Raw genomic sequence first — 71,100 nt, 5'->3', positions numbered from 1 at the left:
TTGCCGAGTTCGTCCCGGCCTCCGAGGGCGTCCTCGGTGCGGGGACGACTGAGGGCCCCCCCATGGGAGACGAGCGGGCGATGGTCCAGCACGGGGTCCCCTCGGATTTTGATCACAACGAGTGGGAGGAGGAGGAGATCTGGAAGGCGCAGTACGAGGTCGGCACTCAGATCCAGGACGCCCTTGGCCGCACCTTCCAGCTTCATCAGAAGACGGACTTCCTTATCAGCAAGGTAAATGCCTTTCCCTGTGAATTGTCCGTTTCTGATCCCGTTTGTGTGTGTTTCGCTTATGTCTTTCCATTCGCAGTGGCTGAAGGAAATCTCGTGTAGCAAGAGCGCCGAGCTGGCCCAGCAATACACCCAGGTGCGCTGGCTCGAGAAGTGCAACGCCAGTATGGTCGCGCGGATGAACGAGGCCAACATCCTGGTGTCTGACCTGGGTGTGCGTCAGCGCGCGCTGGATGAAGAGCTGGCGCGAGCCGTTGACGAGCACGACGCCCAAGGGGCCATGGCGGAGCAAAAGGCCCAGGAGGTCGAGGCGCAGGTTGCTGAGCTGCGGAGGAACGCGGTGGCGCTGGAGCAGAAAGACAAGGCGCTCGAGGCGAAGGAGGCTGAGCTCCAGCGCGAGAAGGCGGCCGTCACCGCGCTCACCGACACCTTCGTGGGGAAGGACGTCGTCCTCGAGGAACGGGAGGTGGCCGTCCACGACGCAGAGACTGCCCTCCAAGAGAGAGGGAGGCCTCCTTATCCGTGCTCCAGGAGCAGGCGGATGCCGCTCGTGCTCAGCTGGCGCAAGCACAAGAATGCATCGAGGGTAAATATTTGTGATTTCGCTTAAGTTGATTCTTAATTTGCTGAAACTTATCTTCATTTTGTTGTTCAGAGCTGAAGAAGGCGGTGGCGGACGAGACCGCGGCAATAGTTTGGTACCAAATTTTCCATTTAAGTTACTAATATTTTTGGTGGGATTCGTACTAGTATTTGTAGTGTGATCTTCATAAGAAGCCAAGATTGTGAAGTTCATGGTGGAAGAACTCCATGACATCATGGATAAATACAACATTCGTAATATGTCTGCTATTGCTCGTGGATCATGGTATGTTAAGAACAGTGTTTCATTAGCTGGCATACAAATGTGTTCCATAATATTTTCAAGCCTTTTTCGATTTTAACACTTATTTTATTTCCAATATTTAAGCTCTTTATTGTGACACAGTTAACACGATTCATGCAGTATTATCTTGTACTTAACGTATTTGTTTTCTCTAGGTATTGTGGTCTATATGTATCTTTTAACTATGTGTTTAGGTTGTAATGTATATTTGTGCTGATTATCCTGTGATAGGTTGTCTATCCATAAACCATAATGTTTTACTACTCTATGATGCATGTTCAGGTGCTTCTGCCAGTCTCTTGGTAAGAGATTATATCAGTCCTTACTGTGAACAAGATGCACAGGTGCTTCCTTGAGCTTCAGGCTGAGGGTGAGGAGGCCCTTCCAGACTTTCTCCCGTGTCAATGAAAGTGGCAATGTCGTTGTGGCAACATACAAAGATAAGCTCTTTGATGATGTCCAAGTTAGGAAAAGGGAACTGTGCTTTTCCTGCTGGTCTGCACGGCTGGGCCTTGCCAAGATGAATGAATCCAAGTTTGGAGTTGATGAAGCTAAGATGGAGAGGCTCTGGGGTGGGAACTACTTTGACACAGGCTCCGCTACCTGCAAGAGAGGATTTTTTCAGTTCTGCTATGAGCCTATGAGCCAATCAAGCGAATTATCAAACACTTGCATGAATAACCAGAAGGATAAGTTGTGGTCCAATGTTTCAAAATCTTAATGTTACTATGAAAACATGAGAAGGAACTGGCTTGGTGGCAAGACTTCAACGAAGTGTTATGCAGACTTGCTTCCAGCTGGTGCTGCACTGCTTGAGGTGGAGATATTCCACCTTCCCCAGCCAAGGCACAGAAGCATGGTGTGTAGAACTTTTACGAGGGACCCCTTTGGTGATATCTATGCAACTGCTATGAGGATTCAGGAACTGTGATGTGGCGGACCTCTTTTGCTGTATGTTTCAGAGATGATTCCAGCATCCAATAAAGGAAGGTTCTTTGCCTTTGTTCATGTCTTCTCAGGGAAGGTTGCTGCTGATTTGAAGGTCAGGACCATGGGTCCCAACTACCTGACACGTCCCTCCCTGGCCAGAAGAAGGATCTGTATGTTGAGTGTCCAGCGTACAGTTATCTGGATGGGAAAGAAACTAGTCAGTTGGGGATGTTCCTTGTGGTAACACTGTTGCTATGGTTATGGTCTCGAAGAATATTACACTCACTCATGAGGTTGATGCATGCCCAATCAGAGCAAGGAAGCTCTGTCTCCCCTGCTGTGTGTGTTGATGTTCGGTGCAAGGTTGCCTCTGACCTACCCAACCAAGCTAGTTGAAGGTTTGAAGCATCTGGCAAAGTTTGAGAAATAAGATTCCTTCTATTATTTCTGCTCTTTTCAGAGTTTGAGACTAAGTCTTCTGCTGCGTCTTACCTGTGTGGCTGCCATACTGGCAGACTATGTGAATTCATACATGCTTTCTCCTGTGCCAGGTGAAGGCACAAGGCAGAGATTATTTCAGTTGTGACATTATTTCTGAACCAGCAGATGCTGTTTAAGTGCTTTAGCCTGTTGAATTTCTTAACTTAATCTCAGTAAACAATTTCTCTAGCATTGCCTTGCTTGGAAGAAGGGTGCTCCTATACTTGCCAATCTGTAGGAACACTAGAATGCCTTTCACTCTGAGCGCCATCAGTTTCTGATCAAAGTATTGCTATTCTATGACCAAACTTTTAAAGCTAAAAGACAGGCCTTAAAAGTGACGATGTATATGGAAGGCAAGGATGAAGCATTGGATGCAACATCGAACGCTAGTTAAGAAGCTGCGGGTCTTAGAATTAATAATCAATTGGCTTGGAATGTGAGTGTAGTATTGTGATGCATATGCATGATGTAGCATTTGTTTGGATGTTTTTTCTTTGAGAAATAGTTGATTCCTGCTTAAGAGTTGTCCGATTGTAATATTGGATGGCTTTACAATGCAAATAAGACCATCCGTCAGTTTCGTTTGCCGGCATCGGCTTGAGTAATGACCACGTCACGCTCAGCATGTCCAGTTAACAACACCACTGTTACCAGTAAGCACTGCCACGAAGGCTGAAATTTTTCAAGCGGTTTAAAATCAAGTGTGTATTTGTCTGCATGCACTTCAGGTCAGTAAGAGAAAATTTGAACAGACAGCCTCAAGGAGAATTTACAGTTATGCCGGTGGATGTGTAGAGACTTAGAGATGCAAACACCTCACGTTCCCATCCTTCTATAAGATTATATGCAGCAAGTAGACACAGCCTCAGTAAGTAGAATTGTAATTTACATATGCTTTCCCCTGGAACCAGAGACATGGAGCAGCTTCTTGCAGTTTTACAAGACCTCCCAGTCATGCTCCAGATCGACTGATGAAGAAACAAGTTGATATCCAGTGTTTTCTGCATCCTGTGATCCAGCAGGTATGGCTTAATGTGTACTCATCTGCTTCTTTGACCACCGGAGTTTACTCAACAAGCTCCTCATAAACATTTTCTGCAAGCAGCAAGAAACATCAGTTGCCATATTTCTTCAGAGACAAATTTTGCTAATATGACATTATTTCCTTTTAAATTTCCCCAAGCACCTCTTTGAAGTAAGCTTCAGAAAACATTAATCGTGAGCTGAAACTTGCTCTCACTAGCTAGATTTACATTATGATGTACACCAACATAATTCGTTTTCCATTACAACAACAGCACCACCATGTTTCAAATAATATTACCTGAAATGATGCATTGTTTCGCTGCGGGAATGGGGGCACAATTTCGTCGTTTTCCATGTGCTCCTGGCCATCCCTTAGGTCCTCTATATCAACAGACTTAACCATGGTGCCAGCTGGCATATTTGGAACATCATCACAGCTAGGCACATCTGAGCTCGATTCATGTGAAATGCTAGTTCCTTCAAAGATCACATAGGAAGCATAATAATTTGCAGTCATGAGGAAAAATATCTAAGAAATGCTTAAACCATGAATAAATACCAGAATTGATTAAAGGCGCTAGCTAAGTAATTTTATTATGAACAATCAAAATAATGCCTTTAATGGGACTTCAAAATATATTAAATTACGAAACACTATTCCATGTAAGATCGTCATCTAGTTTACTGAACTATAGAAGTTTGTATTGCATAAAATTATTTTTTAACTATTTGGGTGAACTAGTTAGGCAAACTTTATGACCAAACACTATGAAGTTGGGAAGATTCAGAACTTAAAAGACAACAGGAAAGAACAGAGCTACATGTCATATTTCAAAAGTGTAGAGACACAACAAACCATGCGCGGTTGCTTCCACAGGGCCGTTTGCACTGTGTGATACCATTTGCTCTTCAGAATTAGCAGTAGAATCTTCTAGCAGCAGTGCGATACCATTTGCTCTTCAGAATTAGCAGTAGAATCTTCTAGCAGCAGTGCTTCATAAAAAACAGCAGAATCTACCAGAATATCTGTGAAGATTCAGTATATGAAGGCACTGTAAGTAACATAAAAATAAATTTTATGTGCCTTTATCATTCTTATCAATAAATGTAGCTGAGGCTGTAAGCAGCTTGCCTGTATGTTCAGAACAGTGAAGTCCGATTTGTTCCTCCTTGTTCAATGCTTGATGTACATAATCATCTTGGGTCGCTTCCACAGGGCCGTTTGCACTGTATGATACCCTTTCATCTTCATAATTTGCACTAGAATCTTCTTGCAGCAGTGCTTGAAAAAAACAGCAGAATCTACCAGAATATCTGTGAAATTCAGTATATGAAGGTACAGTAAGTAACATAAAAATAAATTATATGTGCCTTTATCATTCTTATGGAGAAAATAAGGTGAGGCTATAATTATAAGCAGCTTGCCTGAATGTACAGAACAGTCAAGCCCAGCTTGTTGATCCTTGTGCAATATGTGTGGTACATAATCATCTTGGGTAATGGTAGTGGAATCTGTCAGGACATGTACATCAATTTTCAATGAAAATAAATGTGAAAATAGATAAACATATGGATGGTTGTGGATAATGGGTTCAATAAGCCAGCTCAATCACTTGTTAAGTTCTCTTTTCCAAGTGAGCAATCAAAATCATTATAGGGCACACTTTTTATCTTTTAAGATCAAATATTCAGCATGTTTGCATTTCACTCGCTTTTCTTGATACTCAAACTTAAGAATGTGAAAAAACTGAGCCTCCAGAACGAGTAGGACCATTATCTGGTTCGCTAAACCATCCTAGAAGTTTAAGATCTCACGTCAAATACAAATTTAATTACAAAAGAATCTTGTATGTATTCTAGTATTTACTAAAGTAGTAAACCAATGAAGTTGATATGATTCAGAACAGTTTACATGTTATTTGCATTCTTGCATTGAGGCTCTTTTAAATACAAGGGGAGAGGTAACAGAAAGTTATGTCACATTGAAAAGGTGATGAAAAGGTCCAAACCATGAACTGTTACTTCGACAGGGTCATTTGTACTGTGTAATACCACTTCCTCTTCATAATCTGCCCTAAAATTTAGCGGAATTTCTCTATCAAAAACAGAAGAATCTGCCCTAAAAACAGAAGCATGGTAAGTAACATAAATTAAGAATGTGCCTTTATCACTCTTATGGATAAGGATAAGTCGAGGCAAGGAATTTGCCTGAATGTCCAGAACAGTGTCCGGCTTGCTCTGCCACTTGATCTGTTTCCAGAGCATGAAGTGCATGATCATCTGTTTCCAGAGCATGAGGTTTTACAGAAGTCGCTGGATTTCATAGAATAACTTCCTCATAGCTGTCTAGAGGGGGGGGGGGGGGGGGGGGGGGAGGTGGGAAAACGGTACAAAAAAATAGTTACGTGATAGATGTCGATAAAGAGAAATAGAGCATCTATTAGAAAAAAATAGTACCACATATTCCACTTGGTGAGGTGTCCTCTGCCAGACGCAGATCATTTGCTTCAATGCGACCTCCTTTCAGAAGAAGTATTTTCTGGGGACACATGATTCCTCAAGGACAAACCTGTACTTGTACTTGAAAATGGTTCAGTTCCATGAGCATCAGTATCTATACGGCCAGTAGATCTGTTTTCCACCGTTATGAGAGATGCAGGAGTAGAGGTTTCAGTATTTGGTCCAACTAGCGGCGTCTCAACTGATGCTGCCAAAGATTCAGTGATGACGTTGCTACTAGATTGATCCTCCTCATTTGGCACCTCATCATCAGTAAAGGGGGCAAAAATTATTGCCTGGACATCTTCAATGAACTCAACAGCCTTATCATGAGCTGAATCCAGATACTTGATTGGGAGCTGCCAAAAGATGCGAGAAACAGATGCAAAGCACGGTCAAGAAAATCCTATATTATCTTAGATATCTAAATATACGACCAAAACAAGATTAAAAAATAGTGTTTAACATCAAATTTAGGAGGAGGCACTACTACTACCTCCATGAATTTTCTCACATTTTCCTCAATCCATCAAAATCGATGTCCATGTCGAATCCACCCATATGTGAGAAGTCAATATAATCGGAATCAATTCTTCTCGCCATTAGCGTTTTTCTTTATTTCTGCCAATAGAGGGATGGAAATACCCTGTTTCAGAGTTGCACAGTGGAAGTTCAAAGTCAAGTACCAGAAAACACTAATGTTGCAAGCAATATCTTTCCAGTGGCATATATAATTTCTACCTAGATTCTCGAAATAAGATCCAGACATCTGATTAAATTCAGGGCGGCTCGTGAATTGTATGTATATTTACTAGATTTGCACTGCATTATCGATCGACACTGAGTTGTATAAATCCAAGTCCACACATAATGGGAGGATCGTACATAACTGCAATCAAATACTAACACATGACAATTCACGTTCTGTTTTTAATCTTCCGCATGATGTTCGTCGCACCTGATTTTAACGCCAGAACTGAACGCTAAATGTACGTTTGATATGACTTCTAGTGTTGCAGCAGGGTTTATTCAAACTCTTCAGACGTGCTCACCGGCGGCGCCAAACGAAAGCTGGCGGGCATGGTCCCTCACCTGGCAGGCAAATTGCAGCCACGGGAAGACGACGGCGAGGTGTCCTCTTGGCAGCAGGCTTCGCCGGCAGTGACGTTAAACGGCGGATCCGCACGCCGGCGGCTAGAGCCTGTCGGATGAGGCGACGGCGGAGTCGGCAGGGGCAACTTTAGAGGCACGTGTCCTTGGCGCCCACGCCGATATACACCCGGCGGCGGCACCCGCCGCGTCGTCCGGCAACCGGGCTCGGAAGAGTCCAGCAGCGCATGCGGTCGGGTCTCGTCCGTGTCCATGGACGATTTGGTCCAAATCTTCCGCCTCCATCACAAGTTGTTAGTGAATCCTCATTCCCGTTAGTATTGATCTCCGACGGGCCAGTCCAACGATTGGGCCAACCTTGACTCGCGTCCTGATCGGGGACGCCCAGCCCAAGATGAGGCTGGTGGGCCCCCGTCGCGCAGCCCTATAAAGTGGAGGTGGGGATTAGAGGCTGAAGTTACGAGGTTCGCCGCCGCTACAGTTCCCACCGTCCTAAACCCTAACCTGATCTAGAGGGAAAGGCTGATGCGGCGGGAAGCGCCACCAGCGACGCACCATCGCCGTCGACCATGCCACTGTCTTCGCAGGATGTCATCACCACCGGCACCGGCACTGCACCTTCTACATCGCCCGTCGCTGCCTGTGCGCAGCCTCCTTCGACGAATGCGGCCGCACTATGGAAACAGCAAGGTATTTCTCTTGGTCAAGTTCGTCACCCACTCGATCTACCACTACGCGATCCAAAGTTGTATCTAACAATGGTATCAGAGCAAGTCTAGTGTGTGGATCGAATTGGGAAAGACGATTCGACGACGAATCGAAAGAAAACAGAGACATTTCGATGCAAATCGAAGAAAAGAACTCAAACTAACCCTAGCTGTGAAAGGGGTTGGCGGCCGCTCAACTGCTCCCGCCGTGCCCATCACCGCCGTTGCGCGGGACAGCCTCGAGCCGCCGCCCGCCGGGGCGCGTCACAGAGACGAGCCGCCGCTCGCCGCCTGGACGCAGGAGGTGCGCTCGTGGGGGCTCCAAAGGGCACCACCGAGGTGCCGCTCGACGGCGTCGCGCGCGGGTCTGGCCGCACGCGTGCACCGGCGAGGGGCGCCACGGCGGCGCCGCCATCTCTTGCGCTCGTCCGGACTCGCCGGCCGCGACTGCTGAGGTGTGCTGCACGAAGGAAAAGAAGGAAGGTTTGGGTCACCGACGGGTCACGGCGGCGGACCGAGCAGCACATGCGTGCGGTGCGCCCCGGCCATGGTTGCTTGGTCCCGCGGTGGCCAGTGCGCACGGCACGGCGGGATGAGCGCCGGCGGCGGCGCCAGCACGAGAGAGAGGGGAGAGAAGAACTGAAAGCTAGGGTTACGGGGAGAGCCGGCCGGAGGCCGTTTTGATCTGGCGAGATCCACGGGGAACCGTCGGATCATGATCCGACAGCCGAGGGCGATCGGCGGCCAATGGGCCTCCGGGCCAAACGGGCGGTTTTTGGGCCGTGCACGCAAGTGGCTGCTAGGCCGCCTAACCGAGCCGCATCATCTACTGGGCCGCCAAGCCGCCGGGCCAACCGAGCAACGCGTGGGCCGCACGCGTGCAGAAGAAAGGGGCGAGCAGGCCGAACCATGCTGCTGGGCCGGCTACATGAACAGTGTAGTTTTTGAATTAAAGTTTTCTTTTCAGAAGCATTATTTTTGAACCAAAAGGATAAATTATTTAGAGAGTAGACAATCACAAAGTATTTCTTCTGAAAAGGAATTGTTTTCTGCTGCAAAGTAATAGTTTCATCCTCTATTTAAATTAGAACCAACGGGACAATTTAAATAGAGGAGAAGAAAGATATTGGTTTAAAGTTAATTATAGTATTGTTATTTTCTGACCAACATTGATGATAGCAATATTATAATTTTATTATGAGTTTAAGTTCAATATTGAATCTCTGAATTGCATCGAAGTGATCGATTTTTCAGAGAATAGAGAAAGACAAAGAAAAGCTTATGAAAGAAAGAAAAGTTCTCCGCTGCAATAAAGAAAAAAATAAACTCAGATGAGTTTTTCCCTGTGGGAAAAAGGAGCCTTTTAAGTTTAAGGTTAAGAAAAGCTTCCGCTGTTGTATGTCAAAGAAAGAATGTTTTGGCATTATTTGCCATTGTAAGTGTTAAGTTGAGCATTAGTTTGCTCTTAAAAAAAGAAATTTAAAATTTATTATGATGTTGTCATTTTCTGACCAAAGTTGATGATGACAATATTATAATTTTTATTCTAGTTATGTGTTCTATTTCTGCCCAACGGTGATATAGAATTGAAAATAAAGGAAAGTTGTATATTTTAATTTTGACCAACATTAAATTAAGACATACAATTCTTCCCAAGTAGAGAGAAATTAACAAACAAAAGTTGATTCCGATCAACGCCACAGATAAAGTTTTGAGGTTACTCAGCTGTAGAGTTGAGGTTAAGAAAGAAAAGTGCTGGTTCCATTCTGACTTTTAGTTGATATGGAAAGAGATGCAACTATTTTCGAGAAGTTTTTGGTTTCTCTCACTAAAGTTTTACTGTTGTTAGATTTTCTGATTAAATTGGAACCAACGGGAAGATTTAATCAGAAAATAAAGTATATGCGCATGTTTTTAGTCATTGTGACTAAAGTTTTATCACTATATTATGTTTTTTACCTTGTCCTCCAACAGTAAAAATAATAGTTGAAATGAGTTTGATGCACGTTCAATTTGACCAACGTTGAATTAAACATGCGTTGCAAATGCCTTTGAAGTTTTATACAGCATGTCGGGAAAGGTTTTTGGCACTTGTGCCATTCACATCCTGCACGGCAGGGAAAGTTTTTGTGATGACTCACATGCCACATGAGTATCACATAAAAGTGAAGAAGTCTGGGGAGCTTTTAAGCTATCCCAGCAATTCTCATGCACTACTATAGTGGCATGGTTGGATAGTGATTTGAAAAGAATCGAAGGACAAAACAAAATTGTATGCTAACCAATATTGCAAGAATGACTTGCAAAAGTATAGAAAAATGAAGAACTTGATGAGTTCTTGAAAGTGCAACAAATCAAGAACTCTGAGGAGCTCTTGAAAAGGAACGAGGAAATAGTACTCCCATTACTTTGTATGACCTGGCCATATGAATAAAGTTCTAGTAATGAAATGCTCCTCGTTCACAAGTGTTAAAAATAGTTTCAAAATTATGGCAGCAAAGTTTGTGCCATATTTCGAGGGGGAGAAAGATAAGAAAGATAAGAAAGATTAAAATTTAGAAAGAATTTCCCCGCAAAGTTAAATGCGATGCATTTTTAAAAGCAAAGATGATCTATTAAAGTGAATATGACCGACCGAAAAAGAGAGTACAACGGTCATAATATTAATACCCCAACAATAAAGTAAGTGAAGTTTCTGGAGTTTTCAGCTCCAAAATAGGGAGAAAATATAGTTAAGCCTCAAATCAACCGAAAAAGAAAAGGTGGTGCTTGAAGCACCTTACGAGGCTTGTAAAAACTAAATCGAGGCTTGTAAAGAACAAACCCAAACAAAAGTTTGAAGATATTCCATCTTTACAATAGATGGGATAATCTGGGGGAGTAATGTATGTCAAGAACTAAGGCTTGAAGAGAAATGGGACTGCATGTTCAGTCCTATGATTCAAGCACTGAAATTGTCTCAACATATGTTTTCACGTTGTATGAATGTCATAAATTGAGTTATCTCATTCATCGACGTGGCGAGAAGCAAAGGAAGATAAAATGAGACCTAAAAGTTCCAAATTTATTTTGGAACATGGAATAAGTTTCTAATGGAGCCAAGACAGTAGGCTATAATGGGTCTACAAGATTGAAATGTGACTCTGGAGGGAACATGAAAAGTTGCTAAGCACGACTTATGGCAAAAAATTTTGTGCAAAGAAAAGAATAAATTATAATGAGACATTTTATTCAGTCTAATAAAAGGATTCTTTTAGAATCATAATGCAATTAATGGCATACTGCTTTTTAATTGCATCAGATGGATGTTAGAGCAATATCTCCCGACGGAGATTTGCACAAGAAAGTATATACATGACATAACCAAATAGTTTTGTTGTGAAAAGAAAAGAATATTGCGATACCACTTGATGATATTAGATCATAGAATAGTAGTATCTAAAGTTTTATAAGAACAAAGAAAAGTTGGGTTTTAAGTAAAGGTCAATGCAGAATGACAATTTGCAAATATGCAAAATTCAAAAGATGGGAAATCCTTTTCCTGAAAAGATTCAAAGAAGGTTATTTTGACCTCTAGTTTTGATAAGAATAATTTCGGTAAAGAGTCATTCGCTCTAGGAAAGGAAATTCACCGGAATAAAAGAAAAAAGGGAGTATCAGGACTATCGCAGAAAGCATATTAAGAAAAGAGTTCTAAAGATATATAGTATGCATGCGAGTAAGCCAACGCCTGTCCTATTGTCAAGGGTAATAGTTTTGGAATTTTCAGAATTCCAGGAACCGTTATATGATCGATCAAAAGAAAAAGGTTCCATGTGCTTCAGCTGTTGGAAGCAAAATTAGTGCTCAAAAAAATTTACCCTGACATAGTGCAAGTATCCGGGACATTTTGGCAGAAGTCCAGTCCAGCAATAGATCACTGTAATGAAGTTATAGAATGTTTTGCAACTTTGCAAAATATTGTCAGCCTCATGCTAAGTAAGGAAGGAACATGTACTCTCAAAAGGATGTGAGTAAAAGGAATTAAGTTTTAGCGAGATGTTTAGTGAAGCCCACAGTAGTAGCTAACACTCGCGCTTGGAGTTTTATTGTGGAAAAGCTCCAAAGCAAAATAGTTGTGATATTATGGGTCGTGTACCCAAAGTTTAGCATTATATGAGGCTACAGGACAGGCAAAATGGTTAAGGAAATCATTACCTGGAATTGATAATGGTAGACAACAGCAATATACCATTCGAATGTTTTCACTCCTATTGCAACATGTCAAGTGTGCTGCCAAATACATTGACAATGGGTTATATGTTGCAAAGGAGAAAATCCAGAATCATATGAAATCATGGAGCACCAAAGTATCAAGCAAGTGCTTGCGGATCCGCTTACCAAAGGCCTACCGCCCAAGTCGACATGGGTTTTACGGGAGGCCTATGATTTCTGGATTACTAAAGGGCCAAAAGAAAGGTTAAGGTCTTGTTTCAATACAGAAAGGTACATTGTGGCTGTTAAGTCTGACGGTAACTAATAACCATCATGATGAGGCACACTCTACGTACTGATCTGCAATGAGATGAGGCCAATAGCAAAGCAACTAAAGAGAAAGTAAAGAGTTAAGTTCAAATTGAGAAATTTTAAAGTACAAAGAGACCTTGACTCGTGTCCTGATCGGGGACGCCCAGCCCAAGATGAGGCTGGTGGGCCCCCGTCGCGCAGCCCTATAAAGTGGAGGTGGGGATTAGAGGCTGAAGTTACGAGGTTCGCCGCCGCTACAGTTCCCATCGTCCTAAACCCTAACCCGATCTAGAGGGAAAGGCTGATGCGCCGGGAAGCGCCACCAGCGACGCACCATCGCCATCGACCATGCCACTGTCTTCGCAGGATGTCATCACCACCGGCACCGGCACTGCACCTTCTACATCGCCCGTCGCTGCCTGTGCGCAGCCTCCATCGACGAATGCGGCCGCACTATGGAAACAGCAAGGTATTTCTCTTGGTCAAGTTCGTCACCCACTCGATCTACCACTACGCGATCCAAAGTTGTATCTAACAATTCCCTCTCATCCCAAAATTTGATATACCATTTTTTATTGTGCCATGCCAGCATATCTTTCGTGTGATAGTGAGGCAGGTGATTTTTCAAAATTTCCTCCATGAATGGAAAAACATGTATATTACTATATTTGATTCTCATCCGAATGATGAACAACAAAATGAATAAGTAGTTGATTGACCCAGTATAACATGCATCTGCTTTTATACCCGATACTTTCAACGATGGTTGCCTTAGAATTCAATCTCTCTCCACATGATTTTTTTCCTTTAGCATCTAGCGATCTTCAATCTCTCTCATGATCCTGGCGTTACATTGCTTCCCGACCTCGCCAAGGAGATCGAGACGAAACTCGAAAACAACTTGAGTTCCACTCGGACTCAGATTGATCTCAAACCGAAATCTTCTCGGATTGGGACTCCTCTTGCGCAACCATCTTCGGCTTGCGCAATTCATCATCTGCTTACAAACAGATGATTAAATCCATCTATGAAAATAGCCTGGATCGTCTACTCCGCGTCGAAGACCACTCAGTCACCGCTAACCGGGAGGCACCCGTTTTCGACGTATACCCAGATCCAGTCGAGTCATCCAATGACAGCCTAGATCGCATCACCAATGTACTGGCAAAAATCCAACTCAAGTCCTGCCAAAGTTATACTCTCACAGAACTACTCGACAACCTTCGAGAAGTTGCCAGCATTGATGATCTCCCGTTTCAACACGGTACTCCCCTCGAAACCGAGAGGGAAACTGGGTCTGGAGGAACTGTTCTAGCTGATTACGAATCAGACCTGGAAAGCTTCTCTCCCGAACGTTTGGTTCCGGTGATTATCCAACAACCCGGAGGTGCTCCTAGCCAGCACGATCCAAACGAAGCCTTGGATCAGATTTCAGTAGACAATCTGACCCAAGATGCTCCACCAGATGAAGATGAAGCCACTCGCACAGCCCGCAGGGCAAGGAATGAACATAAAGAGGAGCGCAAGGTTCATGCGGCCGAACGTGCTCGTATTCCACCGCGCAACCTCAACAACGAATTCAACAATGTCGCAGACCCTGTCTTCAAAACACCAATTGCTGCGATGACAGAGGCAACCCTTATTTTTGCTGTCTGTTTATTAACAATAAAGATATTCTAGATGATTTATAAAACTAAGTTTACTGTCTAGATAAATACATATTGTATACTTTCTGACAAAAGATTGTACTTCCACTACAGCCTGCAAAATAAGGAGCAAACAAAAGTGAAGGCTAGAGATAACCACAAAAGGTATGATCTAAACAAAATGTACAATTTGACTAATAGTAGCAAATTTAGGAGATAACATAATACAAGCTATTATAATAACAGGGACACATGTTGGAGAAACCGCATATATACCAAGAATAAATTTGACAACAAGAGGGTGCCGCTGGCCCTTTACTTTAAATCGACGACAATTTCCTATAAAAGTGTGCTACTCGATGACTATAAATAAAAGTCAAGGGCAGACTCTAACAAATGTTGGAGTATACTTAAAGAAACCAGTATTTACACATGGACAGTTGTATGTAGCTATGTCACGTGTAACAAATAAAAGGGGACTAAAAATATTAGTCGAAAATGAAGATGGAACATGTGGGATAACAACAAAAAATATAGTTTACAGAGAAATATTATAATCAATTTAATATAAAATATCTATATTTTATACTAACGCTTCTCTTTATAAAAATGCAGATGAACATCACCTTCCTAAACGTAAAACCAGGACCATTGAACTACATCATATGTGTCAGTCTCAAGAATGTGGGAGTTTAGTGGAAGAGATGAAGAAAATGAGATTAGGCACCTTGACCTTGTGGTTATTGATCAAAAGGTAAAAATCTCTTTCAAGCTTTTCATCTCTTTACCGAATTTTGAATATTGCAATAGCCCAATTATATTTTTACATATCAACATACGTAGACTCAATTACATGGAAATTACATCACTCTATTTTTATCTGCAGGGTTATTCCATGTATGCTGAAATACCACGGGATGCAATACCACTACTACAACCACATCTACAAGAGGGGAAAATTGTTTATATTACAAAGATAATAATCCACAATGCAAAACAAGGATACAGACCTGTTGAAAGCCCTTACATGATCAGGCTCAACATAAGAACACAGATTGCACAACTTCAAGATGAGCCATCAGACTTTCCAAAATATGCATTCTCATTAACGCTTTTTCCTAATCTATATCAACACGCAGGAAATACAGAGAAATTTCTAGGTAACAGCTATTGCATACCCACATATATTTTCTACAACAACTTGCTGATTATCTTATGGTTTTAAATCTAACATTTTCAACTCCTTATGTTCAACACAGATGTCATTGGTAGAATTCTAGCTGTGTCAAATGCAGCAAGAGTACTAACAAGTTCTGGAACTTTAAAATGGAAGAGAATCATTCATCTAGGGGATCTGAGGTACATAATAAAAATATATTCTAAGTTCTAAAAAAAACCTTGACATACTATTCAAATTTCAAGTTGTATAATTAAATTTTACTTGCGTATCTTGATTCCCACTCACACTGTTATCTTTTTATTTCATGAAACAAAGTGGAAACATGATCGAGCTATCACTTTGGGGTCCAAGAGCTCTGGAATTTCAGGGAGAATCAGTCTACAACATTGGTCAGAAGAACCATGTTATAGCTATTTTTGTTGGAACTTCTATGAAATGCATAAAAGAAAGTTCTTATTTTCTAAGTGGCACAGTAGCATGTCGTTGGTACATCAATGAAAATGATATACCAGAAATCAAAATATTCCAAAAGAGGTACAAAAATATGCAATAAAATTTCTCCAAAATTTCAGAACAAACTTTTACAATATACTAACTATTTCTAAACTGCAGCTTACCAACTATACCTGATCAAGCTGTAAAGAAAATTGACCTTCAGAGTGCAGATGACATTGAAAAACATATTGAGCAGACCACATGCCTGCAACTTAAAGATATTGATCCTTTCGACAAACTGGTAATGTCAAATTTAGATTACACACATTCCTATTTTTAAATTTCGTACTTTCATTTAATTTATATTTTCAACAATGCTCATAACAACAAATCTCATATTTCCTATTAGGGACAAAGGTATGAATGCACGGTTACAATTACTGGTCTTGCAGAGAGGCAATCTTGGTATTATCACGCTTGCAAGATCTGTAATTCAAGACAAAGATTCAATTGAAAGAGTTATGAGTGCACAAAGCCAGGATGTCCTTGCACACAATATGAGTACAAGTAAGATTAATTTACATGCCAATTTACTGCTCATAAAAAGAAAAAAAAAGCAAAGAAAACAGATTTACATTTCAATATAACCATTTTTCAGGTACAAAATACCTCTTATTGGAACCGATAACACCTACAGCTTGGAATTCATGCTTTTCCAGCAAAGAGCATTGCAGCTAATTGGAAAATCAGTAGACAAACTCTTAAATGATTATGGTAAAAATGAAACACCACCAGAGATAACTTCATTGGTTGGGCAAAAATTCACCTTCATTATCAGAGTTTTGTCCAACAAGAGCATCCAAAAGAGAGAACCATCATTTGAAGTCCTTATGATCAAACAGAGGTTTGGCAGACAAGCTAATATACCAGCAATCAGCAAGGAGGAAAACCTCAGAACCACTTCAACCTCAACTTTTGAACTTGCTAATCTACCACCTTTGGTCCCTATAGCAATAAACAAAATGGAGATACAGGTATGCTCTAGACTATAGTTACAAATCCATTTATTTTCTGTTAATATAACCCTATATAACCACTGCATTTAAATTTTTAATTAATTTGCAGCACTCACCTTTTGAATCACAGCTACCAGAAGATATCCAATATATGGAAATAGACAAAACTAGGTATGTCTATACAAATCTAAATATTTCCATGATCACAATTATGAAATGAAAATCATTGCAGTTCTTATAACTTTGAAACTTACATTCATTTTCAGCACATGGGGTGAGAATGAAAATACAAACAAAAGGAATTTTAAAGACTTTGAAGATAATCAGCAGGTACAATATCTTTGCCCAAACTTGTTTCTATGCAATGAACTGCAGAAAATATCGTGCTATGTATCACTCATTATTTGTTTACTTACACATAGGACTCCAACGATAGCAATGACGACAATACCCCTTTGAAACAAACTAAAAGAACACACTCGCAAGGGAAGAGCAAACAGTAAAGTATGCAAATTCACCTAACCTTTCAACCAGCTAAGCTACATATTATCACATACTACACTAACGTTATCTATATTCTAAATTCAAAACATTAGACTGACTTCAATTTTATTTTATTTGAAATCCTTTTCAGGATATATCGTCCTTCACAATCTAAACTACATATGAAGTGGATTGCTTTTGGGTACAAACTACCAGCTATGTTGGCTGGATTGCTTTTGTTGTATATAGCACCTCTTATGAAGAATAGTCAGAGCCGAACAACAGAACTGCCATCATTACCCATACAAGTGTTGGGTAGATCTTCTGCTGTAAACGGTTCCTCAAATATAAACAAACAGGAGCTACCTTTTGTTGTATATAGCAGCTCCTATGAAGAATGGTCAGAGCAGGACAACAAAACTGCCATCATCACCGATAGAACTGTTCGGTGCATCTTTTGCTGTAAATAGTTCCTACAGGGTCAATATCCACCTTATCATTTGGTAACTCATCTGTTTTACTGTGTTCGTCTCTCTCCTTGGTCGTCATATATGGAAATGATGTCCTCCAAAATTTAACACTCTGTTTTATATTCTTCTAATTGTTTCAAGTTTTTAAGTACTCTTGACTATGCTGGAAAAGTAACCTTAAAAAAACTGATCATTACTAACTGCAGATCACTTCAACATGGGAACTAAATAATCAGTAAGATCTAGCCCAACTCAAATGTAAAAAAAAAATGTTCATCTTGTATAAGAATGTGGACACCAACTGGCCCAACTCAGTACGGCACAGCAGCGGTTTTTATTTTTTTATATTTTTTATTTTTGTTTTTTATAAAAAATATATTTTCGATTTGGAAATTTACAGGAATATACCCCGGCCGCTCCGCTGTCGAAGGCCGGGACCTGGCCGCCCGGCAGCGGGGCGGCAGAGGCATTTCTGAAAAAAAATTCGCAGAGAAAATTGTGCCCAGGTCCCTGGGGGCCAGGCAGCCGGCCGGCAGGCCCTGGCCGCCCGGCTGCAGGGCGACCGGCTCTCCCACCCTTATATAAGGGTTGGCTGGTCCCCCACCCCTCATTTGCATCACTAAAATTCCAGAAACTAAGAAAAAAGAGGGAGGGAGAGGCGAAGCCCTACCGGATTTTCGAGCCGGCGACTGCAGGTAACTAAAATTCTTCTACGTTTTACAAATAGATTATGTTGTAATTATTTTTGTTGAAACAGTAGAAAATTAGTGTTAGATTAGTGTATTAGAAAGTACTAGAAAATTGTTAGAGAAGTATTAAAAAGTCTTAAAAATTGGAAGATAATATTAAATTTTTTTAGAAAATTGTAGAAAGTATTTTGTTGAAATAGTATTTTAGCAATCAGTTTAATTATTATGAGTGATTAGTGGTACATTTAGGTGTAGTTACTGATAATGATTAGCATTGATATAGTATATTAGCAATCTGATTGCTCACTTGTGATTGCCAGGGCTCAACACCATGGCATCCTCAGGATCCACCTACATTCCATGGAGTAAGGTGACGGAAACAGTCCCCCAAGGAGTCCAGGTGCCTATGTGTTTTTGCGGATCCTTGTGCAAATTAATGAAATCAAGGGTTTTGGGGGACGACTTTGGCGAGAGGTTCTTCATGTGCGAGAATTACGAGTACGACCCGCCCAAGCATTACGGCAAGGACCGACCAAAGGTACTACAAAATACTATCAGAGTTTGTCACTTTCAGATCTAGTAATGACTTCTAACATAATTTGGGGAAAGACTCCACCGCCTCTATGTGATTTCGTGCAGTGGTTAGACACCGAGCAATCTCAGCAAGATAAGGACCACGTGGAGCGTCAAGCAAGGTGGGCTGCACAAAGGTGGCAACAAATGCTGCATGAAGAACAGATGGAGGAGAAGCGCAAGAAAAACCAGAAAGAGATTCAGAAGAGAATTTCAGAAGTGGAACGTCAGAAGACAGAGGAACGTGAAGCTGATAGGGAGAGGAAGCGAGAGAGGGCCCGCCATGCTAAGGAAGCAGGGTCTGAAGCTATTAGGAAGGGAAAATATCCCCGATGCACTCAGTAAAGCACCACTATGTAATCCCGGCATTTTACATTTCCTAAGGCATATTAGGTTTACTCACAACACGAGGTTATCGTGTTGCACATGCCATGCTTTTCATTGTTCAAGTACCTAGTAGTACGAACGCCTTAGGCCTCTGCTTTGTAATCGTAGCATTGTTTACAAAACTGTATTGCAAACCGAAAATTTATGATTCGTAACTAACCTTCTATTTTTAGTACACTACATTCAGTGAGCAATCTAATTGAACCAACCTACACATTTAGAACTGCAACCAAGAAATTTTACTACACAAATACCTTCATAATATTACATGCTACAATCTGGTGCAAATACATATGCATACATAACGAAATGTAATTATCACATACAGGTCGGAATACATATCCATACATCTAGTTCAAATATATATGCACACATAACGAAATCTAGACGCGACGGGCTCCAAAATCCGGACGCAATCCATCGGTGGGATTTCCAGAAGGTCCAACCTCAGCACCAGCATTATCTTCTTGCATTTTAGGGCACTTCTTGTAAGTGTGACCATCTGCTCCACACATGCTGCATCATTTTTTCTTCTTTCCTGCCTCAGACTCATCCATTCCTATCGGGTACCACGATTAGGGACACCCTAATTGGGGTACTAAGATCACCCTAAAAAACACAAACACATGTTAAGGAAACTGGGCCCACGAAGGCCCACGGCCTCCTTCCAATCTGGAAGAAAGGAAAAGACTCAAAGAAGCCCAGCATACGGCCCATTCGCACCCCTCTCGGGCCGACGGGACGATCTCCGCCTCGCTCGAGGGCTCCCATCGGGACCCTCGACTGCGCCCCGCATCTCCGCCTCGCTCGAGGGCAGCGAATCTGCACTCGAGTGGGCAAACCATCTCCGCCTCGCTCGAGGGCAGCGAGCCTCCCTCGAGCGGGTAAACCATCTCCGCCTCGCTCGAGGGCAGCGAGCCTCCCTCGAGCGGGTAACTCATCTCCGTTTCGCTCGAGGCCACCCCTCGACATAAGGGACAAACGGCCCCGCCACTCAACCGCCCGCCGTACGGAGGCATTTAGTGCCAACCACTCCTCCACAGTGCTCAGGACAGACGGCGTCAGGCCACCATTCCCCACAGTGGCTGTGACCGGGGTCCCATCCGCCAACTCCGATCACTGCTCCGCCATCCCGGACGCTGTTGCAGCACTGTGAGACCTGCGACGCGGGACGCAGCGTGCTCGGTACTGCTCCCCGCACTATTCTGCCAGCTCCGGCCGTCCGGACTCCACCTCATCATACATATGGCCCCGGACCCGCCTCCTGCTTAGGAAGGGGTCCGGCGACGCCACATGCCCCTCAAGGGGGGACGCTCTGAACGTGCAGCTGAAGTCCCGGACCTCCCCCCTCGAAGGGTTTGGGACCTCCACGTGTCTCCCGGACCTCCTAGTGTGCACCCCAGCACTCCGTCCAGGGGGGTCCGAGACCGCCGCGTGCCCCGCCACCGCTGGAGCACGCAGGACCCCGACCCGCAGGGCCCGCGGAACACCACATCGGGAGGATTGAACATCCTACAGCGACAACCACGCCGCCTGCTAGGGTTGGCAGGGCGACCGGCGCGATCTCCGCAAGACCACGGACGACATCCAGGACGACTGCCACGCCCGACGCCATGCCCCACAATGTACTTTCTACAGTGTTCGACCACTGCACCCCCGCGATTCGGGGGAAGACGACGATTTCCACGTTCCCCTACTCATGTACGCCGCCCCTCTTTGTGACTATAAAAGGAGGAGGCGGGCTTCCTTTAAGGGACGACATTTTGGACATCAGCGACCAGGGTCACCTACACTCGCAATCATTGTTACACTGTCAGCTCTAATGAGCACACACCTCAACCGACTCCTCTTCTAGCAGAGACTTGGGAGCCTCCCTCCCTCTCTCGCCTCGCATGTACCCCCTACTACAAGCACTCCGGGTGCAAGATAATACAGTGCCCTCGCACACCCCCTTTGCTGGACGTACGGCCCTGTGGCCGGAACCAGGATAAACCCGTGCGTTACTGTGTTGTCTCTTGCATCAACATTTGGGACGAGGAAACACGCAGCATTTACTAGTTGGGATCCGGACCCCCGGGTCAGGACACCGACAGTTGGCGCGCCAGGTAGGGGCTCGCTGCGTGACATTTTCTCTCTTATGTTCCCATTTGATCTCCAGGAATGGCGAGCAGATCTAACCCATACCCCATGGGTGTTTCGGATCCGCTCCCAGCAGGATTCGTGATCTGGTTCGGGAGTCTTGAGTTTAGGGCAACCGGCAACGGTTACCTCATGGAGCTCCTCTCACCCAGACGCAACCCCATCACTCCGACTTCACCAGCCCAGCGCAACGGGCACTCGGGCCAGCGTTCGCGGCAAGCGCGCGCGGAGCGGCGCCATGCGGCACGCCACAGCTCCCACACGTGAGTTGAGGCTGGCATGTCGCAACTCAGAATCGCGGCCAACGGGGCCACCGCTTCGTCATCACGTGCCTCGGCGTCATCTGCGCCGGCACCATCAGCTGCTGCAGCACCAGTGCCTCCCAGGGCGGCTCGACCTCGCCGTCTCCCTTCCCCTTCGGGATGCGCAATGCTGCGACCTACGCCTCTTCAATCAGCACTAATTTCACCGAGTATGAGGATCTGCCGGGTCATCACCTTCTGTCGATCCGCAACCTCATCGCGTCATCTCCTAACAAATCCTACCCCGAGACGGCGAGCTCAATCGCCGACGACGTCAACTTCTTCATGAACAACTTCACAGCCGAGGAGGCCGAGGACTACTCCGGGGTCTGCGACCCTGACGCATTCCGCTCGTTCCAGCTCGCGACGGCCTATTGCCTCACCTGCTCTGAGGACTCCAGCGAGGGGGATTATGATCCCGCCCGGGAGTGTTTCATGGCCGACCTTGCAGACGAGGGAAACGACAATGCCCCGGGCGACGACGGGGACGGCGGGGTGGACGCACAGGCGAACCAACCAGTGGTGCCGCCTGCGGCCCCTTCTTCTTCGTCAAGCTCGGCGGCGCGGCAAGCCCAGCTGGCACAGCTCAAAGAGCTTCAAGCTAAGCTCAACGAGCAACGCCGGCAGACACAGGAGCTGCGCACCGCACTCGAGCAGCAGCGCACCGCGCGTGGCGCACATGCCCAGACGGTGGCGCGCGTTGCTCGGGACCGCATCCTGGCCGATGACAACGTCGACAAACCTCCAAAATTGAAGACGGCCGGTGAAAAACTCGTCGCTGCGGCCTACCTACTCCAAGCCATGCCCGAGCCATCGACGCCTTCGGGCCGCAACCTGCGCCGCGAGGCACAGGCGCTCATCGAGCAAGCTGCCGTGCAGAAAGCCGAGAGCTCTGCGTCTCGAATGCGCTCGAAAGCCCCGGAGCAGCCCGGTGGGACTGCACGCCAGGACCACGAGGCTTCTGTGCACGCTCCACTGGCAGAGAAGGGCAAGGCAGCCGTAGCGCCCGGTGCGAAGGCACCCTCGGTGCACGACCGCATCGGAAGGCCTCCCGCGAGGGAGCGGCACCACGACACACGCGGGCAAGGCGAAGACGGCGACGCCCGGTACATCATCGGTGGTAGGAAGTACACCCCTCGACGTGGTGGACGCTTCGACCCCGAGCACGACAGGGGTGAGTCACCGGAGCCTCCGGGCACCCGGGTGTTCAGCCGGGAGATTCGAACTGCTTCTTTTCCCCCGCGCTTTCGACAACCCACCACCCTCGTCAAGTACTCGGGCGAGACCGATCCTGCAGTCTGGCTCAACGATTACCGCCTAGCGTGCTAGCTAGGCGGTGCGACAGAAGATGGGGTCATCATCCGCAACCTCCCTCTTCACCTTGCTGACGCCACACGAACGTGGCTCGAGCACTTGCCCGCAGACCAGATCCACAACTGGGCCGACTTAGTCAAGATCTTCGTGGGCAACTTCCAGGGCACATACGTGCGCCTTGGGAACTCTTGGGACCTCAAAGGGTGTTGCCAAAAGCCCAACGAGTCCCTGCGTGACTACGTGCGGCGCTTCTCCAAGCAATGCACCGAGCTCCCCAGCGTCACCCACGTCGAGGTCATCAACGCCTTCCTCGAGGGTACAACGTGCAGGAACCTGGTGCACGAGCTCGCGAGAAGCCGACCCGCCAACACCAACGAGTTGTTCGACGCTGCCACCAACTACGCCGCCGGCGAGGAGGCTGTTGGTGCTATCTTCGACGACAAGCCGAGCAAGCGCAAGGACGATGCGCCCGCGGAGGGTAGCAACGTCAAGCCCAACGCCCCCGCCAAGAAACAGAAGTGGGGGAGGAAGGGAAAGAAACCGGTCCCACCGAACCAGCGCGCATCGGGGCAGGCAGAGGACCCTGAGGAGGCCTTCGCTGCCGCACCGGACCGTAAAGGACCTCGAGGCCCCCCTCGAGGCGGCGGTGGCCTGTTCGACGACATGCTTAAGAAGCCGTGCCCTTACCACAAGGGCTCGGTCAATCATACCCTCGAGCAATGCGAGATGCTCAAGAAATATTACAACCGCGTCGCACATCGCGACGAGGACAGGAAAAAGGATGCTGGCGACAAAGGTGGAGACGACGAGTTCCCCCCAGTGGAGAACGCATTCTTCATCTTTGGAGGACCAACGACGAACATGACCTCTTGGCAGCGCAAGCATGAGCGCCGGGAAGTTTTCTCCGTCACCGAGGCCACGCCATCCTACCTCGACTGGTCGGAGGATACCATTTCCTTTGGCCGCGAGGACCACCCCGACTATGTCCCGCACCCGGGACGCTATCCGCTCGTTGTCGACCCCATCATCGGCAACACCCGCTTCTCCAAGGTGCTCATGGACGGAGGCAGCAGCCCAAACATCATGTACGCCCACACCTTGGAGCTCATGGGGATCGGATTGAACAAGCTTCGCCCCAACAAGTCGCCATTTCATGGCGTTGCGCCAGGGAAGCGCGTCCAACCCCTCGGCCAGATCGATCTGCCCGTCTGCTTCAACACAGCAGCCAACTTCCGCAAGGAAGTACTCACCTTTGAGGTGGTGGGGTTTCGGGGATCCTATCATGCCATTCTTGGTCGTCCCTGCTACGCCAAGTTCATGGCCATCCTCAACTACACCTACCTCAAGCTGAAGATGCCAGGTCCGAAGGGTGTCATCACCGTCGGCTCTTCGTTCGAGCATGCCTACGAGTGCGACGTCGAGTGCGTTGAGCACGCGGAGGCTCAAGCGGAGGACGAGGCCCTCGCCGCCACCCTCGACAAAATGGCAAGCGAGGCCTTGGACTCCACGCACCGACACGCGGGAAGCTTCGAGCCCGCCGAGGGTATCAAGAAGGTGCCCCTCGACACGAATCGCTCTGACGACAAGGCGTTGCAGATCAGCGCCACTCTCGACAGCAAATAGGAAATGGTGCTCGTCGACTTTCTCCACGCCAACACAGACATCTTTGCGTGGAGCCCCTCGGACATGCCTGGCATACCGAGGGAGATCGCCGAGCACTCCCTTGATATCCGACCCAACTCCAAGCCGGTGAAGTAGCGCCTGCGACGCTTCGACGAGCTCAAGCGCCGGGCGATTGGCAAGGAGTTGCAGAAACTTCTGGCGGCCGGGTTCATATTGGAGGTATTCCATCCCGAGTGGCTAGCTAATCCTGTATTAGTGAAGAAAAAGAGTGGAAACTGGAGGATGTGTGTAGACTACACTAGTTTAAATAAGACATGTCCGAAGGTTCCCTTTCCTTTGCCACGAATTGATCAGATTGTAGATTCTACTGCGGGGTGCGAACTTTTATCCTTTCTTGATGCTTACTCCGGTTACCACCAAATCAAGATGAAAGAGTCCGACCAGCTCGCGACTTCTTTTATCACACCTTTCGGCATGTACTGCTACGTCACGATGCCCTTTAACCTTAGAAATGCTGGAGCTACATATCAGCGGTGTATGCTCCACGTTTTCGGAGACCATCTCGGGCGGAACGTATAGGCATATGTCGACGACATCGTTGTAAAATCCAGGAAGGCGGACGACCTGGTTGCCGATCTCAGGATCGCATTCGATTGCCTACGGGCCAAAGGGGTAAAACTCAACCCCGAGAAGTGCGTATTCGGGGTGCCTGGAGGCATGCTCTTGGGTTTCATTGTCTCCCAGCGGGGCATCGAACCCAACCCTGACAAAGTCTCGGCCATCACTCGGATGGGACCAATCCGAGACCTAAAGGGGGTACAGAGGGTCATGGGATGCCTAGCGTCCCTCAGCCGGTTCATCTCGCGTCTCGACGAGAAAGGCTTACCCCTGTATCGATTCTTGAGGAAAACCGAGCGCTTCACGTGGACCCCCGAAGCCCAAGAGGCCCTCGACAGGCTGAAGGCATCGCTCACTCATGCCCCTATTCTCACACTACCCACGGACGGCGAGCCCCTCTTTCTATACGTAGCTGCGATGACCCAAGTGGTCAGCGCGGTGGTCGTTGTCGAAAGACAAGAGGAGGGCCATGCTTTGCCCGTCCAACGGCCGGTATACTACATCAGCGAAGTGTTGTCTGAAACTAAGACATGCTATCCGCAGATTCAGAAGCTGCTCTACGCAGTGGTTTTGGCTCCGTGCAAGCTGCGACACTACTTCGAGGCCCATCCCGTCACCGTGGTCTCGTCTTTCCCTTTGGGAGAGATAGTCCGCAACCGGGAAGCCGAGGGTAGAATTGCCAAATGGTCTGTGGAACTGATGGGAGAAACTCTCACCTACGCCCCCCGCAAAGTGATTAAGTCCCAAATCTTGGCTGACTTCGTGGCTGAGTGGACAGACACTCAGCTACCCCCACCGCAAATCCAGGCCGAATGCTGGACTATGTACTTCGACGGGACGGTGATGAAAACCGGCGCCGGTGCCGGCCTCCTCTTCATCTCACCCCTCAGAGAACACATGCGGTACGTGATACGCTTGCATTTCCCTGCGTCTAACAATATGTCCGAGTATGAGGCCCTCCTCAGTGGCCTCCGCATCGCCATCCAGCTCGGCGTCAAGCGCCTCGATGTGCGCGGTGACTCTCAACTCGTCATCGACCAAGTAATGAAGGAGTCTAGCTGCCACGGCCCGAAGATGGAGGCATACTGCAACGCAGTGTGCCACCTCGAGGACAAGTTCGACGGCCTAGAACTCAATCATGTCCCGCGCAAGTACAACGAAGATGCCGACGAACTAGCCAAGATTGCGTCGGGGCAGACCACCGTCCCCCCAAACATCTTCGCTCGCGACATCACCAAGTCCTCTGTCGAATTCAAGGATCCGGCGGAGCCGGGCCCCTCAACCGCCGGGCCCTCCGACGGGAACCCCCCGGCGGACGAGGCCGAACCCATGGACATTTACTTTGAGACCACCTCCGCAGACGAGGCTGAAGCAATGGAAGTTGACGAGGCCCCCACTTCGCAAGATTGGCGCGTCTAGTACCTTGACTGGATGATTCGAGGGGTCTTACCCTCGAAGCGCGCTCAGGCGCGGTGCCTCGCTAGGTGGGCCAAGTCCTTCGTTCTAATCGACAACGAGCTATACAAGCGCAGTCCCTCGGGAGTCCTGCAGGGATGCATCCCCATCCCCGAGGGCAAGGAGCTGATCCACGACATCCATGCTGGCGTCTGTGGCCACCATGCTGCGCCACGTACCCTTGTGGGTAACGCGTTTCGACAAGGTTTTTACTGGCCCACCGCGGTCACTGACGCCACCGACGTCGTGCGGACCTGCGAGGGTTGCCAATTTTACGCTCGAAAAATGCACCTCCCCGTGCACATTCTGCAGACCATCCCCATTACATGGCCTTTCACTGTGTGGGGACTGGACCTCGTCGGTCCGTTGCAGAAGGCGCCCGGGGGCTTCACCCACTTGCTGTTGGCAGTCGACAAATTCTCCAAGTGGATCGAGGCTCGACCCATCGGCAAGATCAAATCCGAGCAAGCGGTTCTATTCTTCACCGACATCGTCTTCAGGTTCGGGGTCCCGAACTCGATCATCACCGACAACGGCACCCAGTTCACAGGCAAGAAGTTCTTGGCATTCTGCGACAGTTTCCACATATGTGTGGACTGGACGGCTGTGGCACACCCACAGACGAACGGGCAAGTGGAGCGTGCCAATGGCATGATCCTCCAAGGACTGAAGCCAAGAATCTTCAACAAATTGAACAGATTTGGCCGGAGGTGGCTCACGGAGCTACCCTCGGTCATTTGGAGTCTAAGGACGACCCCGAGCAGAGCCACGGGCTTTACCCCGTTCTTCCTCGTCTATGGCGCCAAGGCCATACTCCCCAAGGACTTGGAGTACGGGTTGCCAAGGCTCAAGGCGTCAAGAACAGCAGAACCAGCGAGCCCGCGAGGGCTCGCTGGACCAAGTGGACGAGGCTCGAGACGTGGCACTCCTACACTCTGTGCGCTACCAGCAGTCTTTACGAAGGTATCAGGCGCAGAGAGTCCGGCGCCGAGACCTCGACAAAGGGGACTTGGTGCTGAGGCTTCGACAGGACAACATGGGCCGCCACAAGCTCTCACCACCATGGGAAGGACCGTACATAATCGCTGAGGTGCTCAAACCCGGCATGTACAAGCTGGCGAACGAAAAAGGTGAAGTCCTCACCAACGCTTGGAACATACAACAGCTACGTCGCTTCTATCCTTTGAATTCTGAGCTATTTGTACATCGTTTGTACTCGCATTCTCGATTTCCCGAAATAATAAAGAAGTATGCTTTACTTGTTTATTTTTGGGAACCTTCCGGACCCTCGAAGGCTCGGATGCGCACGAACACTGAGGTACGCTTGGCTTTACCCTCGGCAAAACCAAGCCTCCCTCGGGGGCTACTATGGGGGGAACCCCCGAACGTCCCCAAAAATCGCCAACATTTTTTCGAAATATTTTCGTCTTGCCCCTAAGCTTCTCGTATCCTTGGAAAAAACGGACGCGAGGCGTAAGCAACTACGGTACAGGGCCGGCCGAGTCGTGGGGCCGCCTACGCCTCCGGGATACGGCACCCCCCTCACCAGCCCACGCCTACGTTGCTTATGAACGCGAAATTCCTTGCAGAAGTTTATCTAAGCCGCATACGAGAACACAAAAATAAAGTAAAGAAAACGAAGGCTCGAACGCACAAGGACTCGATGGGCCACACAGTCGATTTAATGAAAACGAGTTTCTTATATTCATAAGCACAATTGCAAAGTACGATTACAACAAACACTAATCTATTACATGGGCTTCGAGGCCCAGATTTCCTACAGGCTACCATCACCCCCTTGCGGGTCTTCAATGGCGTCGAATTCGGCGATGGGAGGGATGTCTGCTTAGAGCTTTCCGGCAAGGACTGTGGCGAACTCCTCCATGGCTGCGTCAGCATCGTCCATAATGGCCGACGCGGCGTCTGCATCAGCATCATCGGGAACGACGTACCCCGACGACACCCTCTGGAGATCCATGAGGTAGTGTGTCGAGGCCATGGCGAGGGCCCGCAGGACACTGAGGCGGAAGGTACTCTTGGCGTGTTCGGCGATCCGACCGCCTAGCGCTCGCAGGCGGCTGATCACCGAACTGCCCGAGACGGCACCCTCCCCCTCGAGCTCTTGGCACACGCTCACGGCGGTTTGCTCCAGCTCTGTGAATTCCACATGCGCCGCCGTGAGTGCAGTGTGGACTGCTTCCTTCGCCGCGGACTCGTCCGCCACCTTCTGCCTCAGCTCTGAGCAAAGGAAATCAACGTAAGCTACAAAAAGAAACAAACCAACAAAAACTCGAAGGTACTTACCCGTGATACTCTTCTGCGCCTCTTCCCTCTGGACTCGGGTGGCCTCTTCGAGCGAGGACAAGGAGTTTTCCTTCTCCTCAAGGGCGGCCCCCACGTTCTGGAGGGCCACCTCCTTCTCCTCGAGGGCTTCGCCCTTTTCCCAGAGGGTCCCGGTGAGCATGATGACGGTCACCTCCTTGTGGAGGAGCTCGGTCTCCTGCTGCTCGAGCGCTGTTCTGAGGCACCGCAGCTCGGCACTCCGCGCCTCGGCTTCCCGAGCCTTCTCCTCGAGCGCCGTCCGGAGGCGTTGCAGCTCGGCAGCCTGCGCCTCGGCTTCCCGAGACTTCTGCTCCGCTGCGGCCCTCTGAACGTCCCGCTCACCGGCAACCCGCACCAAATCCTCCTCAAGCGCCTGCTGACGGGCTCCCAGATCCGCCATTCTAGTGTTGGCTTCGATGTTCTTGAGCACTAGCTCGGCGTTGTGCTGCCCAAGCTGGCTCATTTGGGAATACATCCGGGTCATCTCGGCGCTCTTTTCGCGCGAGATTTCCCTCAGCCGCTACAAGTGGGAGGCGTGGGTAAAAGCACGTTAAAGCCAAATCAGATCCGAGCAATTTTCAGGGGAAAGTATTTACCTTGCTGACCTGGTAATCCATCCCCTGATGGAACTGGAAGGCGCGGTCGAGGGCTCGTAGGATCTCGCGGCCGACGTCGAGCTGCACGTTCCAGGCCTCCTCCTCCTCTTGCTCTTTGCGGAGGAACTCAGAGGTTAGCCCGGACGGGATGATCACCCCGTGATGGGGCCCCTCGGACGTCTCCGCCTCGAGCACACCCGCGCTGGCCGATGCGAACTCGGCGATGTGCGCGGCGGCGCTTGCCGCAGCAGCAGGGTCTACTACATTTTGTCCATCTTGGGCAACCCGACGGGGTTCGTCCTAACAAGTCAATCTTAGCAGTCACTCCAGTCTAAAAGTTAGACACCTTACTCGCTTCGCTCGAGTAATTTTTGGATATCTTTCTGGCATTTACGTCTTGGATAGCCCGACGGGGTTCATACCTAACAGTTCTGCCTTAAGGATTACTCCAGTCCTTGGATAAAGGACGCCTTACTCGCCTTGCTCGAGTAATTTATGGATATCTCTTTGACATTTACGTCTTCGGCAACCCGACGGGATTCGTACCTAACAGTTTTGTCTTATGGATTACTCCAGTCCTTGGTCAGGACACACTACTCGCTTGCTCGAGTAGTTTATGGATATGTTTACATGTTTTTTCTATTTGGATAGTCTGACGGGACTCATCCTAACTGATCAACTTTAAAGATTACTCCATACGAGTATTCTACTCGATTGATCGATTAGTTCATACTTATCCTACGATATTAGAACATGCTTCTGAAGACACACCAACAGGATACAAGCTATGAACAGCGACAAAATCTTACTGAAGATTACAGGAGTTGTTACACGCAGTTTACTCTGCCATATTCTTCAGAATTTCCTCAGCAATCACCTCTGATTCTTTACAATAGTCCCGGAATTTCTCATCAGAGCAATTGAGAGTTATTCCTTTAGCTATCGGAGCTAAATTAAACTGAGGCAAGTAAGATTTGACAACTCCTATCATATGGGTCAGATAATTCTTGGAGGTAGCCGTCATAACATCAAAAATCTTCTTGGTAGCTTCTTCTAAGCGCTCCACCAAGGACTTGCTATTTGACGACCCCTCTTCAGAATCAATCGTCTCCACAAGGACTTGAGCTGCTGCTACCAATCGAGCGTGGTCATCTGGAGAACCTGGTGGAAGGATATTTCAGTAATTATTATTGACAAAGTAATATCAAGACAATAGACTGAGTACTCACAAGCTTGAGCAGTCTGCATTTGTTCTTGAAGCCTGGAATTTTCTTCTTGAAGCTTTGACCTTTCTTCTTCAAGGCTCTTCATTTGCCGCTTCATATCACAAAGTTCCAGATGATGCTGTTGGTTTGCTTCATAAAGCTTATTCCGAGCAGCAAGAGATTCATCCAGTCATTTGGCAATCATGTCATTTTGTTGCTCCAGGGTTTTCCGATTATCTACAGTCTTATACAAAGCCTGAAACTTCAGGAAAGATCGATTGGCAACATCCTATGGCATACAAGGCAAGACTGGTCAGATGTCAATAACTACTCGAGAAAAACAAATAGCGGTAGAATACTCACCTTGGTATATTTGAAGCTCCATTGCATATAATCAGCAAGCTTCTTCACGTTGTCTATAGACAGCAGTGGATCATCAAACAGTTCTTTTCCCAACTCCTCCTGGGTTGATTGAGGCATAGATTGAAAATGCACTAGTCGAACGGCAGGACCTCTCGATCCTTCAGGTCCACTACTACCAGTCCCACCGGCATTGGAGGCTCCTTCAGCAGCTGTAGGAGTATGATCAGGTGCTTCAGGGTTTGGCTCATTTGATTTTCCAGCCGTGTCTACATTTGGCAAACCGGCAACTAGGTTCTCGATTAACCCAATTACAGGTGACTCGGGGGCTGATCGACTAGTTCCCTCTGAACTACTCGACACCCAGTTGCGGAAATCTTGAATATGTTCCTTCTCATGCGCCGGGAGATATTGGACCCTAGCCAAGCAAGATTCTGAATAAAAAGCTGAGGCAAACATGATGAAATCAAAAGAATATCAAATCCTTACTGGCCGGCATCGAGACGAGAAATTTTTCTTTGCAACAAAGATCCGGGAGTTGCCTTCCGTTTCTTGCTGCCATCAGAGTCAGCATCTACAGACGTCGGAGGCATACAATACCAGGACTTATAATTTTTTCGAAAAAAGCATAGAATTCATCAGAAGATAAAAAATGTTAACTACAAGTACTTGACATGATTTTCAAACCACATACCCATGCATTCTCGGGAGGATTGTTTGCCCAGAAGAGCGTTGGAAGCTTCAGAGACTTGTCAAAGTTGTCGAGTACTTTACAGCACTTCTTGACTACTTCAGATTGGGACATTGGTTCTGGTGACATTCTGGTAGGATCCTGTGTGCCTTCATATCTGAAGGCAGGATGTTTCCGATGCTGGAGAGGCTGGACCCGACGGCTTACAAAAGAAAAGACTACATGATCACTAGCGACTCCTTTAGTCTTCAAATGAGCAATGGCTCTCAGAATGCAGTCAACTTGCTTGCCACCAGGTCCTTTACTCGACCAGTTCTCTTGGACCTAGGGGGCACCAGGAATCCTCTCTAGAAGTGGAGATTCAAAATTCCCGATATAGAACAAGAATTTTTTCCACTTAGCTCCTTTACCCGACGGATCATATGATAAGTACTCGTTCCGAGTTTTAGGGCGGAGTATCAGTTCACACCCACCGACGACGGTAGGTTTACTGGCGTTTGGGATGGGGACGAGGATGAAGAAATGTTGAAAAATATGAAAATGAGGAAGAATGCTAAGGAATGCTTCGCATAAATGGGTAAAAATAGAAAGGTGCAGAATGGATTGAGAAGTCAGATGATGCAGTTGGATCCCCCAAAACTGCAGAAGAGCATAGAAAAACTCCGATACGGGAACTGCAAGACCACATTCCACGAAGTCACGGAATACAACAGTCTCGAGGGTACCTTCCAAGGGGTAATCTTCTTCTTCCCCCCGCACACCATTGAATTACTCCTTGAGCTTGGAGGAAATCCAAATTCTCCAATTCTTGCACTGCTGCTCCAAACATTTTGTTTCTGTGCCAACCTGTTGACATATTGGCGACCGCTTCCTCTTCAACCTTGGATTTGTTCTTCTTGGGAGCCATCTCAAAGTCACGAGTTCTGACTCGGGGGCTACGATAGAGGCTATGGATCTCACTAAGAAGGGACAAGTGCGAATCTGAGTTTGACGGCGGCCAGGAGTTCAAGGAGGTAAAAAACCCTCAGAAATTTTCAGACGACTTTATAGGGTCTCTGGTGGCAATCTCGTGAATATTTGGGATATCAATGGATTCTTTCCTTTTCAGAGAAGTTTTTTCATTTTGCCACGAGTTTACATTGATTCTTAAATCTAAATGGAGAGATTTAAATTCAAGACTCGGGGGCTGCGGAATATATGTATCAGAGATTTATTTTTCAATTTTTTTGGAAAATAAAGAAGAGAAAAAGACTGAAGTGACCCTCAGCCTGATTCTGCGATTCAACCTAAGGCTCGGGGGCTACTCTATATGGAGCGCGAGTACTTCGCGCACCATATATGATCAAGATTTCGGGGCTTGAGCACCGCACAGCCTCAAAGCAAACGGAATTACTTGGAGGACTACTCAATGTATCTGGAGGAAGGCCTAGAAGCACCCAGAAAGATGTTCTGACTACTTGAATTACTCGACGACGCCTAGCCAAGTACTCGACGCCTGCAGGACTCGGCTACGAAGAGCTCGGGGGCTTGTCGGACCAGGGGTAGTGGGACTGCTTATATTGGCATAGAATGTTCTAGAGTAAGGGATAGCTCATGTAGTGTACCTTACCTTTCTTGTAAACTACCCGAATAGAACTAGTTGCAGTACAAAGAAAACTACCCGATCGTGCTGTAGTAGGACTCCAACTGTACTCGGTTAGGACTTTCCATGTAACTCTGTCCCCCCGGATATATAAGGGTGGGCAGGGACCCCCTCAAAAGACATCAACACCTAAGGCAATACACACCACCACACAGGACGTAGGGTATTACGCAACTCGCGGCCCGAACCTGTCTAAATCTTTGTGTTTCTTGTACCATCGAGTTCCAGAGCCATCGATCTTTACCTACAAACCCTACTGCTAAGGGTATCCTTGAGCAGACTTGGCGGTAAACACCGACACTCCCCCCCCCCATTTGTTCGAAAAAAAGCTAATTATTTCCTAGTGATGGCTGCATCAGCACCATTCCAAGGGGAGGTGACCTTTCAGTTTCGTGCCATTTGATCATGTGTGTTGGGTGACTCGACGTGCTGCCATGTAAGAGCAAATGTAGAGAGAGAGGTCCTGCCTGTAACTCCCTGTTTTAGTCGTACCACGGGAGATCGCACTAATAGTATACCACTCCAACACACTCTAAATCTCCAATCAAGCTGCTCCGTTCTGGAAATCCGTCTCCAACTACCGTATCGGGCGCCATCGTCGAATCCCCGCGTTCGCGAGGCCCCAACTTGGTAAGCCTCCACTCGAGTTCATCCAATAATCTGAGGGCCAAGCCAACATGAACTCCAACTCCATACGGCCAGTTTCTTTACGCTCGACCGAGCGCCGGCCGGATCCGATGGCCGGGTGACCAATCGAGCATCTGATCCGTGGCGTCGTCACACGAAGACTCGATCTGCACGGGTTAGCGCCACTGAGGCGAAGGCAGAAGGCTACGTCGACGATGACGAGTGACGACTCCAGCGGGTATACAAAGGCAACTTGTCCTCGTCGTCGATCACCATGGCCGCCTATATAATGCCGCCGCTCGAGCTCTGCATTGCCCCGTGCCACACCTGGCAGTCGACACACATGCATGTGCGCAACAAGCAACACGGCTCAACCGACACCGCTGCTTAGCGTAACAGAGCAAGCTTCCCAGCGCTTAACCTAGCTAGCCTTGACAGATCATCGGATGGCGAGGCACCTCGGCGGCGCTGCTATCACGGGCGCATTGCTGCTGGCGGCGGCCGTGGTGTCCGTGTGTTCCCCGGGCGCCGCCGCGGCGCGGCAGCTGGTGGGGAGCGGGCGAGAGGCGGCCGTGGCCGTGGCGACTTTGGCGACGACGGGCCGTCTGCAGGCTCAGGGGGAAGTGCCGGTACCGCTGGTGGCAGGTGACGAGGCTGCCGGTGCCGGGGAAGAAGATGGCAGCATACCCGCGTCCAAGAGGCTGAGCCCCGGAGGGCCGGACCCTCAGCATCACTGATCCCTGCCGCTGCGCCCTGCATCCAATCCAATCGGATCCTCCGTCCTACCTCTGCTTTGCCGGGTGTTTTGCGTGGCTTTTATATGTCTTTTGGGAAGACATATACTGTCATATACTATGGATAATAAACCGAGGGAAGGTCAAGACGCCTTTGGAATTTTTGAAGTGTGTGTGTGTGTGTGTGTGTGTGTGTGTGTGTGTGTGTGTGTGTGTGTGTGTGTGTGTGTGTGTGTGTGTGTGTGGATAAGAGACTTTCTGAACGAATGAGTGGAGATTTTGTGTCTCTTGATGTACTTGCTCAATCCTTCTTTTTCTAAAGGAAGCTCATCTATCTTATTAGTATTTGGGGACTCTTTTTAGTAAATAATTAGAGGCTCATGATGGAGCTTTCACATTAGTTCACACAAGATGGGTTAGAAAAATAAATAAATATTAGATATTCTTAACAAAAATCAGAAACATCGTTTCATCAATCCAATATACTCTAATATCATAGTCATTAGATATATTATGTTTTTCTTAAAATTACATACCTCTATCATTACTAAAACGACATTCTAAACTAACACCACCCCATATCTAAATTATCTACCTCCGGTCTTAATATTCATCAAGAACCTTAAATTTGCATCTAAAATGCCATATCTATCATTTTAAAATAACCCAACATAACTCCTAATTTACATCGAAATTTTGCACATATATCGTTAAAAATTATCCAAAAATAAACCAACATATATGATTAAAAATACATATATCTATTTCTGTTTTGTTAATATAAAAAATACTAAATTAAGGTATATATGCATGATATGGGTCACCATGTATACATCCATGCAAGAAGTCATGAGAATATTGAGTTCTATGTTAAACACATTGTTCGAACATTCAGTATATACAAAGGTGTGGTGCAAAAGTGGGAAAAATAACACTAATATGGATGATAATATCTATAAAGCAATTGCTATATCCCAGCCGGGTAAAGATAAGTGGCTCAAAGTAATTAAGTTAGAATATATGACAAATAAGAGAGATACCAAGGTTAGCAATTTTGATTGTTAGCTGCAGGCTCTAATTTTTTTTTTTTTGAACGAACGGCCACAAGATTGTGAGCCATTTCTATTATTAAAGAAGTTTACAAGTAAGCGCTCTCAGCGGAGCGAATACAGGTCAGAAAAGAAAGAAAATTATATACAGACGCTGTGGAGGTGGTCAACCATCAGTAAGCAGCGAAGCAAGGTGCTTCGCCCCCGCCAGGCTCCAGGCTCGGGCCTCCTCCTTGATTTTGAGTAGTAAAGACATGGTGGACTGCTCCTTTCGCTAGAACGTACGTGCATTACGCTCCTTCCAAATTTCCCAGACCACTAAAAGAATGAGTGAGCGTAATCCACTCCTCGGGACTCCGGGTCTTGATCCCAGCATCCACCACCAATCGGCCACACTATCACCTGGCTCCCAATGGTTTGGCTTAAGCTGAGTGTACCGTGTCCAGTCAGCGATCATCACCCAGATGCATCTCGAAAACCGACATGTGGCGAGGAGATGGTGTGCAGTCTCTTGATCTCGACGGCAAAGAGGGCAGCAATCATTCCTCGGCCACCCCCTTGTCGCAAGGCGGTCAGAAGTCCAAACCCGATTCCGCATGACCAGCCACGCGAAGAATTTGCATTTTGGCGTCGCCCATGGCTTCCAAATTAATGGAACCGGATTTCGTCCTGTATGTCCAAAGAACTGAGCACGGTAGGCCGAAGCTGCTGTGTACATACTAGAATGCGTCAACTTCCAGATAATGGTGTCATCATCGTCTGGCGTGAGTGTCACAATGGTTACGAGGCTCCACAGATGGACAAATTGTTGAAGAAGTGTGACAATAAGTCACGCTGTCAGGTTGATGTCGCGCACCCAATTGTTATTTGTTAAGGCTTCCTTCACAGTCCTATTCTTCCGCTTGGAGATGTTGAATACTGCAGAGGCGATATCCTTAGGTCTCCTTCCCTGAATCCAAGCCGAGTGCCAGAACGATGTTTTGGCCCCGTTTCCAAGTTGAATTGTCGTTGTCACTGCAAAGAGGAGTTTATCCTTGTCGTTGCATGGCGTTCCCAAGCCGACCCAAGGTTTGGTTGGCTCCACCCATTCCTGCCAAAGCCATCGGAGTCGTAAAGCCGTTGCAAATCTTTCCAAGTCCAGGACTCCCAACCCTCCTAAATCTTTTGGTCTATTCACTGTTGGCCAATTCACCTTGCATTTCCCGCCCGTTAGTGCATTGTCTCCTGCCCAAAGGAAGCGTTTCCTGAGTTTGTCAAGGTCCTCCAACACTTCTTTGGGCGCATTGAGGGACGTTAGCAAGAAAACAGGTTTAGAAGACAGCACCGCTTTGGTCAAGGTTATCCGGCCGGCTTGGGTGATATTTCGACCACACCAATTGGGCAGGTTGCTTGCCGCTTTGTCAAGCAGAGGTTGAAAATCAACTCGTCGCAATCGTCGGATGGCTAGCGGCAAGCCTAGGTACTTGATCGGAAAGGAAGAACGCTGCGCCGGAAAGTCACAGAGTATGTCATCAAGGTCTAAGTTGCCGCATCGAATTGGCATCACTGAAGATTTTTGAATGTTGGTGCGCAACCCAGTGACCTCTCCAAATCATTGCAGTAGATGTTTCAGTGCACCCACCTCTTCTTTAATTGGCCTCAGGAAAATAACTGCATCATCAGCATACATTGAAGTCCGTAATCAAGTTCTACTCCTCCCCACCTTACTGAGGATGCCTGCCTCAGTTGCAATGTTCAAAAGGCGCTGTAGTGGGTCAATGGCCAATATGAAGACTAGGGGAGAGAGTGGGTTGCCTTGTCGTTGGCCTCTTCCATGAATAATAAGTTGTCCTGGTATGCCATTCAGGAGGATCTGAGAAGAGGAAGTAGATAGGATTGCCGCGATCCAATCACGCCATTTTGCTGGAAAGCCGATGTGCTGAAGCAGGGACAACAAATAATCCCATCGGACCGAATCGAACGCCTTAGAAATGTCGAGTTTTATGAGTAGCATCAGCGATCTGTTGAGGTGGAAACGCCTCGCGGAACTTCTTACATATTGGGAATTATTATGTATAGAGCGTCCTCGGATGAAGGCAGTCTGACTCTTGAAGATAATCTCGCTCATCGCCGGGGCTAACCTGAGGGCCAAGACCTTAGTTAATAACTTTGCCACACTATGTATCAAGCTTATTGGGCGATAGTCCGTGATATTTTCTGCGCCTTCTTTTTTGGGGATTAGGATTACATTGGCTGAGTTTAGGAGGTCCAAATTGACACATCTTGCTGCATGATTGAGTTCATGGTTGCCATTAGATCTCCTTTGACGATCGCCCAGCATGATCGAAAGAATGCCCCGGTGAAGCCGTCAGGACCCGGGGCTGTTGACACCATTTTTTGACACGTGTCAAAGGATTGGTGAAGGAAAAGGGTACCGGGTTGGAAGATGGCGATGTGTGTGGCAGGATCGGTCGTGATTTGGTACCGTTCTGATATATTGGCGCTTATGGATAGATTTGGTATGAAGAGGTCTCGGTTTGGAAGGTGTCGTTTTGTTTATTAGGATAGTTTCGTTGCTTTAGATAGAATCATGCTTTTGCCGTGTTCGGCTAACTGTTAGCGTGAGGTATAAATATGAGCCCCCCCCGGCTATTGTAAACATTGATACACATCCAACAAACACAAATTTACTCTACTTGTAATTTACTTTTCTCGGCGGCGGCTTTGCCATCTTTTTTTCGCGAGTTCTTTCGAGCTGATCAAGAACGTCTCACATTCGAGCGACTTGGTTTGCTGGTAAGTTTTAGTTTACCAAGTAAATCTAAGCTTTAGCTTCTGGGCGCATCGCTGTGGCTTTGTTCAGATCTATTCAAAATTTATCGAATTTATCTAAGCTTTGATCTCGGTGCATCACTGTTTTCTCGATTAGATTCATTCATAAACTACCCAGCTTAGTGATTTGTTTAATCGATTGTAAGCTCCTTGTTTATCATGATAAACCTTGTAAAGCCAATTAGATTGAGCATAAGCTTAGCTTTGTCCAGATCCATACATTCGTGGGTTTGTACACTGTTATCTGGCACGTGTCGGCTTTAGATCTAGCCGTCTAGTTGCTTATCGGCATCGGCAGCTCATTGCCGATCCCTCGTAGGTCGTTTTTATTACACGTTTATCATACCCGATCTATCGTCGTCTTGTGTATCGGTAGAGCCTTGCCGATACCCCGCGTAAGAGTGATTCGGAAATCCAGCCGATACACTGTTGAATTTGACGGTATGCTGTTTCCTTGTCAATTTATAGGTCAAATTGACTGGCACGCCTTGGTTCAAATCAAGTGCAGTCCGGGCTTGGCGTACGGGGCTCTTGGGCTTGGTGTGTGATCATCTCGCGTCAACACATCTTTTGGCACGCCGGGTGAGACAAGAAACATCAAGATGTCAATTGACGGGAAAGCAGAGGTTTCTGAGCATAACCAAATCCCGATCGACAAGGATAAGCTGAAGGAAGAACAAAAGGCAGAACTCCAAGCGATCGTGGAAGCTTTTGAGCGGCAGTGCCTCTTATCCTACAGTAACAACAGGAGTGGAGAGGTAATAAAAAATACAATTTTCCTACTCTTCCACCCTACAATGAGCCACAGAAGGAGGACAGGATGATACATCAGATGAATCAAGTGATCAGACACACTTTTGTGAATCATCCTCCGATCATGGCTAACTATGTCCACAATGCTGTGCTCAAGACGCTGCAAGATAGGGGAACACCTGGCTTTGTGGGACCGACCTATCAACAGGCCAGTCAGATGGTTTTTTCTCCTACTGGATTGGCTACTGGGACATTATAGATTCATCCTCAAGCTCAGGCAGATAAGGGTGTCATAGATGCACAGCCGATTAGTACTGTGGCGTCAACTCAGTTTCCTCCCGTGTACACCAATTCCACACCAATGGCTACATATGCACAAGGAAGCTTTATTTCAGGATACCCAACTGGTTGGGATCCTACTACTAGACTTGGTATGCCTCCAGAATACATGATTCTATCTCCAACAGGGCAACCAAGTACATCGGCTTCTCAGCCGGTGAATCAGCAAGTCAATGCGTCGGTTCCACAGCCGACCCAGCCTCAAGATACCGCACCGGCTTCACAACCGTCGATTACATCTGCATCAGTACCTTCACCAGCAAGCCCAAGCAATGTGTCGGCCCCATGGCCGACGCCTTAATAATAGAATCTGGCAATGGTACGGCAGCCCAAGTCTCCTACAGAAGTTCTGGTAAATAGGATTCCCCATAACAACAGAATCACATGGGATTTTCATGATCTTGCGACTGGCTTTGTACGTCACGTGAATGTGCCCAACATACCTCCTATGGCACAACAGCAGCCTAGTCAGAGGGTAACGCAGAGCAGTCATGGTAATGAATTGGTGCTCTACCAATCGCCATCCAATCAATCCCCTTAGCAAGTCACACAGACCGCATCGGCTGCTCAGCCGATGGCCACACCAACTGCTCAACCAGCATCAGCAGCTTTGCCGTTGACTCCACCAGCACTACAGGTAGGCTAACTTGAAAGGCCCTTGTTTGGTTTTGGTAATTGAATGACAACTTAGGTGGACTAATAAGTGTTTATGTCGAGATACACAGGAGATTAGTCCACACAAAGACACTAGTATGAGCGACATGTGCCATGGAGGAGAAATGGCTAAGGGTTGATGCTATGCTCATATAGTGTGATGGAGGAACTCATTGCATATGAGACATGACAAGGAGTTATGTGACCAAAGTGGAGAAGATCAAGACAAGGCTTGGCTTGATGGACCGGTTGCAATGGAGAAGGACAAGTCAAGGCTTTGAAGCGAGGGACCGCGAGGCGGTGAAGCTTGGGCAAGATTTGGCGCCGATGGACCGAGGCAACGGTGAAGAGCGAGCAAGGTCAAGATCGATGGACCAAAGAGGTCATGTGATGATATGGAGTGGATCATATCATTCAAAAAAGATCAAGCCAAGTGTTGACTCATGATGATGATCAAAATGCTTGATGGAGTTTGGTGCTTGTGTGGCATCAATATTTGGGAAGATAAAATGGAATGCGCAAGGCAAAGGTATGCCTTGTAGGGCATTTCATTTCACCGGTCAAAGGTTGTGTAGAGAAGTGCATGACCGGATTTAGGAAAGATGGTCGTACTATCAAGAGGGGCAAACTTGTTTGCATATCAGTCATCTAGTGCCACTTGAGCGATCTAACATTGCGATGTTGCTAGGATCGAGTGGCGTGGTGAGATCAAGTGAAAGTTCTTTGAAAATGATTGTGAAATGCTAACACACATGCACATGGTGGTTCACGTGGTGGTGTTGGCACATTTGCAAAGGAGAAAGAGTTGGAGTTGATGTTTATCAACTTGGGGAAGCAAGAAAAGTTTTTCGGTGTTCTTCGGAGATTAGGTTGGCTCTTGGAGTGAAATACTGCTTTGATTCATTGTGTTTTGGATCAAATATTCAGTTGGTTGTGTAGCTCTCTAAATAAGCTTTCCATAGAGTCCAAGATCACCAAATTTGGACATTGGAGCTAAGAGTTATGGCCGTTTTACCGAGGTACATTTCTGCTGGAAATAGTCCTGCAGATGGTCTGCTACTTGGGGGCGGACGGTCCGCCATTATCTCGGATGAGCTCGAACAGAACCATTTTTGGCTCTGTTGGTGGTCCAAAATGAACTGCGGACCGTCCGGTCCATGGGGGCGGACGGTCCGCCTTTAAAAGCTAAAACAGGCGCAGAAACTTGGTAATTCTGTCATGGGTGTCCAAATTGTACTGCGGACGGTCCGGCCCTTGGGGGCGGACGGTCCGCCTCCTACTGAAAATTATGGGACAGAAACACTGCGGTTTCTGTGTGTGCTCGCTTTTTAATCGGCGGACGGTCCGCCCCTGGGGAGCGGACAATCCGCCGGTCACTTCCAGATTTAATCAGAGACGTTTGCAAATTGGTTGGTTCAAAGTTTTGAACCGCGGATGGTCCGCCCCAGGGGTGCGGACAGTCCGCCCGGGGCTCTGACGGTCGACTCTGACACATAATCATTGCAGTTCTAGCCATTGGTTTTGAATAGTGGACGGTCCGGTCTCTGTGAGGCGGACAGTCCGTGAAAACTCTGTTTTCACGGGATTTGAGTGTAACGGCTAGTTTGGGGCCTCCCTCTATAAATAGAGGGTGTGGCCGGCCATTTGAGGTTGCTGAGCACCTTGGGGACTTGGTGTCCATGTGTGAGAGTGCTTGAGAGCCCTCTACTCACTCTAACTTGATAGTAATCATCCGATCGAGTGAGAGAGCGATTCTAGTGAGAGAGCGATTCTAGTGCGATTGCTTTGAGAGATTGCATCGAGTGGCACTAGGTGATCGTGTTGCAAGCCGGTGTACTTGTTACTCTTGGAGGTTGCCACCTCCTAGACGGCTTGGTGGCAAGAGGCTCCGTTTAAGTCCGCAAGAAGATTGTGCGGTGCTCCGGAGATGAGATTGTGAGGGGAATTGTGCTCACCCCGCGGGAGCCGCTAAGAGCAACTCTAGTTGAGCGAGACGTGAAGAGCAACAAGTGGTTTGGCCGGATCATGTGCTAGAGCTCGGTGTGAGCACTCTACGTGGGAGAGTGTGACTTGAGAGTCACCACTAGCAAGAGGATCGGCGGCAACCTTGGAGCTTGTCTCAACGGGGATTAGCTTGGTGGCAACCAAGTGAACCTCGGGATAAAAATCACCGTGTCATTTTTGTCTACTCTTCTCGGTGGTTTGCATTCTCCAAATCACAAGCCTTGTATTTACATTCATCTATATCTTGCGCTTGTGTAGTTGCTCTCTAGTGTAACTAGTTAGCTTGTGTAGCTTAATTAGTTGCTCTTGCTTAGATTGTGTAGCTAAGCAAGTTGAGCTCTTGGATTTAGATTGTGTATCCTTGTCCTTGAGCATCTAGTGAGTTTAGGTTTGGCTTTGTGCTTTTGCTCATTAGAATTATGTAGGAGCTCCCCCGGTTTGTGAAGTACTAGTGCTTAGACTTGTGTGGCTTGGTATTAGAATTGTTAGGAGAGCTCTTGCTAGCTTGGCACTCCATTTGCTTTGTGTAGGATCTTTTTGGAGGTGCCTTAAAATCATAGTTAGAGGGGTGAAGTCTTGGCTAAGCGAATAGTTTCAATTCCGCATAAGTTTCGGTTAGCTGGCTCAATTAGTTTTAGAAAGGACTATTCACCCCCCCCCCCTCTAGTCCGCCATCTCGACCCTACATAACTACAGGTAGCATCAGGTGATGGTCAGCAGATTGACTGGGCATCCAAGATTGCTGAGATGATGAGAGATCAGTTTGGTTTGAAGCCAAAGCAGCAGAATCTGATGTACAGAACTCCATATCCGGCTGCTTATGATCAACTGCCATTGCCCCACAAGTACAAACTCCCAGATTTCACCAAGTTTTCTGGACAGGGGGAAGTCTCCACATTGGAACACATCAACAGATTCATCATACAGTGTGGAGAAGCGGCTCAGAACGACGCATTGAAGGTGCGTTTGTTCTCCATGTCTTTGTCTGGATCAGCCTTTACGTAGTTCACGACATTGCCAGCCAACTCCATAATATTCTGGGCCGATCTGGAGAAACAGTTCCACCAGTTCTTTTACTCTGGTATAGAAGAGATGAAACTGACCGATTTGACCAATTTGAGACAAAGGAACGATGAATTGGTCACTGCCTTTATTCAGAGGTTCGGAGATGTTAAGAACCAGTCCTTTAGTCTGGTTCTATCTGATCAGCAGCTTGCGGAGGTTGCTTTCCAAGGACTCCTGCCACACATCAAGGAGAAGTATGCTTCCCAGGAGTTCTTCAGCATCAGTCAAATGGCTAACATGATGACAGAGGAGGCAAGACCATATGAGCAGAAGAGAAGCAACTTCTAGAAGAAAGTCAATTTCGTTGACTGCTCAGACACTTCTGATTCAGATGATGACCAGACGGTGGGATCGGCTGAATGGGTTCAGAACAACAAAAAGCCGATTTCATGTCCTTTTGGTAATAAAGAACCCGAGAAGTATGGGTTTGATATCACCAAGGCTGACAAGATCTTCGATGTATTACTGTTAGAGGGGCAGATTAAGCTGAAGTTGTATCATAAGATCCCGACAGATCAAGAGTTGAAGAATATCAAGTACTGCAATTGGCACAATGCGACATCTCATGACACCAATGAGTGCAAAGTGTTTCGTCAGCAGATACAATCGGCTATAGAACAGGGTAGACTCAAGTTTGAGACACCTAAAAAGCCGATGAAGATTGATGGGCATCCATTTCCAGCAAACATGGTAGATGTTGGAAAGAAAGGGAATGCATTACGAACGAAGATGCTCACATCGCAATCGGCCAAAGACTCTGGAGCTGTTGATCCCAAAGCACAGATAACGGCCGATGAAGCCAAGGGTAAGGAGCCGCAACAGAAAGAAGAATCAGCGGCGCCAAAGAAGAAGGTCACGTCTCAGATGTTGCTAAACAAGTTCCAACGTGATCAAGAAAGGAGATAGTACATAGAAGAGTCTGCATGACGACATGAAGGGCACTGGAGATGTCCTTTCTTTGTGCACTGTTGGGAAGAAGGCTTGACTCTGCCGATAGTGGATAACTGTCCAGAGTGCAATGGTTTCTACCGTGAAGACCGATCGCACAAGAAACCACATTTCGACCAGAGGCCTCGAGGGCCGATCATCAGAGGGAGAGATGATCGCAGACGCATCTCTGTACATGATCGGCTGGGGGGCAGGGTTTCAGTGCATGATCGGCTGGGGGCAGGACCATGCTACGTGATCCTGTAGGAGGGAGGATTTCTGCCGATGAGCAAGTTGAACAAGCTGCTGCTGCTCGAGTTCCAGATGAGTACCCACATCGCAGGGATCCAGAGAGAGAGCCTGTTCATGATAATATTGATCGGCCTCGATGGTGTCCGAGAGGTTTGACCAGATCGCAGAAGAGACGAGTTCAGAGGTTGCGTTAGACAGAGGCACTAGAGGAGGAAAGAGAAGAGGCTCCCAGGAGAGGGGTCAGATCAGAGGTTTGGCGTGTCAAGCCAAAGGCCGATGATGAACAGCAATCGGGATCATCGGCTGCACCCGTTAATATGGTCTTCTTGCTACCTAGTGAGTTCATGGCTCCGGATGATGATTGTGAGGAGCAAGATTCGGAAGAAGCTATGGCTCAACTAAATTTGGAACCTATACCGGCTACTTTTGAGAAACTAGAAGATGAAAAGTGTAAACATCTTAAAGCTCTGTTCTTGAAAGGATTTGTTGATGGTAAACCTGTTACAAAGATGCTAGTAGATGGAGGAGCAGTAGTGAATATAATGCCATATGCCAAGTTACGCAAGCTTGGAAAGGGTAGTGAAGACCTGACCAAAATGGATATGATGCTCAAAGATTTTGACCATCGGCAGCAAGACTCTCCGTACTACTTTCTTCGTCATTAATGGCAAGGGGTCATACAGCTTGCTGTTGGGGAGAGATTGGATTCATGCTAATTGTTGCATACCATCTACTATGCATCAATGCCTTATACAATGGATCGGCGATGTTGTTGAAGTTGTTGCTGCCGATTCGTCATTCAGTATTGCATCGGCAGAAGCTTGTGAGGAAAGCTATGAAAAAGTAAAATGTTTTTCTGGTCAAGCATGGGAGACAGAATTTTTGAGGATCGCCGATTATGAGATGTCATCGAGCTCAACGTCTGGATTTATAGGTGAATCTTAAGTGGCATTGTAAAAGCTAATGAATTGAGCATCGACTGAGTTTGGTATAGCCGACATGAAAGATGTCATCTTTAGAGCAAAAAATGTAAGAGAAAGCCAATAGTGTTTTGATAACATTGGCTACTGATGGCCGATATAATTTTGTATCGACCTTAGGGCAATAAAATCCGAAAGGAAAAGGATGTATTGGCTAGACAAGGGTTGTAAGTTAAACATTGTTTACAATACATCAGATTGGAGTTTTTCCACCACGACAAGAACAAGTGGCAGTTTACAAGGATCCAAGGGCATTCTGGATCACGCAAATCGCACGCAGGCGAATGTCATCAGCGTATTGGATCTCATTAATGTCAGCCTCGGCAGAACCTGGTACTGTTTTGATGCTTTTATGGAGTTGATAGGTCTGACGAGCTTGCTCTTGCTTCTCTGTCTCAAGTTGCTGAAGAGCCATTGGAAGTTGGGATAGTTTGTTGTCTACATCGGCGATTTCTTGATTTACTTGTTCCAGTTCTTTGATGAGGTGCTCCCGTTTGGCTTCCAAGTCTCTCTTAGATTGTTCCATATCTGCCTTGGACTGAGTTAGGGAGACAATCTTCCTGCGGGTTGATTCCACAAGATTCTTCAGGTCATCTCTTTGTTTGATCGTTTGCTCTTGGTGAAGCCGATCAGAGAGACACTTCTGGGCTTTGAGTACTGAGATCTGGTGGCTCTCAATGTAAGCAGCGGGATGCAGTGCTTCTCAAGAGATTCAGAGAGAGTGCCCTTCAGAGACTTCAGGATGGTGCGAATCGGCTCAGCATCTTGAACCAGTTGGCCAATGTCTTGATTCAACGACTGTAGAATTTCCTGGAGTTTGGCCTTGGTTTCTTCAGATAGTGGAGCCGATTCTGCTAATGATGTGGCTTCATCTTCTACACCGATGGTCCCAAGTTGAAAAGAAAACAGATTGTTGTCTGGACTGTCTTGTGCCTGGTTAAGAAGGAAGGAATGTTAATTGGATGTTCCCTTTCTGAATTTCTGAAAAATGAAATATCTTACTTGTATTTGAGGAACTTCATCGGTAATCAGTGCAGAAAATGATGCAAGTAGCAATGCCGGGACACCAGAATCAGGGAGAGCATCTTGTGGGATGACTGATGGTTCTTGCACGATAGTTGATATTTGCTGGATAGAAAAACCAATGTCAAATGTAAGGTTGAATCAGAAGAAGAAAATGGTTATGTTACCTGAACTGGTGAGGCAATTGTTCTAGCTCTTTTAGAAGGTAGGCGTTGAATCTGGTTTGAAAATACAAATGTCAGATGAATACTGGAGAATGGTGGATGGACGAGTAAAATACCTGAACTATTGGAGATGTTTGAGAAGCAGTTTCTTGGATGTCTTCCTCGTCTATATCTTCGGCAGCTATATCTTAAAACGCCGAACAATGTGATTAGTAAGGGATGCATTATAGTCAGTAAAGGAAATAAAAGTTTTTTATTACCTTCTGAGCGAGGAGGAGTAGCATCTATTGGAGCATCGGCATTTAGTGACGACACGATGATCAAGACCTGAATAGAAGAGCCGTGGGTCTTCTGAGCTGTTTTCTTAGTGCTGGTCATCTTGCGTTTTTTGCCAGCAGCGACATCGGCAAGGGTTGGTGCATCATAGCCGATGAGAGGAGAGTTAGTTGGTGGAGAATATCTAATCGGCTGCCCGCTCCTGCTGATCGTTGGGGGTGAAGTACCATCAACCTGTTAAAAGGGTTTGTCAGAATGTAGACAAGTAGTATAGGGTGAAAATGTAGCAAGAAAAATTTATGTGTTTACCTCATCATCGGTACTTTGGTAATTTTCATCCAAGGCAATGCAGTAGATCTTCAGTGATTCACAGAAGAGATTTTATTGCCATTCTGACCATCATTGTGCAAAGGGTATGGTGGTAAGTGGTGCTATTTGCCAATCGGCTAGCTGTGTCATGTCAATGACTGGCTCCAAACTCTTCAGCCGATTGTATGTAAGAGCATTGCCGATTGGGTTTCTCGCCTGCACCTTGTCGGCAAAGTAAAGAAGAGGCGGCACTTGAACAAATCCCAATTGCCTGGCTACTATTGATGGATAACAGAATTCATAGCCGATGGCGCTCTTTCCAGAAGTAAAGTTGGCAGGCAGAATTCTTGGAGATATGGCCTCTCTCATGATGTTTGTGGCTCTTTCATCATCTCTCCAGGAATCAAGGCTGAACATGAAGGGGTTTTCGTATTCCTTATTGTCATCATGGTATGCAAACCAGATGGTGGAATTCTCGGTAAAAGCATTATAGAAGCATTTGAAGAAATCATTGTTGCCAAAAACATTGGAGTCGTTGTCGATCATAATAGCTGTTTTGCCGAAGGAGGTGCAATGGCGAGTGATTGGGTCTTCTTCTTCGTCAAATTCTTCTGATGGGAAAGACATTTCTGACAGCCTGATGCCCATGGTCTTATGCATGTACATGTTCAACCATAGTTGAATGAACCACCAGGGACCTCCTAAGTTGGAGATTGGTTGATCGGCCCTTAGTTTGGCCGATACTTGATGGAGTAAGTGGTAAACTAATCCAAGAAGATGTTTGCCAAGAGGCACTGGGTTTCCACTGGCTAGGGTTTCGGCCATCTTCAAAGTATTGTTGGTTGGGCCTGTTGTTTTGCCACAAAAGATGAATTTTTCCTACCACATGTTGAGGAAAGCAGTGTGTTCCCTGACTGTCACAACCAGTTTTCATGTTCTCGGTGACATATCCGCTCCAACCACCGATGGTTCTGGTCTTTATCTTGAAGGAAGCTTGGTCCAAGAAATTAAAGGATCGGTCGGGAGCAGTGATATTTAGACCAGTTAACATCATGGCATCTAGTAAGGTTGGAGTCATTGGGCCATGACCAAACAAGAAGGCATTGATGGCATCGGACCAAAAATAGGAGGCCGATGCGAGCATCGGCTCATTCTTGATCATTTCATATAAAGAAAGGTTCAGGCATTGACTAATGTCATGTTGCTCCCAATCAGCCCGATAAACTTTCGCTACTCTATAGAACCAATTCCTCCATCCTGGGGTGACACTCGGCCAAGATCTAAAAGCAAGGGACCAATTTGAGGTCATATTTGAAGTCTTAAGGGGGATTCTGCCAGTTTCCAGGTTGATTATATTAGTTGGATCTGGATTGCCCATGGGGCCTAGACAGACCATGCTAGGTTGCTCGGACAAAGGGATGAAGATCGAGTTCCTGAGGACCTAGAAATAATGGCGGAAAAGGGGGAAATCAAGAACAGAAGCAAATACCAGATCGAAATAGCAGCACAAAAGAGGATGGGAGTTATTGTACCTGAGGAATTTCAGAAATGGAAGCCATTTGCAGAACCTGGGAGAAGCTTCTTGCGGTCGAAGAGGATGCGCTGAAATCCGGAGGCGGCAGAGCAGATGAGTTTTTGAACAGGGGAAAAGATGGCCTGAGTGCAGGAAGTGTAGAAGAGGAAGGGGAAGTATGCTGACGTATTTATAAGGTGACCCCACCTCAGAAATCGGGATTCTGGATTGGTGAGCCGTTTCATTAGAACGGCGCGGAGCGCTTTTGAGGCTACCGTTTGAAAGAAATAATTATGATTGAGGAATAATTTCGGAGTAAAAGAATATTTCACTCCGAAACTGGGGGGCATGTGTTGACACCGTTTTTTGGCACGTGTCAAAGGATTGGTGAAGGAAAAGGGTACCGGGTTGGAAGATGGCGATGTGTGTGGCAGGATCGGTCGTGATTTGGTACCGTTCTGATATATTGGCGCTTATGGATAGATTTGGTACGAAGAGGTCTCGGTTTGGAAGGTGTCGTTTTGTTTATTAGGATAGTTTCGTTGCTTTAGATAGAATTATGCTTTTGCCGTGATCGGCTAGGACTGTGTTAACGTGGGGTATAAATATGGGCCCCCGGCTATTGTAAAGATTGATACACATCCAACAAACACAAATTTACTCTACTTGCAATTTACTTTTCTCGTCGGCGGCTTCGCCATCTTTTTCTTTTTCGCGAGTTCTTTCAAGCTGATCAAGGACGCCTCACATTCGAGCGACTTGGTTTGCTGGTACGTTTTCATTTACCGAGTAAATTTGAGCTTTAGCTTCCAGGCGCATCGCTGTGGCTTCGTTCAGATCTATTCAAAATTTATCGAATTTATCTAAGCTTTGATCTCGGTGCATCGTTTTTTTCTCGTTTAGATTCATTCACAAACTACCCGGCTTAGTGATTTGTTTAATCGGCTGTAAGCTCCTTATTTATCACGATAAACCTTGTAAAGCCGATTAGATTGATCATAAGCTTAGCTTTGTCCAGATCCATACATTCGTGGGTTTGTACGCTGTTATCTGGCACGTGTCGGCTTTAGATCTAGCCATCTAGTTGTTTATCGGCATCGGCAGCTCATTGCCGATCCCTCGTAGGTCGCTTTTATTACACGTTTATCATACCCGATCTATCGTCGCCTTCTGTATCGGTAGAGCCTTGCCGATACCCCGCGTAAGGGTGATTCGGAAATCCAGCCAATACACTCTTGAATTTGACGGTTTGTTGTTTCCTTGTTAATTTACAGGTCAAATTGATTGGCACGCCTTGGTTCAAATCAAGTGTAGTACGGGCTTGGCGTACGGGACTCTTGGGTTTGGTGTGTGATCATCTCGCGTCAACAGGGGCTTTATCAGGAGAGATCTGGAGGAGGGCTTCATGGACTTCTTTTTCTGTGAAAGGGTCGGCCAAGGAGGTTAGGTTGAATTGCTGCAGATTTAGTTTGTCCCATTTAGTTTGTCCCAGTTAAAGTCCCTTCGTTGTGGCGGCGGCCGGCTCATCGCCGTTTCGAAGTGTTGTTGAATGACTGCTGCCTTCTCGTGTGTTGCCGCCCACCCTCCATCCTTTTGGAGGACCTCGGGTTGATGGATTAGTTAAATTACTCTGGATTTCAATGAATGGAAATAAAAAATGAACTTAACGTGGTAATCCCAGATCTGCATATTGCATCCCAATTTATTGTCTACAGTAGACGATCCACAACAGTTGAACTACTGTCACAAACAACTGATATCAAAGTTCAAAGACGTAGCTACTGTCATATACAACTAGAACTAATCAATGACGTCAAGTAGCCGGCCGGGGCACGAACTCGAGACATAAAAAACTGGCGCAAGAATCTTTTGCTTTTGCTCTGGCCTAGTTAGATCGATCGATGGATCGGAACAGTGGGTCGGTGCCCTCGCGCGCGAGGCGCCAAGTTGTGGCTGCCAAGCGTTCAAGTGTGGGGAAAGCAAGGAATTTGTCGGCCATTTGCCGCCGCCAACAACCGGGGAAAACCGCTTACCGGTCGGGCCAAAAGGCGCCCGATCTGGATGCCACCCGAATACCCGATCCGGCGATCCCCTCGCCGGCTGATGGCGTGATGCGTATAGGCATGTAGATCTCGCTGACTCCGTGGCCACTAGGCAACTGGGGTCATATGATGTGATGCACTTCCCAACCGCCTCAGCTGCCGACGCAAAAGGTTTTATTTGTTGGTTGATGATGCAGTGTTCCATTCCATCATGGGCTCAGTGTATGATGCCGACTTTGCATGCACTTGGATCGGAATGGCAGTTTGAAACGCACTACGGCGGGTCCCTTCCATTCAAAAGTTATTCATCAGCCTTCGGTTATAGGAAGTTCATTATCCACTTGCTACCGATCGAGTCGACTTTCGGCAGGGTGAAAGGGCCAATGGCACACCGGCATAGCTCCACCTTATGCTTCTTTGAGAACTTGTTCATCTGGCTATATACAAAAAACGGATGCCCTTTCTTGTGCGTTCAACAAATCTGTCTATTTATGCGGTTATCAAGTACTCTCTTCATTTTAAAATGTAAGTAATTTTAGTTTTATCTATTATTATTATAAGTCAACTTTTTTTCTAATTCTGAACAAGCTTATAAAAATACACCAACATTTGCATCATCCAAACAGTTTGTTAAATCCATAATGTAATAAGTGTTGTTAGTGCATTTATTTGGATTAGAGACGTTAATACATTTTTCTGTAAATTTGATGAATTGAAGAAATTTGACTTAGCAAAAATCTGCAACAACCTACATTTTAGAGCGAAATGGGCCGGGTACATGTGGCCACGAAACTTTTTATTTATTTATCATTAGCTTGGGCTGAAGTTGTACAAAATTTTGCTAACTACTGCATTACCCGTAGGCCGTAGGGAACCACAAGCGTAATTTCAATATCCGGACTTATATTAGTACAGATAAAATTCACCTCTTCCTTTGTACTACATTCTCTTTTGCGAAATCCTCTATACTACTATGATGGTACGTCAGTACGACACCTTGTTCAGGAGATGCACGTTCCTATGTCCATATTGACCAGGCAAATTGACATTCGACGCACTTCTTCAGATAATGCTCCATGTACAGCAAAAGAATGCAGCCTTTTTACACTTTGCGTCGAAAGCGGGGCAGGGAAGATGCATATCCTTGTAAAACGCACACAACTTGCATTCTAGGCTACTTTTAGATGTGGCCTCCTAGTCAAGCGTGCTTCCTGAATGGACTTTTTGTCGCACCATCCCCCATTACAACCTACTAGCTTGATGGGTTGGCATTGAATTTGAACTTGGTATTCTTCTAATTTACTATATACCGGCTGCTATACTAATGCTTATAACATTGCTGCACGTAGCTCTATATTCTTTCTATATAACTCACTGAAGCACAGCAACACAGGATCGAGGGGGGTTCTCTAATTACTTGGATAAAAAGTTATCACCACAAAGGGGACAGTGTACATACATAGTTGTACTCTAGAAAACAACTGTATGCAAATGCAGATCCACATATTTTCTCAAAATTCTGCATTCGAACAGCCCGAAAGTTTCCGCGCAGTGGCCACTGCCCAAGGGCGAATCAGCCAATCCGGGAGCAAAACGTGCAACATTGTAAAAAAAAAAATCTTTTGTGGTGTGTTGAGCCAATGAGACCTTGTGATTACGTAGGGATGCAAATTGGTTACCTATAGTGCATCTCCAACCTTTTTAAATTTAAATATTTATATGCTATTTTCTAAAATAAAATTTTATTTTATAAAATAGTACAAATATTTAACTAAAGAAGGTTACTGTGGTTCCAAGGTTTCAATTCGCACCGCTAGTCACCAGCTTCAAACCTTGGGCGGCAACCTCCACTGGCCACCCACCCAAAGGAAAGTTGGAACCACAGTAACCTTGTGCAATGCAAGGCCCTGCCCGGCCGTGCCTGATCCGTTCAGTTGTTAATCCCGCACATGGCGCACGCGGCGGACAGCGACGGAGGCTCCCCCGAACAAACCCGTCATCGGGAACCGATCGCGCCGCCCCCGGCGTCCCGTCGTCCCCCACCCGCACCAGCTGAACTGACCACTGACCAGCAGCCGAGCACGTCGGTATCCCCTCTCGGTCTCGGTGCACAGTCGGTCCACACCCTCCCCGGCCACCCCTGGCTACGGCCCCTATCTACCCACCGCCACCGCTGAATCCCACGCCAGCGCGGTGGCGCGGCGCGACACCGCCCACCAGATTTCGCCAGATCTCATCTCGCAGCCCCGCATGTGGACGGGGCTCCGCCGAGCTCCGGAGCTCGGCGGCTTCGGCCCGCGCGTCTCGCCCTCCGAGGTCCATCCACCACGCTCGCTGCCCCCACTTGCTCCTCGAACTCCACAGGACGCCAGCCCCACCCCTCCCCCACCCCACCACCGCTCTCGCCTCTAGAGTCTAGACTAGGGAGCCTCTCGCCACCTCCGCTTTGCTTGCCTTGCCTCCTCTGTTTCCACTTTTTTTTTCACCTCTCTTCACACACTGTGTTTACTACTACCAGGCGGTTTTACATTATCCTGCTGCTTTTTTTCCTGCTTAGCTTGCACTCCTCTCCCTCCCTCTCTTTCCCCGCCCCTTCCTCCTCCCGCTCCGGATTCCCATTTCCCACCCAGCTCCCCGGCCCCTCACCCCGCCCCACCACACTGCACCGGCCCAAAACCCTAGCCCACGCCACGCATGGCCTCCCCCGCGCGCCCCGCCGCCGCCTCCGTCTCCGGCGCCTTCGACCTGCCCCCCGACGCGCGCTGCTCCTTCGACCACCCGCGCCGCCGCGAGGTACGCTACGCCGCGCTCGTGATTTCGATTTTTTCCCCCTCGGCCTCCGAGAGCGAGAGACGGCTTTGTTGGTTGGTTGCGCAGGACGAGAGGGCGGGGCGGGCGTTCGTCGGCGTCTACGCGCAGCCGCTGCTGCAGCAGCAGCAGGACGGCGGCTTCTACCCCAGGGACGCCGTCATGGCGGCCGTCGAGGAGTGCATGCGGAAGCAGGCCGACGCGCTGCTGCACTCGCTCGACGGCATCGGCGGCCGGCTCTCGCAGCTCGAGCTCTACTGCTACAAGCTCGAGAGGTCCATCGGGGAGCTGCGCAGCGACGTCATGGACTACCACAGCGAGAGCACCGCCAACTTCAGGTGCATCGACAAGAACCTCAGACAGGTGCGTGCCTGATCCCTGCGTCTCGGATCCGGGAACACATGGGTGCACCAAATGGTTCCTGGAGTAGTGATTTATTTCCGTAATGCCGCGGGGTAGTTCAAACTTCAAACGTAACAGTGAGATTTGGAATTCCACTTACGTTTGGTGTACAATGCCTAAAGAGTTACAGTTTGTTTCTTTCCCCGCACGATTGTACAGTCAGTGGAGTCAACTCACTGTGGGGTTGATGAGATTTACATAGCAACTTTGATAATTAGATCTACATTTTGGTCGCCAGGTCCACAAATCTGTGCAGATCCTTCAGGACAGGCAAGATTTAGCTGAAACTCCGAAAGAACTGAGCAAACTTCAAATAGCACATGAGGTGCCTTCTCAGAAGAGTGAAGCCACTGGTTTCTCCATGATCGCGCCAAGGGAAAACGACCACGGCACACAAGTTCCGAAGCATGAGGTTGCCCTTTTACCGATTCACCAAGTTAATGGGATGCAATCCCCTGGGGTCCAGGTCCAAAGCAGCAACGGGTTCGTTCTGCAACACCTGGTGCCGGTCTCTTTGAGTACGCAGAATGACCAGCAGCAGCTGAACCAAGCTCCTGTGTACTATGTGCAAAGCCAGGATCATGCCAAACCCATGGAGGAACCTTTGGTTCAAGTTGTGCAGCCACTTGTCCAGAATCCTGAAGCCAGGGTTGCGGTTGAGCTACCTCAGAAATCTAGTCAATCAACTGAATTGTACCCTCAGTCACAGAATCATAGGCCCCAGATGCCTACCCAGGTTGATTCACACACATGGCATTCCCAACAGCCCATGGTGCAACAGCAGCAATACATCATTCAGCAAGTTCCACGCCAGACTGTTCAACAACAATCGTCATCTCCTCAGTCTCAGAGTGCTCCTCAAGTCACACCCTTGTATCCTTCATACTGTTCCCAGAAGCCTGCCAATGCTAACTCTGAGCCGATTTCAAGAAGTGTGGCTGTGCAGCCATACTCTTCACTGCAGCAGAAGCATCATGAAGTCGCCCATTCATTTTATGGCCAAGGCAACACAATTTTGCTTCCAGTGGCTGATCATAATATCCAGCAGCAGCAACCACAGTCGCTGCAGGCACACAGCCAGGGCCCCTGTCCTCAAACAAGCCAGCCCAGTCACTGTAGTGTTGCATCTTATGTTCAAGGAAATGGGCAGACCTATAGCTCCTCATACAAGAACCCTTCTAACTACCCTGCAACTGTTGTTGCTGTTCTGCCTCAACCTCCAGCTACTGCTCCTATGGCATTTCATCACTTGGGACCGCAAGCTGTGCACAATCATCCATTTGGAAATATGGTTGAAACAGCCAGTGTACTAGGGTACCCACGGGATCAAGTCGACATACTCCCGGTGGTGGCTGCAGCCCAATCTGCCATGGTTGATAAGCTTAATGCTGGCAGCAATGTAACATCCCCACGCGACTGGTCAGCATAATGGATAATGGGAAATCATACATTTCACTGCTTCCACAACTTACTACCATACATATTGCAGTTGGAAGCACATCAGGTCTACGAGTATGTCATCTGGCTCTTTTTTTTTTTACATCAGCCAGCAGATTGAAACAAATCCTTCAGTCTTTTTGAGCTGAAGGTCAATCTGAAATAAGAAAGCTAGGTTAGCTGAGTCTTGATTTTCGGCATATGTCCTCACTTTTAATGGACATATCTCCTTGTAACCAGTGTTGAACTTTATGCCTTGCTTATATGAATATATAACGGGTTTACATCAGCTTGTCGGATGGTAGCTGTTAACGTTGATTTTTAACAGCTGTTGCTTTCTCAAAGGTCAATTTAACGTTGATTCTTAACAGCTGTTGATCTAGTTTGTTTTGTGCATGGAACGAAGACATAGCTGTGGTCCCGGAAATTTAAATTGACATCGTTTCATCTTCATTGCTTAGCATGCTCCAAGTTATTCATTGAGCACTAGTTTGTATATTAAGCTCACTGCAGAATGCAAGTGCTACAGTTGGTCACAAGTAATAATGAACACTTCCATTTTCAGAATGAAAACAGAACATCACTTGCTAACTGAGAACGTCACTGAAGCTTGGGGTGGCCAGAACTATCGATCTATGCACTCTAAACACAGAACGAAAAAGATGTATTAATCTTATCGCCTAGAGGTCAGATTATACAGTATTCATGTACATTCTCTAACACAAAATTTCTCGTACCATCCAATTAGGTCATCAGTACACAATATCGATATTTGAATATGAATTTGCATCACTGAATGATGCAACAGAAAAGAATATACATCATCACCACACATACCATTACCAACAAAATTGCTGCACGTTGAAATTATACAAGTATATAACTAGATCTTAGCTTGATATCCGTTAAATAAAGGATAGAGGTTAAATAGATAGACAAACAAACAATACACTGGGGCTTCTAAATAATCATCGATTGCCTGTCGTCGCCAGGTGTACAATAATGTAACACGATGCTCTTCTCAGTGTCAAATTCTGCTGGATCTCTGAGACCTGTGTAAATGCTATTAGCAACCACCATAAAAGTTACCACCTACTAACATGCGTGTATTGTGGGAGTGTATTTGTAAATCTGTCGTACTCCCTTGGCCCCTTCCACCGTTTGCTGCTTCCTGCTTCCCGCTTGGACGCTCTATCCTCTTTGAACCCATTTGCAGCACTACTACTGCCTGAGCAATCAGCCTTCGACTTCTTTCGTGATTTCTGTTTTGATTTGGAGGACTTCCGTTTTTTAGATGGGGAAGAGCTAGTGTCCTCAGATGTGGATTGGCTATTTCTGGGCAATGGTTCATCCTCATCTATCACATGCCAATTGTAGACTACATCATTCTCACTGTCAAACTGCCGGGTTACCGGTTCCCAGGGTTCCGTTAACATGTCGGGCAACTTATCTTCATTGTTCCAGCCTTTTCGGTCAAGGAGAACCGAATCAGGTCTGACAATGGTACCCAGAATGCTTCTCTTAGGCCCCAAGTTTGTAATCAAGTTTGCGTCGGTTAACACGGAGTATGCCTTCGAAAATGCTGACTTCACCTAAAGCATAATTAAAGATTTTCTTCATCAGAAGTCCAGTATGCACAAGTTTTCTCATGTCAAAAGATTCCAGAGAAATAATACCATAGGTAAAATGCAAATACCTAGTCAATTAATATATATAGCAAATTAGGGGGAGATGAATTGGTGTAAGCAACCTGGATGGTAGCAAGAGAAGGGAATAAAGCACCCTATGGATATATGGACCTGGATTGCTGTGAATTATCTGTACACTACCTAGCAGTTTCTTAAGGAAGCTTCAATTCAAACTGATGAAGTGATGATAAGTAGCATATTCGTTCCAACATTAAAAGGAATAATAGCCTTCCAGTTCTAGTCAGGAACTGATGCTATCAGCTAGAGACCAAACTAAACCATCCATAAATGGCCAATCCTGATTCTTGAATGGATGATACAATGAAAATGTCATTCCAATGCATATTCCCATGATGAACCAGCAAAGAAACCAACAAATTAAGATAAGAGCATTTTATCAATAGTTATTAATAAGAAAGTGTGAGCATTATGAAAGAGTAAATGAATTAAATCATCAAAACGAATTCCAGCTATCATATCCATCAGGGGTGCAAATTGATAATCCTTGGGTGCACCTCCAACCTCTTTAGTTCAAAATTTTGTACTACTCCACCAAAATGAGATCTCATTTTGATGTAGTACAAAATTTTGAACTAAAAAGGGTTGGAGGGGCACCTAAGGGTCACCAATTAACACCCCTAATATCCATACATTGACAAAATGGGAGACAGAAGAACGGGTCCACCTTGATAGAACAATTACCTTAAAGTAGTTAAACGAATTCTTTCCAATATCATTATCTGGTGCCTGGACATCACAATTTGAATATGTAAATTTGCAACTGAAGATGCTCAAGTTATTTAACCTAGGTGAAGAATGGACATTGAATAGAGATCCTACCATGGGATCCTGAATAGCTAAAAGATGGGGCCGATCAAAATTCATAAAGCTACAAAAGCATATTTGAGATAAAATCAGTGAAGATGGACCAGTAAACCAAATGGAACTTATGTGTGAACAATAGGGTTAGAACTTAGCGACTAATTTCAACCTACCACCTGACAAAAAGATCAATTATTAACAAAATTTGCATACGAAACTACCAATCAACAAACGACAATAAACCATTTTTAAACAGTTACCGACAAAATGATATATGTTGTTCCTTAAAAAAAGAGATATATTGCTAGTATGGAAATATAGGGAAACATGGAAAGCAAGTACAGATGAGCAAGACATTGAACAATCATCCAATCGCAGTCACAGCAGTTAGTAGATTTATCCATCTGGCATAAAACCATCTAGCAAAATCACTGGCTTACTCTTTATCACTTTTTAAGAAGAAGGTATTTGCAGAGTTGCAAGATATTCCAACATCATAATGGTTCAACTTGCGTCCATAAAAATCAAAAAACTTGACCTGCAGAAAAAGGGAGCAAATAATAAGTGGAGTCACTTCCATATCTTCATCATAAAGTGAAGCGCCATGCTTCTCCAATGGAGTAGAAAAGACATAAAGGAACAAGATTTTCAAAAGTGGGACACTGCCTTACTGCAAAGCTCATTGTACGCAGTGGACCAATATGAAAGTATTACGAGCGAAAAATATCAATTGTCCATATAGAAGAAAAGTATTACTTACCAAAAGAATTCCCAAATTGTTCTCCTTGGGCTGACGATACCCCAAAATATCTTTCCCACCCCACATCAACTAAAAGAGAATAAATATATGGTGGTAAATATTGTATCTGAAAGCATGAATCCTCAGGTTGCAGATTTCAAGTAAACAATGACACTACAAGAAAGTATGATGCAGTTGAGATAATTGTGTTAAAAATGCTTACATCTAATGCATTTGATTCGTTTAATACCTTAGGTTTGTTTTGAGAGCTTAATTATATCATAAAAAACACCTTACTGTGATTTCAGTTGTTTTTTAAGTATTTCTTTGCAACTTTCGAATATAGACAGCTCAGGTCATTAATCTTATTTCACCTGTAGATGTGTGATCAGCATTGTGAGAAGTGCATATGACCCAATTCCACCTGAATAGACCTACAAAAAAGAGTGCAGTGGTCACTAGAAATCTGAGTCAACCCAACAATTCTATATAACAACCTTTTACTTAAGAAAATGAGCAAATGGTCACCATTTTTAGTTGAATGTTACCTCATTAAGCTCTCTTTGATGCAGAAAAACCTTCAGAATCATACATAAAGGTCTTAAAGCAGGTAACTTCTTCACAGCATCCTACAGTACAAAATGAAAGAGATTGGTCAAAAGAATCAGGTGAACCAAACTGCATATAATCATCTGCCATAATGGACGGGCTGTGATCCATAATGGACTAGCTAGTTGTTTCATCTGAACAGGTACCTTGATGAAGTCTGCTGCTTGTGGCCCGCCATCAATATCAAAGCTGGAACAGAAAGGCAATATTATATATTACACAAAGAGGCAGTCTGGCACAAATGAAAATGAAACTAAAAATGCAAGGACTATTGGTATGACTAAATGAGAAAACAAAACTGAACCTGATATCAAAAGCTATTCCACTCTTTGTTTCGACAAACTTCACAATTGGCACACGTGCCTTTGCTATTACCTGTGATACAAGAAAAGCGTTGGCATATCAACAAAATAAGCAACTTAGTATCCAACTAGTTGACAAAAGTGGAAAACACAGAAAAGAATGGTGATAGCTTCCAAAAAATGGAGTTTGGTAGCTGCCAAATTAAACCACTGATCATTTCGGGTGCTCATTTCAACTGGATAAAAATTGTGTTGTTCCTTCATTGGCGAGAAAATAGTATTTTATCCTCCAGAAAATCTTGTAATATGCACACAAACCAGAAAAGGAACTTGCAGAGATGCTAACTTAACAGATTAAAGCAGGGTGAAAACTGGAACCTGTATCTTTCTAGCAACACCTTTCTGAGACAATGCTTTAGCAAGACCATATAGGCCAAACTGAGGAGTTTTAACTCCGGACTCGAATATTACAACCTGCAGCAATAAACCAATGTGAACAGATAAATGAGTAAGCATCTCATAAAAAAGAAGATATATGAAAAATATGTTTCCAGGTGAAAGATGAAACTGCAAGCTTATAAAAAGCCCTAGCTGACGTACCCAGAAACTTCCTTTGTCAAGAAAGAAAGTATCAAAGTATGTTCGCCTGATATCAAATTAGCTAGAGCAATTAAGAGGTGAATACATGTCCATGAAAACATGGCATGTCCATCTAATCTAGGTCTAATATTACTAGTGCTAACTGCCAGGTATCTCAATCTTTAGACTATCAGGCAATTGTGTTGCTTTTCTGCAAATGGGATGACAGAAGGCATACTTTGTTCTGCTAATATGTATTCCTCCCTCTCTTGTTATTTTTCCATTATCTCATATCTATTATTCTTTATGATCAGATACCAATGCTCTCTATTGCTTTAAACCTAATAATCAATAGTAAGAGCTATATCCTATAAGGGCCTTGCATTTTGTACAAAACGGAATTAGAAGACACGTCATGCAAGCAAATCTTCACCTTTTACCGTCGCAGGATAGGGAAGAAAATTTTGTTCTAACAAAGGAAGCACTATGCTCCAGCGACTAATACAGAACAAGGGAAGGCAAGTGAAATGCCAAGGTAGAAATCTAGATAAGAGGATAAATGAAAATGCTTACATCGATATCACTTGTTGGTAGATAGAGCCCTGTTCTGAAAGATCCAAAGACTTCCACCTGCCATGCAAAACTGGGAATCACCAAATAGTTCAAAGCTATCTGCTACCAAGCACAAGAGAATTCACTTGCCTTGCACTGAGGCCATATATGTTTGATAACATCTGAGACAGCTTGCACAGCAGCTGTCCGTGAAGATTGCTCTTCAGTAGAAGGTGAGATAAAATCGCAGAAGTCGAGAATCTCTGCAGCAAATAGTTAATATTTATAAGTACCGCATCAGTTAATTTCTCAATTTTTAAACAACGAATATAGCTATGAGGTTTTACTGATCTCAAGGTATATTTAATTCAAGTACCAGAAGTAAATTTGATTTGCATGCCTGGATCAAGTGCTAACATAAATTTTGATTTCCAGGCCTGGATCAACTCTATAACATAGCTTCACTACTTTTTCCATAAGTATAAGACTGATCCATGAGATGGTATATAACAAAATTTGTACTTACTCCATTGAAACCACGAAAGTCACTATTCTACATCACAATTTCTCTTAATACTTTCTCCATCTTTAATACAAGAATGCCACTACAGAGATTATCTTTAATCATCATTTATAATCAACATCTTCTAAGGATGTCATTACACCTATTCATCAACGGCACGGAAAACATCATGAAGGTTGTAGACAGTCCAGGTTCGTGATCCTTGGTATGGTATGAGCAGGCCTTCAATATGGACATGCATATTACCACAATTCCCAAGCACCTATTCTGCTATTCAGTACACTCAATGCATTACAGATTCAGATTATCTCTGATCATGTCATTCCATCAATAACTACAGTAAGCCGCAACTCATTTTGACATAGCGAGCCACAAAACTCAAACTATCCCAAAACCGAAAATACATCCCGAAGGAAAACACCACTGGCAAAGCCAAAACTGAGATCAGACATTCATAGCCAAACCCTGCTACACATTGTAAACTAGGCTATCAAAATTTACTCTATAAGCTCATCAAAGCAATTAAGTAGCTTCGCAGGAAGCAGCAGAAATCCACTACCCAGAGCAGTAAAAAAAATCCTCACCCTTGTGTAGCTGCAGCATGGGACTCCTGAACCGCCTCCCTCCCCTGAACCACGCGCGCTCAGACCCCTGCGCTGGCTGCTCCTCCGCAGCGCGGGAGCTCGAAGGCGTCGCCGCCGCCGCAGACGCCGGGGCCTCGACGGAAGCAGAGGCGGAGACGTCGAGCGAGAAGAAGTCCGCCGCGGGGATGTCCACGAGAGCATCCCCAGCCGCCGTTATCTCGTTGCGGAAGACGGCATAGGTCGCGGTGGCATCATCCTCGTCCTGCCCCGCGGCGGCGGGGGCCAGCCGGGGCTCGGCGCCGTCGTCGAGGGCCTCCTCCGGCGAGAAGGCCAGGGTCAGCCCCGGGAGGGCGTCGTAGACGTAGGTCGTAGTGGCGGCGTCCGCTTCGGCCTCCATGGCGGCTGGGGCTGCCGTGGCGGGCGCTTCTGTGGGCGGCGCGGGGGAGGGGACGGCTCGTTTGCCCTTCTTCCGCTTCCGGGGAGTAGGCGGCGGCCGAGGCCCCGCGTTCTTCGCCTTGCAAGCCATGGATTGGGCTTCAGATGATGCGGGCTGGTCGGCGGGGAGAAGACGGGCCGGGCAAGTCGTAGGTCTGCAAGATTTATCTGCGGCCCAGCAAACGTGCCGAGAGCGGACTTCTTCAGTTTCCCTTTATCTCCACTACCAAGTACGCGCCTTTTTTTGTTTTTGCATTTTTCAAAAAAAAATTTACAAAAATATATTTTTGGATTTAGGTTTTACGGTTCTATACCCCTGCCGCCCGGCAGGGGGGCGGCAGGGGGCCTATCGCCCGGCAGGTGGGCGGTAGGGACCTATATGTAAATAAAAATAAAAATTTTTTACGCAGAGGTCTTTGGAGGGAGCCTGTCGCCCCCCTGCCGCCCAGTGGGCGGCAGGGGGGCGGCAGGCTCCCTCCTCAAATATAAAACTCCAACTCTTCCCTCTGCGCCCTCATTTTCTGCCCACGAGATCCAGAGAGGGGAGAGGGAGAGAGGAGGGGTGAGGGAGGTAAAAAACCCGGCGAAGCCCTGCAGGATTTTTGATCCGAACCGCATGTAACCAATATTTCTCAACTTTGTCATTCCATATTTTTTTTATATTTAATTTTATGATTAGTATTTTTTATTGTTGTAAGCACTTAGGGTTCGGATTAGTGGTTATAATTGAAGGAATAGTATATTTGTAGATATTAGATTAATTAAAATGAAGTCTTTGCATGGCCAAATATGTCGAGCAAAGTGGCATTTCAAGTTCATTACGGTGACTTCTATAGAATTACTCATGATTCTTGTGGAGTAAATCTATCAACATTGGAAAGAAGACAGTGCAGTCTAGACAAACCCCTAGAGAGGAGTTTTGAGTCCATACGGAAATGTCTTCACAAGATGTTCAATGTGAATTCAAAGACTCATTTGCTTACGGTTCATACCTTGACTTCCTGGGAAGCTAATGGGGATTTCTGGGAGTTGACGCATATAAATAGTACGGAAGAATGGCAACATTACATGCACGCAGCTCTTGAAAGTGGGTGGCCTCTCGCAATGGTAATTCAGATTCACCAGAAGACCGGTGATTTAGGTGAAGGGTCAACACACACAACATTTGACTGCAATGAAGAGATGGAAGAGGATAAAGAAGAAGAGAACGTGCAAGCTCCAGAACCAGAACCAGAACCACAAGGTTTAGCAGATGAAGGCGAGCGGATACCTGGAATTGTGGAGGACATGGAGAAAGAAGACCAGGATGCACAAATAATAGAGCAATGTGGGGACTCATCGGACGATGAGGACGATGAGCGCTTCCCAGTGCTAGGTGAATGGCGTAAAGAGGGTTTTGGTAATCCAGTGGTACAAGATATTAGATGTCCGGAGTTTGAATACAGAGTGAATGAGGTCATACAAGGGGCAAAGTATCGTACCCTTGAGGATGTGAAGGATGCTGTGAAGCTCTGGGATGTATCTCTGAGGAAGGAATTCAGAGTACTGAAGTCTAGCAGCAAAGAATATGAGGTGAGGTGTGCAGATAGAGACTATACATGGCGAGTGCATGCATACAAGGGAATGTTCAATTGTTACACCACATACTTGTAGATTGACAGGTGTAGTGGGACATCATCGTAATATCACATCAACTTTCGTGGCTAAGAAGATGTATGGGGTGATTCTTGACAAAATAGATTATGAGCCTGCATTGATAATTAGGGACATTGAACAGAATTTCCAGTATGTGATCAGCTATGCAAAGGCTTGGCGGGCTAAACAAAAATTATTTGAGATGAGGTTTGGCACTTATGAAGCATCATATGACAACCTACCTCGTATGCTTGAAGCAATTGTGCAAAGAAATCCTGGAAGTGCTTTTGATACATACAGTGTACCGAGTTTGTCAGGGGGGGCCAAGCATTCTGCTGCGAGCTTTCTTCTGCATTGGAGCATGTGTGAGGGCATTCATTTACTGCCTTCCTGTTCTGTGTATTGACGGCACTTTCCTGACAGGGAAATATAAGGGAACAATATTGACGGCAATCGGAATTGATTGCAACAAGCAGATAGTTCCCATCGCCTTTGCCTTTGTTGAGAATGAGAACACAGAAAGCTGGTACTGGTTTCTTGAACGTCTGAAGATTCATGTTATTGCTGGAAGGCCTAATGTTTGCCTTATCAGTGATAGGCATGCAGGTCTACTTGCAGCTATAAGACAGCTCCAAGAAGGTAGTCAATTTTCACCTCCTATATGGCCAGATGTTGTCAATAGGTGGTGTGTGAGGCATATGGCTGCTAACTTTTATGAGCGGTTCAAGAATAAGGATCTGATGAATTTGTTCAAGCGATTGTGCACTCAGAATCAGCAGATGAAGTTTGATGCTTTGTGGGGTATAATTGATGACATGAGTGCTGAATTGCTTAAGAGCCAGGCCTCATCATCCAGCAGGAGACGTTCTACAGATTCATTAGTTGGACATGCTAAGCCATTTTCACAGTGGATTGATGGTGTACCTAAAGAGAAGTGGTCACTTCTGTATGACACAGATGGGAGACGTTATGGGATTGAGACGACCAACCATGCTGAATGTTACAATATGGTAATGCGTCGTGTTCGTGGATTTCCTCTTGTTGGCATTGTTGAGTTCATCATGTATGGATGCATAAAGTATTTTCGGGAGCGATACACATCAGCCGCTCCCTTACTTAATGATCCAGGAGTGCATTTTTGCAGAAGGGTCAATGAGTACATGGAGAAAAAAGTTGAAAAGGCTCGATTTCACTCAGTCATATCGATGGGCACAAAGGAGCAAAGATTTTAGGTATCATGCAGGGACAGGACCGGACAGGGTGTCCGCAGACAAAGGGTAATTCAAGAAGTTTTGATAACCATTGACGGGAGGGTGTTCTGCCGATGTTAGAAGCCAAAGGTGCATCACTTACCATGCTCCCATATCATCGCGGCTTGTTCTGTATCTGGGTTAGATGCTGCGTCATATGTTTCTCAATATTTCACAAAAGAAGCCGCAGCACAGACTTGGTGTCATGAGATATACGGCATTGGTATTCTATGCCCATTCACTCAAAAAAATCCCCATCCAATTCTCATCCCTGATGCAGCTACGAAGCGGGGCATAGGCCGAAGGCAGACACGTCGTATCCGGAACGGAATGGACGAGGCCGAGGCTGGAAAGAAGAAAAAACATTGCAACTTGTGTGGAGCGGATGGTCACACTTACAAGAAGTGCCCACAGCTATCAGTACCCAATGCTGCTGTCGAGGCTGGACCTTCCGGGAATCCGACGGATGGATCGGCTCCACCTACAAGAATTCGCCGCATCTAGTTGTGCATTTATTTATGTGTACGAAATTAAGTATATTGTGTATGTACTATGTCTAAATGTCTTGTTTAACTAGTTGGCAGTGCGTATTTCTATAGAATTTGGTTGTAATGAACGTAACCTTTAATGTAATATCTTATGTGGTATCTTGTTTAACGTTATATTTATATATCGTTCATTGTATCAAATTGGCTAGCCCCAAATGCTTGGACACTTGGTTTGTCGCCACCTATAGCACAAGCCACCACATAATGTGACACATAGAAGATAGCTAAATGAGTACACATCCATGATACTGAAGAATCCAAATTATTTCAGTACAATTTGCTTCACAATCTAGACCGATGAACAATATATGTTACACATTATTTCATGAAATCATCTAGGTAGTCACGCACAGGGGGAGGAACATCATCTCTTGGAGGCCATGGTTTGGGGGGCATGAAATCATCTAAGTCGTGATCCCAGTTAACAGAACTTGGTGCTGGAAGTGGTGCAGTTTGACTTGACGAACCTCTTGACTTTCCCTTTCTCTCTTTTATGGTTCTACTTTCATGTACAGGGGGAGGAACATCAGGTGTTCGAGGCCATGATTTGGGGGGCATGAAGTCATCCATATCGTCATCCCAGTTAACACAACTAGGTGCTCGAGGTGGTGCAGCACGACTAGACGAACCTCCGGTCACGTGTTCTTGCGGAGGCCGAGAACTATGACCCGAAGATCTTTTCCACCTCCTTCGTCTAGTTTGGGGCATAACTCCACCGAAGATACATACCAATTTTTTGAAATTTGGTATCGATTTGTTAATCAACTCCGTGTCCTCGGGGTAATCCTAGCATATAATTACACAATAATTTTACTATTTCGTAAATATGGATTACAAATAACGGACGTGATTAGAACTGAATAAGAGTTACCTTAATGTGCATCTCATACACCTCTGGCCGCATCCATATCTTACAAGTAGTTTGTAAGAATCCAATAACATGTTGATGATTCGCTAGTTCACATACCCTCATGTATATCTTCCTACGTTCTAGCAGGTATTCCTTTAAATCTTGCATTGTAATACCTCGAAACAATGTCAAATATTTAAACTCAACTAATTTGGATAACACCATCTCTATCGTACCATCCGCTAATGGATTCAACTTCTTACTGATTACAAGACGTGTCATGATCTCAAGAAATATACTGGATTTTTCTTCGGTCCATGAAAATCCAACAGAATTGGAGGCAGACATTGCCTTATGCTGCAATAACAGTAAGGTACTGTCATACTAAGTTTACTATTCTATATTTCACTATCCAAAATATAAATCTATTCTAATTCATGATTATTTTAGAAACAAGTCTATAATAGTTGAGAAATATTGGTTACCTGCGGTTCGAATCAAAAATCCTGCAGGGCTTCGCCGGTTTTTTTACCTCCCTCACCCCTCCTCTCTCCCTCTCCCCTCTCTGGATCTCGTGGGCAGAAAATGAGGGCGCAGAGGGAAGGGTTGGAGTTTTATATTTGAGGAGGGAGCCTGCCGCCCCCCTGCCGGGCGGCAGGCCCCTGCCGCCAACTGGTTTGGCGGCAGGGGGCCTGCCGCCCGCCAGGGGTGCGGCAGGCTCCCTCCAAGAACTTCTGCGTAAAAAAATTTTATTTTTATTTACATATAGGTCCCTACCGCCCACCTGTCGGGCGGTAGGCCCCTGCCGCCCCCCTGCCGGACGGCAGGGGTATAGAACTGTAAAACCTGAATCCAAAAATATATTTCTGTAAAAATTTTTTTGAAAAATGCAAAAACAAAAAAGGCGCTACCAAGTACTACTTGTTATTTTTCTATTTCTAGTGAGATTTACTCATTTTCTCCGGAACCAACGCTATAAAATACACCGACAAAAATACGCTATAAAATAAAATTTAATCCCTGTAAAAGGGCAAAATGCTGAAATACAGCATCCATCGCATCTAGTAAATTACGACACTGAATCCAAAAGAAAGTACATTATAACGTTCACCGTTTTGTTCACCCGTGATCCTAAATGGAGAGATCTCTCGATGCAGTTGCCTCCTCTTTTTCTTCCCACAAGCAGGCCTCATAGTTGCAGTGCCCCCCCCCCCCCTCCCCCACCCCCCCCCCCCTATGAATTGTCAACCATCCTTAAGGCACAACACATACGAGATGGCAATGGCAACGCCATGATGCACAACTTTTCTTTTCTTGAAAAACTACGATGCACAACTTGGCGCGCGCAGTTCATGACCACGATAATGCTCTCCTGATCTCTTCCTCAAAAAAAAAACAACCGCCACTTGGGCCAGCCAGTGGCCCAGTGGGTGAGACCGAGAGCACGCCGGCGAGAGAAGTTGCACGGTCAATTTCCTTCCTTTCCTCCGTTTTCTCTCGCAGCGAGCTGGAGGGTGGACGCCCGGTGCTTCAAAAGGGGCGGCGGCGGCGGCAAGCGCGCACAGCCATGAGCCCATGACCCGGACCCAATGATGCTCTTCCACTTGCTCGGTTCTTTTTCGGAGGAGGATACGGTACCCTGCTGGATATGCTCCCGATCGTCTTTTTCCGCTCAACATCCGGCTGCTTATCCCCGTTGGCGCCGTGCTCGGCTGGTTCTTGTTCCGCCGTTCCCGCGCTAAGCAAAGCAAACAGCGGCAATTCGCGCAAGGTGCTTTGCCCCCATTTCATTTTCCTGGCACGATGCAAATAATGCTGGGCGAATCGAATCGCTCTACCTTTTCCCAGCAGCAGCGACCAGGCCCCCGCTGGTGACTGGCCTAGCCCAGGGCAACGAGACCAGCCCACTGCCGTTTGCGCCTTTTTTCATTTTTATATTTAAAAAAATTAAAATTTCAAAAATATATAGCCGTACCAAGAAATTTCAAAAATAGGCCCCTGTCACTCATGGGGAGAGCGACAGTCCCCTGTCGCCCAGGCAGGGGGAGACAGTCCCCTGTCGCCCAGGCAGGGGGCGACAGGCCTTTTTTTAAAAAAAATTTACAAACCGGTCATCGGTCAGCGCGGCGCGGGGGCTCGTCGGCGGGGGGGCCGGTCGCCCCCCAACTGGCGACAGGGGGGCCTGTCGCCCCCACTCCCCCTCGGGCGACAGGGTCCCCTCCTCTATATAAGCCCCCACCCACATTCCCTCCTCATTTGAGCCCAAAAATTCCACCAAAAATCTAGAAAAAAAAAGAGAGGAACTTCCACCAAAAATCCTGAAAAAAAAGAGAGGGGTGAGGAGAAGGAAAGCGACGAAGCCCTGCCGGATTACGCACTTGTGATCTGCAGGTAATTATATTTGAATCCATTGATATTGTATAGCAATTTAATATAATTAGTGTTATAGTAGAACAATTTAAGTGCGAGTTTGATGATAGAACTAATTTTTGGATAGTGAAATATAGAATTGTAAATTTATAATGACAGTATCTTATTGATATTACAGCATAAGGCAATGGCTGCCTCCAATTCTGGAGGATTTTCATAAACCGAAAAAAAATCTAGTATAATACTTGATATCATGACACATCTTTTAATCAATAAGAAGTTGGATCCATTAGCGGATGGTACGATAGAGATGGTGTTGTCCAAAAATAGTGGAATTTAAAGATTTCACAATGTTTCGAGATATTACAACGCAAGATGTAAAGGGACACCTGCTAGAACGTCGGAATATATACATGAGAGTATGTGAACTAGCGAATCATCCTAATGTCATTGAATTCTTACAAAGTTCTTATAAGATATGGATGCGGCCAGAGGTGTATGAAATGCACATTAAGGTAACTCTCATTCAGTTCTAATTCCGTCCGTCATTTGGAATCTATATTTATAAAATAGTAAAATTGTTGTTTAATTATATGCTAGGATTACCCCGAGGACACGGAGTTGATTAACAAATCGATACCAAATTTCCGTAAATTAGTATGTATCTTCGGTGGACTTATGCAGCAAACTAGGCGAAGGAGGTGGAGAAGATCTTCTGGTGATAGTACTTGGCCTCCACAAAAACAGATGACCGGAGGTTCGTCAAGTCATGCTGCAGCACCTCAAGCACCAAGTTGTGTTAACTGGGATGACGACATGGATGACTTCATGCCCCCCCCAAACCATGGCCTCCAACACATGATGTTCCTCCCCATGTACATGAACCTAGATCCAGAAAAGAGAGAAAGGGAAAGAGAAGAGGTTCGTCAAGTCAAGCTGTAGCACCTCAAGCAACAACTTGTGTTAACTGGGATGATGACATGGATGACTTTATGCCTCCCAAACCATGGCCTCCAACACATGATGTTCCTCCCCCTTACATGAACCTAGATCCAGAAAAGAGAGAAAGGGAAAGGCAAGAGGTTCGTCGAGCCATACTACACCACCTGCAGCACCACCATCTGTCAACTGGGATGACGACCTAGATGATTTCATGCCATGATCTATAACATATGATGTTCATCGGTTTAAGATGTATTCGCATTTAGTATTGTTAATGTTGTATTATGCTTGTATGTATGTCTTGTACCTAACTTGCATTCACTGGACATGTACATAATGTCGAGTTTGAATCGTAGTTAGTCCTAATGGAGCATCGAAGCATAAACATACCATCTATCATATGTAATGGAAAATACGAGAGTGATCAGAGACGAACATTGAAGTGTACAAATAAGCGGTCCACAGCTATCTCATTACAAATAAACATCAAAGATACAAACATCGGATATATCTGACCACCCCTAGGGCGTTGGACCCTCTTAGCCCTCTGCTGGTCACGGACATGGCCCTCGGAGTAGGTGTGACGATCCGGAGACCTCACCTGTCGCTCAGGACGCAAAAAGGGACGCGGTGTCTGCTGCTGAGAGATCCCAAGTGCTGCTCCACCTAGCTGTGAATACCCCCAAGACATCGGGGTCACCGTGCGCGCCAGGTGAGTCTGGAGTCAAGCTGTCGAGTTCGTCTAAGGTGATGCCCTCGTTATCTGGAACGAACGTACTCGAAACAAACACTGCGTAACATATAAACGTAAACCAACATATGTTGCGTGGTAAATTAGTGAGTGTATTGAGAGAGTGTTTTGTACCAGGTCGAAAGGAGGAAGAAGGTCTGGCGCCCGCATCTGGGTAGAATCCTACGCATAAAATGCGGATGTTAGTGTACGCTCGTGTCTTTGGTCATGACATGTAGAAACCGAAATA

At 46.2% G+C, this 71,100-nt stretch overlaps 3 protein-coding genes and 2 long non-coding RNA genes across 8 annotated transcripts; 3 read left to right on the top strand and 2 right to left on the bottom strand.

Annotated features, from left to right (window-relative positions):
• Nucleotides 1-927: 927 nt before the first annotated feature.
• LOC120675215 lies at nucleotides 928-2,715 on the top strand. The gene is made up of 2 exons (XR_005675267.1): nucleotides 928-1,098; nucleotides 1,399-2,715. It is a non-coding gene; the product is annotated as an uncharacterized LOC120675215 (long non-coding RNA).
• Nucleotides 2,716-6,018: 3,303 nt separating this feature from the next.
• Nucleotides 6,019-7,136, bottom strand: LOC120674904. The gene is made up of 3 exons (XM_039956005.1): nucleotides 7,107-7,136; nucleotides 6,551-6,574; nucleotides 6,019-6,413 (listed from the first exon to the last, which is right to left on the bottom strand). Exons 1-3 carry the CDS (start codon nucleotides 7,134-7,136, stop codon nucleotides 6,063-6,065), a joined length of 405 nt encoding a protein of 134 aa, XP_039811939.1. The 3' UTR covers nucleotides 6,019-6,062.
• Nucleotides 7,137-14,071: 6,935 nt separating this feature from the next.
• Nucleotides 14,072-17,685, top strand: LOC120675213. Of its 3 annotated transcripts, none has more exons than XR_005675266.1 (12): nucleotides 14,072-14,188; nucleotides 14,639-14,777; nucleotides 14,910-15,183; nucleotides 15,283-15,382; nucleotides 15,519-15,592; nucleotides 15,680-15,737; nucleotides 15,816-16,205; nucleotides 16,297-16,672; nucleotides 16,764-16,825; nucleotides 16,921-16,984; nucleotides 17,077-17,158; nucleotides 17,289-17,685. It is a non-coding gene; the product is annotated as an uncharacterized LOC120675213 (long non-coding RNA). The 3 variants fall into 3 exon arrangements; XR_005675265.1 differs by having other exon boundaries at nucleotides 15,519-15,737; nucleotides 15,816-15,939; nucleotides 16,048-16,205; XR_005675264.1 differs by having other exon boundaries at nucleotides 15,519-15,737.
• Nucleotides 17,686-53,477: 35,792 nt separating this feature from the next.
• Nucleotides 53,478-55,981, top strand: LOC120672135. 2 transcript variants are annotated; one of them, XM_039952434.1, is made up of 3 exons: nucleotides 53,482-53,838; nucleotides 53,923-54,216; nucleotides 54,494-55,981. In XM_039952434.1, exons 1-3 carry the CDS (start codon nucleotides 53,740-53,742, stop codon nucleotides 55,682-55,684), a joined length of 1,584 nt encoding a protein of 527 aa, XP_039808368.1. In that variant the 5' UTR covers nucleotides 53,482-53,739; the 3' UTR covers nucleotides 55,685-55,981. The 2 variants fall into 2 exon arrangements, with proteins under 2 accessions (XP_039808367.1, XP_039808368.1); XM_039952433.1 differs by having other exon boundaries at nucleotides 53,478-54,216.
• Nucleotides 55,982-56,436: 455 nt separating this feature from the next.
• Nucleotides 56,437-62,631, bottom strand: LOC120672134 (terminal nucleotidyltransferase 4B-like). The gene is made up of 13 exons (XM_039952432.1): nucleotides 62,091-62,631; nucleotides 61,134-61,246; nucleotides 61,005-61,061; nucleotides 60,231-60,326; nucleotides 59,855-59,925; nucleotides 59,697-59,739; nucleotides 59,490-59,570; nucleotides 59,316-59,375; nucleotides 58,963-59,031; nucleotides 58,643-58,740; nucleotides 58,221-58,269; nucleotides 58,083-58,127; nucleotides 56,437-57,284 (listed from the first exon to the last, which is right to left on the bottom strand). The coding sequence occupies exons 1-13, from the start codon at nucleotides 62,614-62,616 to the stop codon at nucleotides 56,778-56,780; spliced, it is 1,815 nt and encodes a 604-aa protein (XP_039808366.1). The 5' UTR covers nucleotides 62,617-62,631; the 3' UTR covers nucleotides 56,437-56,777.
• Nucleotides 62,632-71,100: the final 8,469 nt, after the last annotated feature.

Source organism: Panicum virgatum, chromosome 5N, assembly GCF_016808335.1.
Source record: "Panicum virgatum strain AP13 chromosome 5N, P.virgatum_v5, whole genome shotgun sequence".
Taxonomy (NCBI): Eukaryota; Viridiplantae; Streptophyta; class Magnoliopsida; order Poales; family Poaceae; genus Panicum; species Panicum virgatum.
The sequence above is the reverse complement of the archived record's forward strand: the minus strand, read 5'-3'. Positions and strand labels throughout refer to the sequence as shown.

Excerpts from the sequence above, each read along its gene's own strand:
- LOC120672134 (XM_039952432.1), bottom strand. The coding sequence starts at position 62,616 with ATGGCTTGCAAGGCGAAGAACGCGGGGCCTCGGCCGCCGCCTACTCCC. Across the intron at positions 61,062-61,133 it reads ATATATGGCCTCAGTGCAAG|GTGGAAGTCTTTGGATCTTT; the intron begins GCAAGTGAATTC and ends TTTGCATGGCAG. Across the intron at positions 59,032-59,315 it reads TGCTGATCACACATCTACAG|TTGATGTGGGGTGGGAAAGA; the intron begins GTGAAATAAGAT and ends ATTCTCTTTTAG.
- LOC120674904 (XM_039956005.1), bottom strand. The coding sequence starts at position 7,136 with ATGCCCGCCAGCTTTCGTTTGGCGCCGCCG. Across the intron at positions 6,575-7,106 it reads GCTTTCGTTTGGCGCCGCCG|GAAAATGTGAGAAAATTCAT; the intron begins GTGAGCACGTCT and ends TGATGGATTGAG. Across the intron at positions 6,414-6,550 it reads ATGTGAGAAAATTCATGGAG|CTCCCAATCAAGTATCTGGA; the intron begins GTAGTAGTAGTG and ends ATCTTTTGGCAG.
- LOC120672135 (XM_039952433.1), top strand. The coding sequence starts at position 53,740 with ATGGCCTCCCCCGCGCGCCCCGCCGCCGCCTCCGTCTCCGGCGCCTTC. Across the intron at positions 54,217-54,493 it reads TCGACAAGAACCTCAGACAG|GTCCACAAATCTGTGCAGAT; the intron begins GTGCGTGCCTGA and ends TTTGGTCGCCAG.